General features: G+C 46.9%; 2 long non-coding RNA genes across 2 annotated transcripts; one reads left to right on the top strand and one right to left on the bottom strand.

The window, feature by feature from the left end:
• Window positions 1-27,805: 27,805 nt before the first annotated feature.
• LOC116989697 lies at window positions 27,806-40,982 on the top strand. Its single transcript, XR_004416299.1, has 3 exons — window positions 27,806-27,817; window positions 33,815-33,820; window positions 40,866-40,982. It is a non-coding gene; the product is annotated as an uncharacterized LOC116989697 (long non-coding RNA).
• Window positions 29,590-35,772, bottom strand: LOC116989699. Its single transcript, XR_004416300.1, has 3 exons — window positions 35,763-35,772; window positions 30,002-30,004; window positions 29,590-29,666 (listed from the first exon to the last, which is right to left on the bottom strand). It is a non-coding gene; the product is annotated as an uncharacterized LOC116989699 (long non-coding RNA).
• Window positions 40,983-72,089: the final 31,107 nt, after the last annotated feature.

Below are 72,089 nucleotides of genomic sequence, written 5' to 3'. Positions count from 1 at the left end.
TGTGATCTGTGCTTTATGTTAAGCCTTGCAGTCTATACACTCATCTCCATGTAACGTGTTCCCAGTTATATGTCCCCAATGTAACGCACTCTTGGCTGATTTCAGTTTAAATATACAGCGTGGAAACAGGCCCTTCGGCCCACCGAGTCCGTGCTGACCAACGATCACCCCGTACACTGGTTCTACCCCACACACTAGGGACAGTTTGCAGAAGCCAATTGACCTACAAACCTGCACGTCCTTGGAGTGTGGGAGGAAACGGAGTACCCAGAGAAAAGCCACTTGGTCATAGGGACCATATTGGCACATCTTGCCCACACCGACCAACATGCCCCAACTACACTAGTCCCACCTGCCTCCATTTGACCCATATCCCTCTATACCTATCCTACCCATGTGCCTAATTGATTTTCAAACATTGCAATAGTCCCAGCCTCAACCACCTCCTCTGGCAGCTCATCCCATGCACCCATCATCATTTGTGTGAAAAAGTTACCCCTCAGATTCCTTAAATCTTTCCCCCTTCACCTTAAACCTATGTCCTCTGGATATTGACACCCCTACTCTGGGCAAGAGGCTCAGTGCATCCATCCAATCTATTCCTCTCATGATTTTATACACCTCTATAAGATCACCCCTCATCCTCCTGCACTCCAAGGAGTCCCAGCCTACTCAACCTCTCCCTGTAGCTCAGACCCTCGAGTCCTGGCAACATCCTCATAAGTCTTCTCTGTACCCGTTCCAGCTTGACAACATCTTTCCTCTTCCCTGATGCCCAGAACTGAACACTCTAAATGCGACCTCACCAACGTCTGATACAACTGCAACATGTCCTCCCAACCTCTATACTCAATATTCCGACTGATGAAGGCCAATGTACCAAAAGCATATTCGGCCAATCTATCTACCGGTGATAGACAACATGCTGGAGAAACTCAGCGGGTGAGGCAGCATCTATGGAGCGAAGGAAATAGGCAACGTTTCGGGTCGAGGTGATGCCACCTTCAAGGAACCATGCACCTGTACTCCTAGATCCCTCTGCTCTACAACACTCCCTAGAGCCCTACCATTCACTGCGTAAGTCCTGCCCATGTTAGATTTTCCAAAACGCAACACCTCACATTTCTCTGTATTAAATTCCATCAACCATTCCTCAGCTCACCTGGCCAACCCATCAAAGTCTGAAGAAGGGTTTCGACCCGAAACGTCGCCTATTTCCTTCACTCCAGAGATGCTGCCGCACCCGCTGAGTTTCTCCAGCACTTTTGTCTACCTTCGATTTTCCAGCATCTGCAGTTCCTTCTTGAACAAAGTCCTGCTGCAATTGGTTTTATGCTCAAGATTCCACCATCTGCAGTGTTTTGTGTCTCGTCACGAGGTTATGTCCTGTATAATGTGGGCAATCACTTGGCAATCTTGTACTTGATCCAACGCCTGGGCAAGCTCCTGTACCGCAATTAATCCACAAATTAAATGGTAAAAAATAGATGATTTGGAATAAAGCTTCCTAATAGTTTTGGCACACCCCACGTATTTTTCTGCGACATGTCTGGTTTTACTTAATGGAGACAAGTGAATTAAGTCAGCCTTTGAATGTAAATCAAACCTTGCTAAGTATTTGATTCCGACACTCCATCTACACTTGGAGCCCAGCTGAATGGAATCATTAAAGGATCTGTTTAGCTGTCAAGATTGTATGTGTAGTTTTTTGTTTGGCTTAGAGATACAGCGCAGAAACAGGCCCTTCGGCCCACAGAGTCCACGCTGACCAGCGATCCCCGCACACATTAACACCGCCCTACACACACTGGGGACAATTTTACATTCGTACCAAGCCAATTAACCTGCAAACCTGTAATGTGGGAGGATCTTGGAGAAAACCCACGCAGGTCACGGGGAGAAGGTGCAAACTCCGTACAGACAGCGCCCGTAGTCAGCATCGAACCTGGGTCTCTGTCGCTGTGAGGCAGCAACTCTACCGCTGCCCTAGATATGACTAAAACAAGCTATGAAGTGCGTTCCAAAGCAAACCATTTTCATCAAGACAGGGCAATCTCTCCTGCCCAGTCCCAGCTCTGTCCTGACTAATTTCTGAAGATTGCAACTCTCTATTCAATGGTTTCCTCCCAGCTGATTAATGTTGCTGCGAAACGTAACAGCCTCTTTTACTATTATATATATATGTTTACATATCTTTAGACTAGTCTAGTGTAGAGATACAGCGTGGAACCAGGCCCTTCGGCCCACCGAGTCCATGCTGACCAGCGATCACCCGTTCACACTGGCAATATCCCACACATTAGGGAACATTTACTGAAGCCAATTAACCTACAAACCTGCACGTCTTTAGGATGTGGGAGGAATCCGGAGCACCCGGAGAAACCCCACGCGGCCATAGGGAGAACATACAAACTCCACACAGACAGCACCCGTAGTAAGTAAGTAAGTTTTATTTATATAGCACGTTTTAAGTCAACTCGCATTGACACCAAAGTGCTTTACATAAAATTGATAATAAGTTTCCATACAAACCATAGAAAAAGGTTAAAAAATGAATAAAATGGACACAAACATTATAGAGTTCAACACTAACGTCCCCCCCACAGCAGGATCAAAAATTTCCACTGTGGGGAAAGGCACCAGAAAGTTAAGTCCTCTTCCTCTGAAACACCCGAGGTCGGGGCCCATTTGTGGCCTTGCAGCCAGTCCGATAATTTTCAGGGCCCTCTTGCCGTGAAGATGGAACATCCGGCGTCGGGTGAAACATTCCTCAGCGGCTTGGAAAGTCTGGAGCGGCTGCCTCCTCCCCGGAGACCGGGGCACTCGTAGTCCTCAGGCCGCGCCGGTTGGAGCTCCGACCCCGGCAAACTCGATCCCAGGCTCCGCGGCGCTCCAAATCCAGCGCCGCCTGCGGCCGGACGCCCACAGCCCCAGCTCCGCGATGTTGGGAGTCGGCGGCCACAGCGCTCCGGAGCTTACCGCACGGCGACCCGGTAAGGCATCGCCCGCTCCGTGTTGGTATCCCAGCGCTGCGCCACCGCCGCCGAAGCTGTAGTCCCAGCCGGTCCCGACAGGAAACGCCGCTCCATTCCCGATGGTAGGCCGCGAGGACGGGGCGAAGAAGCAGCTTGGAGGGATGCTGCCTCTCCGACCAGGTAGGTGACTAAGAAATAAAGTTTCCCCCTTCCCCCCCCCCCCACATAGAAGACGTCCAACTAACTAACTAACATTTTGTTGGGGGTCCAGAACCAGGGGCCACAGTTTAAGCATAAGGGGTAAGCCATTTAGAACGGAGACGAGGAAACAATTTTACACACAGAGAGTGGTGAGTCTGTGGAATTCTCTGCCTCAGAGGGCGGTGGAGGCCGGTTCTCTGGATACTTTCAAGAGAGAGCTAGATAGGGCTCTTAAAGATAGCGGAGTCAGGGGATATGGGGAGAAGGCAAGAACGGGGTACTGATTGGGGATGATCAGCCATGATCACGTTGAATGGCGGTGCTGGCACGACGGGCCGAATGGCCTACTGTCTATTGTCTATTGTCCATAAAGGTGGAGTTTGATAATACACAGCCAAAGGACTTGGATTTAACCAGAAATAGAGCATTATGGAAATGATGGGTGGAATGTAGCAACTGTGGCAGTTCCAACATGCAGTCTACTGTATGCAATGTGGCCTTGTCCAACCCCGTCTGCAAGTATAATGCACCCGTAATTGAACACCTCTTGATATACCACTTCAGACCTCATAACATGGTAACATTGTGATCGAGAATTGAAATTAAAATTGCACAAAAATAGCACCTGGCAATGTCTTTAAAAACCTTCCTAACGTGATCCAGGTCCTTATTTTCCAGTCGGAAAATTGATCTGAAGTATCGCTTCAGCTTTGGAAGGATCTGGTTTTAGTTACCGACCTGAACATAGAGTGCCGAGAGTTTTCAGCTCATCATCGCCCGCACTTAACTTTATCCCTTTCCAGTTTAATACGTTTTCATTGGCATTCCTTCCAGCCAGGCGTCCAATTTCTGGGATTGGCCCTCTTTCTGTGTACAATAGGTTAACATTTCATCCGCCTCGACTTCCAGACTTTCAAGAGTCTCACGGAGTCTTGAAAATGATTCAAGCATTGGAAAAAATCCCAAAAGCCCACGAGGCCAACTTTGTATTGAGCTGGAACATAGACCAGCGACTTGATCCTTTGTCTCCTGGCCATGCCAAGATCCATTCTTATCTCCGACACAAAATAAAGGGTTGCCGTTATAAAAAACCTTACAGAAATTGGCTGCACAATGTTGGCTCCTGAGCCATTGGATGCACCTAGTTGCTTCCATTGTGGTAATGTTAGATGCAAAATCCTGGAGTAACTCAGAGGGTCAGTCTAGTTCGCATTCAGTTTATTGTCACGCGTACCGAGGTGTAGTGAAACGTCTCTGGAGAAAATGAACGGGGAATGTTTCAGAAGATGGACACAGGAAGATGGAGTAACTCAGCGGGACAGGCAGCATCTAAGGAGAAAAGGATCAGGTGAACTTTTGGGTCGAAACTCTGAAGAAGGGTCTGGACCCGAAACGTCACCCATTCCTTCTCTCCAGAGATGCTGCCTGTCCCGCTGAGTTACTCCAACTTTTTGTGTCTATCTTCGGTTTAAACCAGTGTCTGCAGTTCCTTCCTACGCAGCTAATATTTCAGGTCGGAACCCTTCTTAAGACTGAGCCTTGCTCATCGGGGCAACTGATGCGAGCGTGTATATTCGAAGCATTGATTGCAATAGCTGCCATTGTGCTTGCAAGGATGCAGGGCTGGCAATGCTGTTTCGACTTTAGACTTCAGAGATACAGCGTGGAAACTTGTCCTTATAATTAATAATAATTAATAATAATAATAATAATAATAATTTATTTATTTATATAGCACATTTTTAGTCAACTTGCATTGACCCCAAAGTGCTTCACATAATTACATCCACACACACAGGCAAAGGTGGGTGAAGTGTCTTGCCCAAGGACACAACAACAGTATGCACTCCAAGCGGGATTCGAACCAGCTACCTTCCGGTTGCCAGCCGAACACTTAGCCCATTGTGCCATCTGTCGTCCCTCTTCAGCCCACCGAGTCCGCGCTGACCAGCGATCGCCCGGCACACACCATGAGCACTGTCCTCCCGCACGCTTGGGACAATTTACAACTTACAGAAGCCAGTTAACCTGCAAACCTGCACGTCTTTGGAGCGTGGGGGGAATAAAACCCACGCGGTCGCGGGGAGAACATGCAAACTCCGTACAGACAGCACCTGTAGTCAGGATCGAACCGGGGTCCATGGTGCTGTGACGCAGCAACTCCACTGCTGCGCCACCGCGCCTTCCTGGGGCCTATGGAAATGTTTTTTAAAAATTGTGAATTCAGTTGCATGGTTGACATAAGATCTTAAGTAATAGGAACAGAATTAGACCATTCGGCCCATCAAGTCAACTCCGCCGTTCAATCATGGCTAATCTATCTCTCCCTCCTAACCCCATTAGACAATAAACAATAGGTGCAGGAGTAGGCCATTCAGCCCTTCAAGCCAGCACCGCCATTCAATGTGATCATGGCTGATCATCCCCAATCAGTACCCCGTTCCTGCCTTCCCCCCATATCCCCTGACTCCGCTAACTTTAGGAGCCCTATCCAGCTCTCTCTTGAAAGTATCCAGAGAACCGGCCCATTCTCCTGCCTTCTCCCCAAAACCATTGACACCCGTACTAATCAAGAATCTATATCTGCCTTGAAAATATCCATTGACTTGGCCTCCAAGGCCTTCAGTGGCAAATAATTCCACTGATTCACCACCCTCTGACTAAAGAAATTTCTTCCCATCTCCTTCCTAAAGGAACGTCCTTTAATTCTGAGGCTGTATCCACCAGTCAGTCCTAGACTCTCCCACTAGTGGAAACATCCTCTCCACAAGCCTTTCACTCTTCGATGACCGGCTGGAGATATTTGAAACTAAAGTCCCCCAGCTCCCCCTGTTCCGCGCCCCTTGCAGCTCTGCGGCCAATATCCCAAACTGCCCGGTCGGTCCACAATGGTACATTATTACTGAACTTCAGCGAGGGGGCCAGGAGTGGAACGAATTCTTCTTTAATCAGCCTGAAACATTCGCTGCGTTTGAAAATACTTCCAAACATCTGTGGAGCTCCATTTCTCTGTATCCAACATTCCAGGGAACAACACGCCCAGAACCACTGGAGAAATCAATGCTCACAAAAAACTCGGGGGGACCAGAGATCAGCGACTGTTTACATATATTATGTCGTCAAATAAATATACTCAAATCAGCATTCCACATAGATTTCTATTCGGGCAAACGCTGAGCCTCTATAAGGCGCTGGTCCAGAAACATAGAAACAAAAACAAACATAGAAAATAGGTGCAGGAGTAGGCCATTCGGCCCTTCAGGCCAGCATCGCCATTCAATACAATCATGGCTGATCATCCTAAATCAGTACCACGTTCCTGCTTTCTCCCCACATCCCTTGATTCCGTTAGCCCTAATAGCTAAATCTAACTCTCTCTTGAAAACATCCAGTGATTTGGCCTCCACTGCCTTCTGTGACAGAGAATTCCACAGATTCACAACTCTCTGGGTGAAATTTTTTTTTTCCTCATCTCAGTCCTAAATGGCCGACCCCTTATTCTTAAACTGTGTGACCCCTGGTTCTGGACTCCCCCCAACATCGGGGAACATTTTTCCTGCATCTAGCTTGTCCAATCCCTAAAGAATTTTATAAGGTTCTATAAAATACCCTCTCATCCTTCTAAATTCCAGTGAATACAAGCCCATCTGGAATATTGTCAACAGTTTTTGGCTCCATATTCGAGGAGAGATGTGTAGGAAGGATCTGCAGATGCTGGTTTAAATTGAACTTAATTGGCATTGGAGAGAGTCCGGAGGAGGTTTGCGAGAATGTTGCCAGGAATGATTGGGTTAACAAATAATGAGCGTTAGACAGCACTGGGCCTCAACTCGCTGGAGTTTAGAACGATGAGGGGGAACCTCATTGAAACTGACTGAAGACTGAAAGGCCTGGATAGAGTGGATGTGGAGAGGATGTTTCCACTAGTGGGAGAGTCTAGGACTGGAGGATATAGCCTCAGCATAAAAAGACGTACCTTTAGAAAGGAGATAAATAGGAGTTTCTTCAATGAGATGGTGGTGAATCTGTGGAATTCTTTGCCACAGACGGCTGTGGAGGCCAAGGCAATGGATATTTTTAAGGCGGAGATTGACAGATTCTTGATCAGTACGGGTGTCAGGGGTTATGGGGAGAAGGCAGGAGAATGGGGTTGAGAGGGAGAGATGGATCAGCCATGATTGAATGGCGGAGTAGACTTGATGGGCCGAATAGCCTAATTCTGTCATAACATGAACCTATGAACTATCAGAATCGTTACTTTTCCTTGTGAATTTGCGATGGTATCGCAGCCAGTTAGTAGTGAAAGAACACCTTTGTAGTTCAAAGTACTTGCCCGTGTACAATGGTGCAGTTTGGGACACCTCGTGAGATGAGCACTGGTTTTCAACTCCTGGAGATACCAGGATGCATCTCATTCCAGTCTGCACTGATCCCAATCCATGGATGGAATGGTTTTGTTTATTTTATTGTCACGTGTACCGAGGTGCAGTGAAAAGCTTTTTTGTTGCGTGCTAACCAGTCAGTGGAAAGACAATAATACATGATCACAATTGAGCCGTCCACAGTGTACAGATACAGGATAAAGGGAATAATATTTAGTGCAAGATAAAGTCCGATTAAAACTAATCTGAGGGTCTCCTATGAGATAGATAGTAGTTCAGCACTGGTCTCTAGTTGTGGTAGGATGGGTCAGTTACCTGATAACAGCTGGGAAGAAACTGTCCCTTAATTTGGAGGTGTGCGTTTTCACACTGCCAAAGACCAAGTACTCTGAACTGGCAACTGAAGCTTCCCAGAGTGGCTGGAAGACCAAGATTTTCCCTGTCGAAGTGGGGATTTGTTGCTACATCTATGACCAGGCTATTAAAGAAAATGGGGGTGAGGGGCCGCTCCCTCCAACAAGCAATCAGATCATTATCAAATTCTGCAGAAAAAAACAGCAATTGGATTTGGATCAACAAGAGAGGCAACTATTGGGCTGCAAGGTGAGGGCAGGAGGGTATGGAATTGAGGGGGGTGTAACTGGGATGCCAGGTATCACCGTTGAGCCCTCTGGAGATGTTGTGGGCTTATCAATGAACCGTCAAAGAAGGAGGGTGCCCACCTGATGACCCCGATGACATACCTACCCGACCTTTCACCACTCCAATCCCACTGCAAATAGCAAGAGTGCTGACTTATTACAGGGATTGGAACATCAGGTCCTATTAGCTCTACTTGCCCGATGGGAGAGGGGAGGGAGTGAGACACATCCTCGATTATGCTGCTGGCCTTGCCGAGGCAGCGTGAGGTGTAGACGGAATAGCTCCAGTTCCTCAGCATTTTAGTTTGAACATCTGTTTGTTGTTGGGAGTCTCTTTCATTCAAAGTCTTTGGTCGAGGCACAAAACATTGGCTGAGTGCTTTCCCAGCTCTGTGAAGTTTGAATAAATATACAGACGAGATGTGGCCCAGGCTTGTGAAGCTGTAAACACTGTAAACGGCACACACTCAATAAACAGATGATATTTACAAGAAGTGTTTACTAAGCCCCAGTACTTGCCTTACACTGTTTGCCCAGTCGCTATCATTTATTAAAAATAGAGAGTTGTGAGGAAGTCAACGGATACGGGGAGAAGGCAGGAGAATGGGATTGAGAGGGGAATGAGGATGTTTCCACTGGCGGGAGAGTTCTAGGACCCCAGGGCGTAGCCTCAGAATGAATGGACACACCGTGAGAATAGAGATGGGAAGGGATTTCTTCAGTTCCTGCAGATGCTGGTTTAAACCGAAGATAGACACAAAATGCTGGAGTAACTCAGCCGGGACAGGCGGCATCTCTGGAGAGAAGGAATGGGTGACGTCTCCTTTCAGAGTTGTGTAAAACTTTTACAGCTATTTACAAAATGTCAGCTAACCACGGGAGACTCGTTGTTCAATTATTGGTCATCAGTCTGCCCTTTCTCTTCCTGAGTCAGCATGTCTGACACGTCATGGCAAGAATTTGTCCAAGCCTTTTGCCACGATATTAAACGTCACCGCAAATCTTCTCTCCATTTAGTAATGCATTTGGAAATTCCAGGATAAACACATCCTCTCCGAGGAGGTCATTAGTTCCTATGTGATAGGAGCAGAATTAGGCCATTCGGTCCACCAAGTCTACTCCGCCATTCAATCATGGCTGATCTATCTCTCCCTCCTAACCCCATTCTCCTGCCTTCTCCCCATAACCTCTGCCACCCGTACCAATCAAGAATCTATCTATCTCTGCCTGAAATATATCCACTGACTTGGCCTCCACAGCCTTCTGTGGCAAAGAATTCCACAGATTCACCCCCCTCTGACTAAATAAATTCCTCCCCATCTCTTTTCGAAAGGAACGTCCTTTAATTCTGAGGCTGTGACCTGTGGTCCTAGATTCTCCCACCAGTGGAAACATCCTCTCCACATGCACTCTATCCAGGCCGATCCACTTGTGCCACATGCATTAGTCACAGGTCTCGGGGGAGGGGGGGAGGGACTTGGGGAAACCCATGATGATGACTTTCATTTCTGAAGCGTAAATCAATGGTGATTCATTCAGCTAGTGGTCACAGTGGTCTCGCCCTCATCGCGTATGCATGTGTGCCCTAACCTTCCATATGTTTGTTAGTAGAATATTTAGGAAAAACAGAATGTGATAATGCCAAAGACAGGCATTTACAGTGACTGTGTATTATATCACTCTAGTTTTCACTGTGAACAAGGAGCTGTTGTGCCATTGACACATTGAAGCAGACAGATATCTATAAGGGGAATCATTTACAAAAAATATCCTGTTGATTATCCTAGTGCTGGAGTAACGCAGCGGGTCAGGCAGCATCCCAGGAGAGGGCGGCACGGTGGCGTAGCGGTGGAGTTGCTGCCTGACAGCGCCGGAGACCCGGGTTCGATCCTGACCACGGGTGCTGTCTGTGCGGAGTTTGCACGTTCTCCCCGTGACTGTGAGTTTTCCCGCGAGATCTTTGTTTCCTCCCACACTCCAAGGATGTACAGGTTTGTAGGTTAATTGGCTTGGCATAAATGTAAAAACTGCGGGATAGTACCAGTGCGCGGGGATCGCTAGTCGGTGCGGACTCGATGGGCTGAAGGGCCTGGTTCCCCTCTGTATCTCTAAACTGAACTGAACAAAACAAAAAACGCCACCCATTCCTTCTCTCCAGAGACGCTGCCTGTCCCACCGAGTTACTCTGGCATTTTGTGCCTAACTTTGGTTTAAACCAGCATTTGCAGTTCCCTCCTGAACTAAAATTATAGTGGTGAAAACCGAGAGAGTGGTGAAAACTTCCTATTGCAGCTGAAGTCTATAGTTATAGACACAAAAAGCTAAACTCAACGGTTCAGGCAGCATCTCTGAAGAGAAGGAATGGGTGACGTTTCGGGTCGAGACCCTATTTCAGACTCAGGGGAGATGGAGTCTCGCGATTTGGAGGGGTAAAGTGTGAAAACGTCAGATCAAAGCAGACAAATGATAAAGGAAATGTAGAACCCAAAACGTCACCTCTCCTCAGCGCCTCATACTCCGAGTTACTCCAGCATTTTGTGTCTATCTTCAGTGTAAACCAGCATCTGCAGTTCCTTCCTACCTATTTTGTCTACAGTTAGTTTAGTTGAGAGATACAGTGCGGAAACAGGCCCTTCGGCCCACCGAGCCCGCACCGACCAGCGATCCCCACACATTAACACCATCCTACACACACTCTCGGACTCTCTCGTCGGACTCTCCCGACGCCGGAGCAACATCGCCCGGCGAGAACGGCCTGGAACATCGGGCCTCCGTAGAGGCAACTGTGGAGGCCTCAATAGGCCCGACTATGGGTGAACTGGGGTTGGGGACTGGACTTTGTGCCTTCCCTCATGGTGGGAGCCATTGTGGGGGGATGTTCTTTGTGTTTAAGACTCTCATTAATGTTATGTCTGTATTCCTTCTTTATGTGCTGCAAAATGGCAAGAAGCATTTCACTTCACTACACCTAGGTGTATGTGAATGTGACCAATAAAATACCTTTGATACCTTAGCGACAATTTACACGTAAACCAAGCCAATTAACCTACAAACCTGTACGTCTTTGGAGTGTGGGAGGAAACCGAAAATCTCGGAGAAAACCCACGCAGGTCACGGGGAGAACGTACAAACTCCGTACAGACAGCACCCGTAGTGGGGATCGAACCCGGGTCTCTGGCGCCGTGAGGCAGCAACAGTGGCCGCCCGTATTAGTTCATCGTTTGCTGTGTGCGGGAGTAATTGGTGGACATTTTTTAAAAGATAATTTGCCAACTGGCAGTTTGTGTTTTACTACAAGCCTGGCCTTGGCATATTGTCCGTGTTATCAGAATTGTTTTTTACTTACAGATGGAGTCAATTAGATGGGGGGGGGGCGTGACGGGGAGAGTTAGGAGCTGACAATGGGAGTGGTGCAGAATTAAATAAACAATGTGAACTGAATATGACCAGTGAGATATAGAGGTACGTGACCCATGCTGACACATAAATATAAGAGAATAATGAATCAGAATACGTAACCATAATAAAGATAAAAATATGTCAGAGACAGCTGGAACGTTCATAGCGTAGATTTCTCCAACCAGCCAGATCCCAATTTTCAGATGATTTGTTAAGTCAAAGCTAATTCAGGGCAGTCAGCATGTCTTTGTCCTTGGAGGTCGTGTTTGGCTAAGGGTGGCACGGTGGCGCAGCGGTAGAGTTGCTGCCTCACAGCGCCAGAGACCCAGGTTCGATCCCGACTACGGGCGCCGTGTGTACTGAGTTTGTACGTTCTCCCCCCGTGACCCGCGTGGGCTTTTCTCCGGGATCTCCGGTTTCCTCCCACACTCCAAAGACGTGCAGGTTTGTAGGTTAATTGGCTTGGTGTTATTTATGGAATTCCCTGCCACAGAGGGCAGTGGAGGCCAGGTCACTGGATGGATTTAAGAGAGTTAGATAGAGCTCTAGGGGCTAGTGGAGTCAAGGGATATGGGGAGAAGGCAGGCACGGGCTATTGATAATAATAATAATAATGGATGGGATTTATATAGCGCCTTTCTAATACTCAAGGCGCTTTACATCGCATTATTCATTCACTCCTCAGTCACACTCGGTGGTGGTAAGCTACTTCTGTAGCCACAGCTGCCCTGGGGCAGACTGACGGAAGCGTGGCTGCCAATCTGCGCCTACGGCCCCTCCGACCACCACCAATCACTCACACACATTCACACACATTCACACACAGGCAAAGGTGGGTGAAGTGTCTTGCCCAAGGACACAACGACAGTATGCACTCCAAGCGGGATTCGAACCGGCTACCTTCCGGTTGCCAGCCGAACACTTAGCCCATTGTGCCATCTGTCGATAGGGAACGATCAGCCATGATCACAATGAATGGCGGTGCTGGCTTGAAGGGCCGAATGGCCTCCTCCTGCACCTATTTTCTATGTTTCTATGTAAGTGTAAATTGTCCCTAGTGCGTGTAGGATAAATCGATAAAGATTGTAAATTGTCCCTAGAGTGTGTGGGATAGCATTAGTGTGCGGGGATCGCTGGTCGGAGGGGACTCGGTGGGCCGAAGGGCCTGTTTCTGCGCTGCATCTCTAAACTAAACTAAATAAAATAAATATCTATTTGATTAAGAGTGAAAGATGAAAAGTGGTGATGTTTACAAAAGATGGCGGCGCTGGCTTAACAGCTGCGGCCCACCCTCAGTCCGTCTGTTCTTTTTCTTTCTTTTTGTTCCTTTGTCATGTTTTAGTTAATTTTGTTTTATTAAGTTGTGTATGTGTGTGGGTGTGTGGGTGGGGTGGGAGAATCATGGTTTGGTCTCTTCCTTCGGGGGATGCGACTTTTTTCTGTCGTATTCCCCGTCCCCGTCACCGTCCGCGCCGAGGCCTAATGGCGGGAGCTGGCGGCCCCGGAGCTGTGGCGGCGGCAGCGGCAGCGGAGACCCGACTCGGCCCCGGAGCTGTGGCGGCGGCAGCGACCACCCGCGGAGTTTGAACCGGCCCGTTCGCGGAGCACGGTTGAGCCGCGGGATTTACCGTCACCCGGTGGGGTCACAACATCTGGAGCCTGGATCGCCTCGGTGCAGAGGGAGAACAAAGAGGGAAGAGACAGTCTTTAAGATTTTACCTTCCACCACAGTGAGGAGGTGTTTGGTGAACTCACTGTGGTGGATGTTACATTTGTGTTGGTTGTGTGTTTTTGTCATTGTATGTGTGACTGCAGGGAAACAAAACTTCGTTCAGACCAAAAGGTCTGAATGACAATAAACGAATCTAATCTAATCTAATCTAAAAAAAGGACACGTTCCTCTCTTGATTAGGGCATTTATTTGGAGAACTAAGTGTGAATTAAAATCTACAGAATCATAACAGAGGTTGGATTCTTGCACCTTCGAGTTTGCGTTTGAGTTAGTTTATCGCCATGTGTACCGAGGTACAGTGAAAAGCTGTGGTGTGCTAACTAGTCAGCGGTTCCGACCAGTCTGACTGTCCCCTTGATTGGATTTTATCTCTGTATGCTTCGTTGTCACCTTCCTACAAAGATCTATTCTACATTTCCCTTGATCTCATCCCCTTTGATGTCCTGTGTTCACACCTTACACTTCCTTATCTCTGTGTCTCCCTCTCCCCTGACCCGAAACGTCACCCATTCCTTCTATCCAGAGATGCTGCCCGTCTAGTTTTAGTTTTTAGTTTTAGAGATACAGCGCGGAAATAGGCCCTTTGGCCCACCGAGTCCGCGCCGACCAGCGGTCCCCGTGCATTAACGCTACCCTACACACACGGGACAATTCGCGCTTATACTCAGCCAGTTAACCCACACAGCTACACGTCTATGGAGCGTGGGAGGAAACCCAAAGACCTCGGAGAAAACCCACGCGATCACGGGGAGAACGTACAAACTCCGTACAGACAAGCACCCGTAGTCGGGATCGAACCCGGGTCTCCGGCGCCGCAAGCGCTGTAAGGCGGCAACTCTACCGCTGCGCCACCGTGCCGCACGGCTGTCCCGCTGAGTTACTCCAGCTATTTGTATCAAATCATCTCCTTCAGCGATGATTATAATCGAAGGTAGACAAAAGTGCTGGAGAAACTCAGCGGGTGCAGCAGCATCTATGGAGCGAAGGAAATAGGCAACGTTTCGGGCCGAAACCCTTCTTCAGACTGTTATAATCCAGCCGGCTTCCCATAGCATCATCTCCGGTTGGTTTGTGAAGGTTGGAGTGTCTTATTTCCTTTCATTCTGACGATTTGACTCCAGCCTTCAGGGACATCAAATTATATTAAATGCAGTTGAGATCAGCAGTGCTGGCCTCGCATCACCGACCTCCATGACTACTTGAGCGCCATTCAATTACACGGACAACATCCCACGCGCACAGACTCACCTCAATATCAAATTCTATTTATCAGGAGACCCGAAACAATTTGACTAATCCAGAGAAAGTTCCACTTGAACTGTCGGGGAAAAGATGAGACTGTGTCTCTCTACAGTTTGACTGGCACTGGGGGAAATCTCACCTCGCATTTAACCCCTTGTGGACTATCTCCTCCTCTCTTACACAAGTTTTACAAATTATTGTAGTACTGGTACGCACTTCATAGAGTGATACAGCGTGGAAACAGGCCCTTCGGCTCAAATTTCCCACGCCGACCAACATGCCCCATCTACACTCGTCCCACTTGCCTGCACCTGGCCCATATTCCGTGCACCTGTCCGATCCATGCACCTGTCCGATCCATGCACCTGTCCGATCCATGCACCTGTCCGATCCATGCACCTGTCCGATCCATGCACCTGTCCGATCCATGCACCTGTCCAATCCATGCACCTGTCCCAATGTTGCTTAAATGTTGTTAGAGTATCTATGTATGCTATCTTTTTGTTTAAGTTTTACACTTTTTTCTCACAGAGAGTGGTGAGTCTGTGGAATTCACTGCCTCAGAGGGCGGTGGAGGCAGGTTCTCTGGATGCTTTCAAGAGAGAGCTAGGTAGGGCTCTTAAAATAGCGGAGTCAGGGGATATGGGGAGAAGGCAGGAACGGGGTACTGATTGTGGATGATCAGCCATGATCACGTTGAATGGCGGTTCTGCCTCGAAGGGCCGAATGGCCTACTCCTGCACCTATTGTCTATTGTCTTTTAGTTTTAGAGATACAGCGCGGAAACAGGCGCTTCGGCCCCCGAGTCGGCACAAACTAGCGATCCCCGCACATTAACACTATTCTACACACACTAGGGACAATTTACATTTTTTACCAAAGCCAATTAGCCTACGAACCTGTGTGTCTTTGGAATGTGGGAGGAAACCAGAGCACCTGGAGAAAACCCACACGGTCACGGGGGGAGCATGGTTCGATCCCCATGCTTAACTTACTGACCTTATGATAAAATAAGAATAAGTGGTCGTCACAGTGGCGCAGCGGTAGAGTTGCTGCCTCGCCGCGCCAGAGATCCGGGTTCGATCCCGACTATTCTTCTCATGACCTGCGTGGGTTTAACTCGAAATCTTCAGTTTCCTCCCGCACTCCAAAGACGTACAGGTTTTCAGGTTAATTGGCTTGGTGTAAACGTGAAATCATGCCTCGTGTGTGTAGGGTAGTGTTAATGTGCGGGGATCGCTGGTCGGCACGGACTCGGTGGATAGATCCTTGCTATTGAGGGAGTGCAGCGTAGGTTCACGAGGTTAATCCCTGGGATGGTGGGACTGTCATAGGAGGAAAGATTGGAATGACTGGGCTTGTATTCACTGGAATTTCGAAGGATACAATTCAATTTATTGTCATTTGGACCCCTTGAGGTCCAAACGAAATGCCGTTTCTGCAGCCATACATTACAAACAAATAGACCCAAGACACAACATAATTTACATAAACATCCATCACATTGCTGTGATGGAAGGCCAAAAAAACTTCTCTCTCCACTCCCCCCCCCCCCCCCCCCGATGTCAGAGTCAAAGTCAAAGCCCCCGGCGGGCGATGGCGATTGTCCCGTGGCCATTAAAGCCACGCCGGGTGATGCAGGGTCGCACACCGGGTCTTGATGTTAGAGCCCCCGGCGTGCGCTCGCAGAGACCCGCGGCCATTCCAAGCCGCGCGGGGCGGTGATGTAAGGCCCCGCTCCAGGTGCTCTTCAACCCCGCAACTCGGGCGGGAGAAGTCGCCGCTGCGGAAGCCCTGAAAAGCGGTCTCCCTCCAGGGACCCGCGGGCTCCCGGTGCCGCCGCCCGCCAAATCCGCAGTTGCAGCCACCGAATCTCCGGAGGTCGGGCCGCAGCAGCGTCCACCACAGCTCCACCCGCTCTGGACTCAGCCAGCTCCGCGACGGTGAGGTGAGTAGTCGGCACCACAGCCCCCGGTCTTCCTGTTGGAGGCCGCTCCTCGTTGCAGCCCCAACGACAACGGAGACCCGACAAAGAAAAGGTCGGGTCTCCCGTGCAGGGAGAGATTTAAAAGTTACCCCCTCCCCCCCACACCACCCCCACCCCCCCACACACATACCCCAACAAAAAATAACAAAAACTACATAAAAACATAGACATAAAATAATAAAAACGCAGACGGACTGCAGAGGCCGCTGCTGACGAGAGTCGCGCCGCCTACCGGATGAGGGGGGATCTTATAGAAACAAATCAAATTATAAAAGGACTGGACACGCTAGAGGCAGGAAAATTGTTCCCAATGTTGGGGGAGTCCAGAACCAGGGGCCACAGTCTAAGAATAAAGGGGAAGCCATTTAAAACTGAGATGAGAAAAAACTTTTCCACCCAGAAAGTTGTGAATTTGTGGAATTCTCTGCCATAGAAGGCAGTGGAGGCCGATTCACTGGATGGATTTAAAAGAGAGTTACTGTACATAGAGCTCTTGGGGCTAGTGGAATCAAGGGGTATGGGGAGAAGGCAGGCATGGGGTAGTACTGATTGTGGATGATCGGCCATGATCACAATGAATGGCGGTGCTGGCTCAAAGGGCCGAATTGCCTATTCCTGCATGTATATTCTATGTTTCTATGTTTCTATGTTAAGGGCCTGTTTCCGCAATGTATCTCCAAACTAAACTAAAAACGATGTCCATTCCCCACTCTACTTCAAGCTCCATCAACATAGATCACCATCTGCCAAGCCTCACACCACCTCCTGAATCCTGACTTCCCCTAATTCTTTATCCCACTCAGAACGGCAGTCAAAGTGGCAACTGCCTCGAGATGGCAGCTAATATCGTCAAAAACACACACCACCCTAACAATAGACACAAAATGCTGGAGTAACTCTGCAGGTCAGGCAGCATCTCTGGAGGGAGGGAATAGGTGACGTTTCGGGTCCAGACCCTTCTTCAGACTTGACCCGAAACGTCACCCATTCCTTCTCTCCAGAGCTGCTGCCTGTCCCGCTGGGTTACTCCAGCTTTTTGTGTCTATCTTCAGTGTAAAGCAATGTGTGCAGTTCCTTCCTACTCCCCAGTAACAGGTATTAGTGTAGTATGGTTCAGAGATACAGCGTGGAAACAGGCCCTTCGACCCACTGAGTCCGAACCGACCAGCGATCCCCACACATTGACACTACCCTACACACACTAGGGATAATTTAATAATTTTACAATTTTACTTTTTATACCAAACCAATTAACCTACAAACCCTCACACCTCTGTTTTGTTGTTTTTTGCACAAAGTCCGCGAGCATTTGCCACTTTTCATTTCATTGCACATCTCGTATGTGTATGTGACGAATAAACTTGACTTGACTTGACTCTGGAGTGTGGGAGGAAACGGAGAAAACCCACGCAGGTCACGGGGAGAAGGTACAAACTCCGTACAGACAGCACCTGTGGTCGGGATCAAACCCGGGTCTCTGGCGCTGTGAGGCAGCAACTCTACCGCTGCGCCACCGTGACACCCCTTTTTCTTTTTACAGCATTTACAGGGCTACGGGGAAATAGCGTGATTAATTAACTGCAAATTTCAAACAAGAGGAACGGATAATGGGCCAAAGCAGCCAGTCTTTATGCTGTGCCATTTTGTGACTTCAGAAAACTTCCTTCGATTGTGAAGCGCTGCAAGGCTAGAAACCTGACAGTCTCTGCCACTCCCATCCCGAGTTCAATGCCAGACAAATACTGAGAGGAATCCAGCTGCATGCAGCGAGGGTGTGTGGCTCCAAATATCTATCTCCAAAGATAGACTATGCCCAAATTCACATTTTACTGTCTGGCAAACCGTTTAGCTGTCAGATGAACCAACTAATTACACCATGGGATTACAGACAGCTGCTGATTAATGCACACCTCATTTACCAACAAATGTTATGTTTCGAGAATGTTTTCAAAAGACTGGGTGTAGAAACGAATAGTTTTCTTCACAAACCATTTTGTAACCAGTGTTCCATTAATTGTAGAAACAAGGAAAGACAGATGCTGGCTCATAGCCATGCTTAACTTAGTAACCTTCTGATGTGCCGTAGGAAGCATTTTATCGGGATGCATCACAGCACGGTTTGGCCCGTGCAAGATCGCAGGAAATTGCAGAGAATTGTGGACGCAGCCCAGACCATCACACAAGCCAACCTCCCTTCCATCGACTCCATCTACACCTCACGCTGCCTCGGCAAGGCCAGCAGCATCATCAAGGACCAGTCTCACCCCGCTCACTCCCTCTTCTCCCCTCTCCCATCGGGCAAGAGGTACAGAAGTGTGAAAACGAACGCACACCTCCAGATTCAGGGACAGTTTCTTCCCGGCTGTTATCAGGCGACTGAACCATCCTCTCACCAACTAGAGAGCGGTCCTGACATCCAATCTACCTCATTGGAGACCCTCGGACTATCTTCAATCAGATAAAAAGGCTAGATGACGTGTCGGGTCGGGACCCACACCTCAGTCTGAAGAAGGATCCAGAGATGTTGCCAGACCCGCTGAGCTACTCCAGCACTTTGTGCCTATCTTTGGTATAAACCAGCATCTGCAGTTCCTTCCTAAACACCAGAGGTAGTTTAATTTAGTTTAGTTTAGTTTATTATTGTCATGTGTACTGAGGTATAGAGAAATTATTTTGTACCACGTGCTGGCCAGTCAGTGAAAAGACTGTACATGATTACAATCGAGCCGTCCACACTGTACAGATACAGGATCAAGTGAATAACGTTTAGTGCAAGATAAAGTCCAGTAAAGTCCAATTAAAGATAGTCCGAGGGTCTCCAATGAGGTAGATGGGAGGTCAGGACCGCTCTCTAGTTGGTGGTAGGATGGTTCAGTTGCCTGATAACAGCTGGGAAGAAACTGTCCCTGAATCTGGAGGTGTGCGTTTTCACACTTCTGTACCTCTTGCCCGATGGGAGAGGGGAGGACCGGGGTGAGATTGGTCCTTGATGATGCTGCTGGCCTTGCCGAGGCAGCGTGCGGTGTAGATGGAGTCAATGGAAGGGAGGTCGGTTTGCGGCGATGGTCTGGGCTGCGTCCACAATTCGCTGCAATTTCCTGCGGTCTTGGATGGAGATTACACGGCTCTTTGGATAAACCTGGTATATTCTAACCATGTTCCAGATGTTGTCCTTTCCTGTTGAGTAATCGAGGACTATTGGAACATGTGTGGAGAAATGGAGCAGTCAAGATCAGCAAATGAGTCAGGTTGTTTTGGAGTCCAGTTTAGTTTAGTTTATTGTCATGTTTACGGAGATACAGTGAAAAGCTTTTGTTGCGTGCTAACCAGTCAGCAGAAAGACAACACATGATTACAATCGAGCCATTTACAATGTACAGATACATGATGAGGGGAATAACATTTAGTCCATGATAGAGGCAGTAAAGCCCAGTCAAAGATAGTCCGAGGCTCACGAAGGAACTGCAGATGCTGGAAAATCGAAGGTAGACAAAAATGCTGGAGAAACTCAGCGGGTGCAGCAGCATCTATGGGGCGAAGGATATAGGCAACGTTTTGGGCCGAAACCCTTCTTCAGACTGATAGTCTGAGGTTCGTGTAGGATAGCGTAAGTGTGCGGGATGATCGCTGGTCGGCATGGACTCACTGGATCGATGGGCCTGTTTTCCGCGCTGTATCTCTAAACTAAGCTGAACTAAGGTCAGGTGCATAGACCTGGTCAGGTGCAAAAGCGCTGGAGAAACTCAGCGGGTGCAGCAGCATCTAAGGAGCGAAGGAAATAGGCAACGTTTCGGGCCGAAATAGGCTTCTGCAAAGAGTGATACAGCGTGGAAACAGGCATGGCAACATGCAAAAATCTCATGATTTAATGCACCTCTCTAAGCTAATAGACTATAGACAATTGACAATAGACATCAGTCTATCAGTCTCTTCAAACATCAGTCTGAAGAAAGGTTTTGGCCCGAAACGTTGCCTATTTCCTTCGCTCCATAGATGCTGCTGCGCCCGCTGAGTTTCTCCAGCTTTTTTGTGTACCTTCGATTTTCCAGCATCTGCAGTTCCTTCTTGAACACAGACAATAGACAATATAACCATATAATAACCATATAACAATTACAGCACGGAAACAGGCCATCTCGACCCCTCTAGTCCGTGCCGAAACACATAATCTCCCCTAGTCCCATATACCTGCGCTCAGACCATAACCCTCCATTCCTTTCCCATCCATATAACTATCCAATTTATTTTTAAATGATAAAAACGAACCTGCCTCCACCACCTTCACTGGAAGCTCATTCCACACAGCTACCACTCTCTGAGTAAAGAAGTTCCCCCTCATGTTACCCCTAAACTTCAGTCCCTTAATTCTCAAGTCAATTGGCTGATCAACCCCAATCAGTACCCCGTTCCTGCCTTCTCCCCATATCCCCTGACTCCGGTATTTTTAAGAGCCCTGTCAAGCTCTCTCTTGAAAGCATCCAGAGAACCTGCCTCTACCGCCCTCTGAGGCAGAGAATTCCACATTCCAAGATCACCCCTTCATCCTCCTGCGCTCCAAGGAATAGAATCCCAGCCTACTCATTGTGTAGGAAGGAACTGCAGATGCTGGTTTAAATCGAAGATAGACACAAAATGCTGGAGTAACTCAGCAGGACAGGCAGCATCTCTGGAGAGAAGGAATGGGTGACGTTTTGGTTTGAGACAAGCCTGAAGAAGTCCCTCGAGTGAAGAAATGTCACCCATTCCTTCTCTCCAGAGATGCTGCCTGTCCCGCTGAGTTACTCCAGCATTTTGTGTCTACCCAGCCTACTCAACCTCTCCCTGCAGCTCAGACCCTGGAGTCCTGGCGACATCCTCGTGAACGATAGATGCATCTCTTTGCCACACTGACTTTATCATTGATGATCTGCGTGGGTCCCATTCAATTGCATTGACATCACCACCATATTGAGGACTTTTGTTTGTTCCTCACCCGTGTTGTTGCTCCATATTTCTCCAGCGTTTGCCATTTATTTGGCTGAGGTTAATTGAAATGTTGCCAATTCAAATAAATAAGGGAGTAAAGCGATTGAGTCACTCGGAGCTTTGGAGAGCAAAATAAATTAGACAAAGACCTTCCCCATCGCTTGGTCTTTCACTGGGATTTTCCCCGCGCCCCCCCCCCCCCCCCCCCCCCCCCGATCTTGTCACCCTGCTCTCATTTTAAACCTTCACGCGATCCTTAAATGTCAAAGAACACCACTAGAGGAGGTCAAAAGGTTTGACAGACATTGTTCCAAATCCACTGGCACACTATCTGCAATAAAGTGAATGTAAATAATGCTCCAAAAGTTAATAAAATCAATTAGATTATTACGTCAAGGAATTGGCATCCCTAAACAATGGCAGGGCGACAATATAAAATAGTTTCAGAGATACGGCACGGAAACAGCCCCTTCGCCTCACCGGGTCCGCGCCGACCAGCGATCCCCGCACACTAACACTATCCGACAAAAACACCAGGGACAATTCACAATTTTTGCCGGTCAATTAACTGACAAACCCTGTACGTCTGTGGAGTGTGGGAGGAAACCGAAGATCTCGGAGAAAATCACGGGAGGAACGTGCAAACTCCGCACGGACAGCACCCGTAGTCAGGATCGGACCCGGGTCTCCGGCGCTGCATTCGCCATGACAGGAGGCACAAAGAACTGCAAGTGCTGGAATCATGAGCAAAACACAAAGTACTGGAGTAGACAGACAATAGACAATAGACAATAGGTGCAGGAGTAGGCCATTCGGCCCTTTGAGCCAGCACCAGCATTCAATGTGATCATGGCTGATCATCCTCAATCAGTACCCCGTTCCTGCTTTCTCCCCATATCCCCTGACTCCGCTATCTTTAAGAGCCCTATCTAGCTCTCTCTTGAAAGCATCCAGAGAACCTGCCTCCACCGCCCTCTGAGGCAGAGAATTCCACAGACTCACCACTCTCTGTGAGAAAAAGTGTTTCCTCGTTTCCGTTCCAAATGGCTTACTCCTTATTCTTAAATGGGGAGTAGGTACAAGGAATTGCAGATGGTGGTTTGCGCAAAAGGTCACAAAGTGCTGGAGTGACTCAGCAGGTCAGGCAGTGTCTGTGGAGGGAATAGATAAGCAACATTTCATATGGGGACAATTCTTCAAACTGATAAAATATTGACAGCTGTACAATAAAGGGTTTGGGGACTGGAGGAGATAGTGGGTCAAAATACTGAGACGTTGATTGGACACAGAGAGAACTGTTTAGTATGTGGAGGAAGGAACTGCAGATGCTGGTTTACACCGAAGATGGACACACAAAATGCTGGAGTAACTCAGCGGGACAGGCAGCATATCTGGAGAGAAGGAATGGGTGACGTTTCGGGTCGAGACCCTTCTTCAGACCGAGAGTCAGGGGGAGAGGGAAACTAGAGGTATGAAAAGGTTCAGAACAAACCAGAGCCGGCACCGACGACCAAGGCAAGGTGGAGCCCACAATGGTCCATTGTTGGCTTTGAAGAGTTGATCGGGTGATGAAAGAGTAGAAGTGCAGGAGGAATCACAGAGGGGGAGCTGTGAGAGTGTGTGTGTTACAGAACTCCCTTCTCCCATGGAAGATAGTTACTATAATCCAGCAAAATTGTGGCTGAGTAAATAATGGATGGTTCGAAAGGATAATTTATAAGAAACGTGTGGTTTTCACTTATGAGGTACCTGAGGAGATAAGGAAGGGGTGACGTATTGGGTCGAGACCCTTCTTCAGATTGAATTAAAAAATCTAATTCCCTTAACCTGCATGAAAATGACTGGCTCTGTGGATTCATGACCAAGGAATGGTGGAGCCCACAAAGGTCCATTGTTGGCTGTGGAAGAGGTGAAACTGTAGGACATCTATGGTGGGGGAGGGGGGGGAGGGGGGGGAGGGGGGGAGGGGGGGAGGGGGGGGGGAGAGGGAATAAGAGAGAAGTAAACATTGTGTTTCAGAATGGGAACTGGAATCAAAATAATTATGTGTAGGAAAGAACTGCAGATGCTGAATTAAATCGAAGATGGACACACAAAATGCTGGAGTAATTCAGTGGGACAGGCAGCATCTCTGGATAGAAGGAATGGGCGACGTTTCGGGTCGAGACCCTTCTTCAGGCTGATCAAAATAATGATGTTAGCTGTGGAAAGGTCCACTTGATACCAGCACTGCCGCACTGTTCACAGACGCCTACATTTCATGGCCAGTGCAGTGGTGATTCAGTGAGATGAAGTCAAGTGTCAGCAAACCCTCATAACCACTCTCTGCCTGGTTCAAAAACACTTCAACACAATCATCAGGGAAGCAACAATCGCCTCAGGCCCTGACATAAAACATCTGTTCACACCGTAAACATTCCGAACAAGTGTTCGAACGATGGCAAGGCAGGAGTGGGTCTCAGTTTCCACACTGTGTCCCGCTATGACTCTATGACTCCCGTCAAGGCTCAACATCTGCATCCACGATCAAGGCCAGCACGGTGGTGGAGTCAATGCCTCACAGCGCCAGAGACCCAGGTTCAATCCTGACCACGGGTGCAGCAGTCGGCCATGCCGCCCTTCGAGCCTGCACCGCCATTCAATGTGATCATGGCTGATCATCCACAATCAGTTCCCCGTTCCTGCCTTCTCCCCATATCCCCTGACTCCGTTATCTTCAAGAGCCCTATCTAGCTCTCTCTTGAAAGTATCCAGAGAACCGGCCTCCACCGCCCTCTGAGTAAGTGAATTCCACAGACTCACAACTCTCTGTGTGAAAAAGCGTTTCCTCATCTCTTTTCTAAATGGCTTACTCCTTATTCTTAAAACTGTCTGTGCGATGTTTGTACGTTCTCCCCGCGACCTGCGTGGGTTTTCTCCAAAGACGTGCGGGCTTGCAGGTCAATGGCCTTCTGCAAATTGTCCCTAGTGTGTGTGGGATAGTGGTAGTGTACGGAATGATCGCTGGTCGGTGCGGACTCGGTGGGCCGAACGGCCTGTTTCTGCTCTGTATCTCTACTCTAGGCTAATCTAAACCTGAAACTAAACCTGTGAATACGTTGCTGAACATGACACCGCCCCATAAATCATTGTGAGGTGGTGGGGAGATGGAAGGAAGGAAGGAAAGGAGATCAGCACAACATCAGTGACACAACCAGGAAAGGCAAGACAAAGCTCAATAAAAGGATTTATTTCTGACACAAATTGAACTCTAACGCATCAAAGAGTTGCCAGCAGCACCATGAACATCTGTCTGCAAATTCAATAGTAGTTTGCATGGGATCCAAGGAGGGATAGCTGAATGGATAGAAAATTGGCTTTATGGAAGGAAGCAGAGGGTGATGGTGGAAGGTTGCTTCTCGGACTGGAGGCCTGTGACTAGTGGTGTACTCCAGGGTTCTGTTGACTGTTTGTCATAAGGTCAGAAGATCATAAGTGATAGGAGCAGAATTAGGCCATTCAGCCCATCAAGTCCACTCCGCCATTCAATCATGGTTGATCTATCTCTCCCTCCTAACCCCATTCTTCTGTCTTCTCCCCGCAACCCCTGACTCCCGTACTGATCAAGAATCCATCTATCTCTGCCTTAAAAATATCCACTGACTTGGCCTCCACAGCCTTCTGTGGCAAAGAATTCCACAGATTCACCACCCTCTGACTAAATAAATCTCTCCTCATCTCCTTGTCGTCTATGCCAATGATTTGGATGAGAACGTACATGGGAAGATGAGCAAGTTTGCTGGTGACACGAAGGTGGGTGGTATTGTAGATGGTGACGATGGTGGTCAAACATTGCAGCAGGATCTTGATGGGTTGGCCAGGTAGGCTGAGGATTGGTTGATGGAGTTTAATATGAGGTGTTGCATTTTTGGGGAGGGTTTCAGCAAGGATTTCTGCAGCCTAAAGATTTCGTAGAAGCTTGTGGAATTTGGCTCGTTCCGAATCAGATGCATTAAATAATTCAATTAATCTGTGTACTGATCGTGCATACCCATAATGCATCCAGGGCAGCACAGGGTGGTAGAATTGTAGTCTCACACCGCCAGAGCCTTCGATCTGTGTTCGATTTATACTACAGGTGCTGTCTGTACGGAGTTTGCACGCTCTCCCTTTGACCCCGTGGATTTTCTCCGGGTGCTCCGCTTTGCCTCCCACATTCCAAAGGCGTGCGGGTTTGTAAGATAATTGGCTTCTGTAAATTGTCCTCGGTGAGTAGGATGGATAGTGCCAGTGTACGGGGTGATCGATCGCTGGTCGGCGCGGGCTCGGTGGGCCGAAGGGCCTGTTTCCGCGCTGTATCTCGAAACTAAACCAAACATGCGCAGAAGCCAAGGCCTTGTATAAGCGAGTCCTTACTGGAGTTAAAAGCGGATTGTGCAGGAGGCTTTTAGCAGAGGATGGACACTGCCTCCCAACATAGCCATTAAAGTATTTAAGAGAACAGCGTCTCTCTATAATCTGCCTGCTATCAGGCTGTGACATGCACTCTAACTGAGTATAATCTGATCACACACCAAGCCCCCAGCATGGGAGCCCAGTCATTAACTGCTCAAAATAAGCGGAGTTGCAATCCAAAGTTCTCAATGAGGTCCAGATGAAGAGGGTACACTGTGCTGGGGCGGTGTGAGATGCGTTCATCTCTGTCACTGGCGGTAAGACTGCACGCTTAGAGTGGACAATTGGCAAGCGACACCGCACAAACATTCCATCTGGCACGCCGCTGCAACCTCACCGACAAACACCACAATGGTTTTTACAGTTATTCTTATCCCATCAAAAATAAGGATCGAGATAAAGTTGACAGGCCCGTGGTTTTGTCAAAGACACATCCAACGCTGGGCTGTGCTGCCTGAACAACCCTTCACATTCTCCTGACCATAAATGGCAGCCAAGGGAAAGGCCAAAAGAAACTGTTCTCAGTATAGCTATAATAGTTTTAAGCAAAGTCATTTATCCTCTTATATAAATCATCTTTTTTTTTTAACTGACAACATAAAAACATCTTGGATGTCATTAATCACTCAAAGTACATGACTGCAATTCTCAGGCTTTTGAAATAACGTGTAGGAAGGGAACTGCAGATGCCGGTGTAACCCGAAGATAGACACAAAAGGCTGGAGTAGCTCAGCGGGACAGGCTTGTCAGCGTCTCTGGAGAGAAGGAATGGGTGACGTATCGGGTCGAGACCCTTCTTCAGACAGAGGTTCAGGGGGAGAGGGAAACGAGAGATATAGACGGTGATGTAGAGAGCTATAGAACAAAAGAATGAAAAAAGTCACGATGACAAAGGAAACAGGCCATTGTTAGCTGTGGTCTAGGTGAAAACGAGTTGCAGACAATGAGACTCAACACGCCGACTTTGAAGCTGCTACGACTTGGGCGGGGGAGGGACGGAGAGAGTGGGGACGCAGGGGTTAATTGGTTGGATGAATCAATATTCATACCACTGGGTTGTAAGTTGGCGTTAGATTTAGTTTGATTCATGTCTGGAGGTTCATGCCAAACGCATGTAAAACTTCTGTAAAATCTTTTATCTTTTACCAAGAAAGCAAATACAAATGATTTTACTCAATGGTTTAGACATGGTATTTTTTACACATTGTTTTTCAAGGCCAGATTTCGATACGCTAGCTTACTCCACCCCTTTGTTTTACTATGTTCAATGAGTTGGTGGTAAATTTAGCATGCTATTGATGTGATATATGTGTGCACTTAATACGGTTCTTAAAAATATTGGCAAAGCCATTTTCTCGAACATATGAGATGCAAGATCATTCCCACTTCAGTCAAAGACTTCTGAAGAAGGGTCTCGACCCGAAACGTCACCCATTCCTTCTCTCCAGAGATGCTGCCTGTCCCGCTGAGTTACTCCAGCATTTTGTGTCTATCTTAGGTTTGTAGGTTAATTGGCTTTGGCAAAAGACTATCCATGTGTAGAAGCAAACCATCCACAGTGTACAGATACAGGATAAAGAGAATAATGTTTAGTGCAAGATAAAATCCAGTAAAGTCCGATTAAAGATAGTCTGTGGGTCACCAATGAGGTAGATGGGAGGTCAGGATCACTCTCTAGTTGGTGAGAGGACGGTTCAGCTACCTGATAACAGCTGGGAAGAAACTGTCCCTGTATCTGGAGGTGTGCGTTCGTTTTCACACCTCTGTACCTCTTGCCTGATGGGAGAGGCAAGAAGAGGGAGTGGCCAGGGCGAGACTGGTCCTTGATGATGCTGCTGGCCTTGCCGAGGCAGCGTGAGGTGTAGATGGAGTCAATGGAAGGGAGGTCGGTTTGCGGCGATGGTCTGGGCTGCGTCCACAATTCGCTACAATTTCCTGCGGTCTTGGATTGAGATTACGCGGCTCTTTGGATAAACCTGGTATATTCTAACCATGTTCCAGATGTCGTCCTTTCCTGTTGAGTAATCGAGGACTATTGGAACATGTGTGGAGAAATGGAGCAGTCAAGATCAGCAAATGAGTCAGATTGTTTTGGAGTTCAGTTTAGTTTAGTTTATTGTCACGTGTACCTGGGGTACAGTGTAAAGCTTTTGTTGCCTGCTAACCAGTCAGTGGAAAGACAACACATGATTACAATTGTAAGGGCTCGGTCTGCACTACCCCCGTTGCAATGAGCAAGTTTGGATTGAGGAGAGGCGAGGGGTGCAGACAGGAAGACAAGAAGCACAAGTTGGATCAACCAACGTAGACCTCATTCTGGAAGCGAACATGCGTTAATGATTCATGGAAGCGTGAAACACCATTGCCAACTCTCCACGCCTTAGTGGTGCCACATCTAACCTTGTCTCTCGTTGCAACATTCATTCAGCCACAATGTAAGAAATAAAAACCAAAGGAAAATAAACGTTCTCGGATGAATCTATAAACCAGTGTCTTGTGACATTGCCAAACAGTAGCTACTCACCCATTGCCGTTTCCATAGTGCTGGGGTGTTATCTGCCTTCTCTGATCATTCATGTCCGTAAACAATTGCGTCCATGGTACTGGAGGGATGTTTTCAGTGAAGATAACCTTGAATGATGCGTTCTTAAGTTCTCGGAGTAGACTGAGGCCATTCGGCCCATCGAGTCCACTCCGCCATTCAATCATGGCTGATCTCTGCCTCCTAATCCCATTTTCCTGCCTTCTCCCCACAACCCTTAACACCCGTTCTAATCAAGAATTTGTCTACCTCTGCCTTAAATATATCCACTAACTTGGCCTCCACAGACTCTGTGGCAATGAGTTCCACAGATTAACCACCCTCTGACTAAAGAAGTTCCTCTTCACCTCCTTTCTAAAAGAGCGCCCTTTAATTCTGAGGCTGTGACCTCTGGTCCTAGACTCTCCCACCAGTGGGAACATCCTCTCCACATCCACTCTATCTTTGCCTTTCATTATTCTGTAAGTTCCAAAGTGGTCCACCCACAAGCTTCTAAACTCCAGCGAGTACTGGCCCAGTGGTGTCAAACGCTCCTCATATGCTGACCTCCAAAAGATGACCTCTGGTGGTTCTAGATCGACAAGGACCACTGTGAATTGTGCCCATCAGCATGTCAGCAGTGTGGGCTTCTGGAGGAGAGGGAACTTCAAGGTGGAATGATAGCGATGGGTCCATCAACAAGATTACACTGAAAGAAGACAGCCCGTGGTCACAGGGAGAACGTACAAACTCCGTACAGACAATGGCCTGCTTCCTATATTATCGTTACTTTAAGTCTGAAGAAGGCCCTCGACCCGAAACTTCACCCATTCCTTCTCTCCAGAGATGCTGCCTGTCCCGCTGAGTTACTCCAGATTTTTAAGTCTACCTTCAGTTTGAACCAGCCTCTGCAGCTCCTTCCTACACCTTACAACCCAGTGGTATGAATATTGAAGGTAGACACAAAATGCTGGAGTAACTCAGCGGGTCAGGCAGCATCTCTGGAGAGAAGGAATGGGCAACGTTTCGGGTCGAGACCCATCTTCAGATTCATGTATGGTATAAATCAGGTATGAAAATTGATTTCTCTAACTTCAAGTAAAACCCTTGCATTCTCTCTCTCTCTCTGTCCCTCCCCCACCCAAGCAGCCTTGCTAGTTTCACTATTTGCATCCCTTCGTTATCATCTCTTTTCCAGCCAACAATGGATCATTGTGGGCTCCATCTTTCCTGAGTCATCGGTGCCAGCTCTGATTTGTTCCATGTACCTATTCACGCCTCTAGTTTCCCTCTCTCCTGCCTTTCAGTCTGAAGAAGGGTCTCGACTCTTCGAGGGTGGCGAATCTGTGGAATTCTTTGCCACAGAAGGCTGTGGGGGCCGAGTCAATGGCTATTGTTAACATAGAAACATAGAAAATAGGTGCAGGAGTAGGCCATTCGGCCCTTCGAGCCTGAACCGCCATTCAATATGATCATGGCTGATCATCCAACTCAGTATCCTGTACCTGCCTTCTCTCCATACCCCCTGATCCCTTTAGCCGCAAGGGCCACATCTAACTCCCTCTTAAATATAGCCAATGAACCAGCCTCAACTACTTTCTGTGGCAGAGAATTCCACAGATTCACCACTCTCTGTGTGAATTTTTATTTTCTCATCTCGGTCCTAAAAGACTTCCCCCTTATCCTTAAACTGTGACACCTTGTTCTGGACTTCCCCAACATCGGGAACAATCTTCCTGCATCTAGCCTGTCCAACCCCTTAAGAATTTTGTAAGTTTCTATAAGATCCCCCCCTTAAGGCAGAGATAACTCCGTACAGGCAGCACCCATAGTCAGCATCGAACACAGATCGAACACAGAATTTCTGACTGCCATCTTCACCATCTGCAATACCACCCACCTTCGTGTCACCAGCAAACTTGCTCATCTTCCCATGTACGTTCTCATCCAAATCATTGGCATAGACGACAAGGAGATGAAGAGAGATTTCTTTAGTCAGAGGGGGGTGAATCTGTGGAATTCTTTGCCACAGACGGCTGTGGAGGCCAAGTCAGTGGATATTTTTAAGGCAGAGATAGACAGGTTCTTGATCAGTACGGGTGTCAGGGGTTATGGGGAGAAGGCAGGAGAATGGGGTCAAGAGGGAGAGATAGATCAGCCATGATTGAATGGCGGAGTAGACTCGATGGGCCGAATGGCCTCATTCTACTGCGATCACTTATGAACTTATGGTCGAATTGTCACCCACTCCTTTTCCCCAGAGATGCTGCCTGACCCGCTGAGTGACTCCACGCACTTTGTGTCTATCTAGGCTGAACCACAGCAAATCCACCATGGCGTGACTGAACTGAACCATCTCTGAGCTGAAGGTAGACAAAAGGTGCAGCAGATGCTGGAAAATCGAAGGTAGATAAAAGTGCTGGAGAAACTCAGCGGGTGCAGCAGCATCTATGGAGCGAAGGAAATAGGCAACGTTTCGGGCCGAAACCCGGAAGGGTTTCGGCCCGAAACGGTGCCTATTTCCTTCAGGGTTTCGGCCCGAAACGTTGCCTATTTCCTTCGCTCCATAGATGCTGCTGCCTCACCCGCTGAGTTACTCCAGCATTTTTGTCTACCTTCGATTTTCCAGCATCTGCAGTTCCTTCTTAAACAGCTCCGAGTTGACTCGTGAGCGGCCCCAGGTGGACAGACTGTGGCGGTGCGGCAGGGTTTTGGCCTGTTTTTGATGCTGGCTTCTCCTCAGTTCTTCTTCTGGAAGACCAGGGGCCACCAGCGCAAAGGGGCCATTCCGGGGCCAGCTCCCATCTCCCGCTCCTCTCACACCAGGCATCTTGCTTGGGCTGTCTGAGCTCCGCCTGTTTGTGTGTGTGGAGTCCAGCCTCGTGGTGTGTATACACATTCACGCTGGGGAAATATGTTACAAGTTAACCTCCAAAGGATTGGAATGTCTGGCTTAGAGGAGGAATGTGGAGCCGTTGACAGCTGGACCTGCGCTAGAAGTTTAGTTTAGTTTAGTTTAGTTTAGTTTAGTTTAGTTTAGTTTAGTTTAGTTTAGTTTAGAGATACAGCACGGATACAGGCCCTTCGGCCCACCGAGTCCACGACGACCAGCGATCCCCGCACACTAGCACTACCACTTTGTGATGACCTGGAAAAGATCATCCACACATTTATCTCCTCCCCCCCTCGATTACTGCAACTCCCTTTACACTGGCATCAGCCAATCTTCCCTGTCCCGCCTGCAACTGGTCCAAAACGCCGCAGCGAGACCCCTGACGGGCACCCGAAAAAGGGGACCACATCGCCCCGATCCTGGCCTCTCTCCACTGGCTCCGTATACATTTCAAGATCCTCCTCGATGTCTACAAAGCCCTCAATGGGCTTGCCCCCTCCTACATTAAAAGCCTTCTCACCCACCACTCCACCTCCAGGTCCCTCAGATCGGCCGACTTGGGGCTGCTGAACATCCCGCGGTCTAGGCATAAGCTCAGGGGCGACCGACCGCGCCTTTGCGGTTGCAGCCTCTAGACTGTGGAACAGCAGCCCCCTTCCCATCAGAACTGCCCCCTCCATCCACTCCTTTAAGACGAGACTAAAAACTTATCTATACTCCCAAGCCTTTCCTGACGTCCACTGAACGAGGGCTACATGTATATATGTATGTAGTTTGTTTGTTTATACTATTCTTATAACAAATGTAAAGCACCTTGGCCAACGAGAGTTGTTTTTTAAATGTGCTATATAAATAAATGTCACTTGACTATCCTACACACACTAGGGACATTTTTTAATCAAAGCCAATTAACCTACAAACCTGTACGTCTTTGGAGTGTGGGAGGAAACTGTAGATCCCGGAGAAAACCCACGCAGGTCACGGGGAGATCGGGCTAAGCAATCAAGACTTCATTCAAGGGCGCCAAATACAGTGACCACTGGGAGATTGCTCAACGAACCAAGATCCGTCTACTCCTTATAGACAGCGTTTTCCTTCGATGTCGTGTGTATTGCAGCGAGCACTTTAGGGATTTTCCTTCTTCCAAATGGTCTTGTAACCAACATACATCACGCACCTCCACAAGACACAGCAGAGTAATCACAGCCCAATTCCACCCCATTACAGAGAAGCAACTGTCCCGTTACCTTCTCCACCTTATTTTATTGTTTTATGGTCGCCATTTGTCCTTTGACAACTTCAACCTCCTATAGACAATATACAATAGGTGCAGGAGTAGGCCATTCGGCCCTTCGAGCCAGCACCGCCATTCAATGTGATCATGGCTGATCATCCACAATCAGTACCCCGTTCCTGCCTTCTCCCCATATCCCCTGACTCTGCTAAGCTATGAGCTCTGAACAGCAAAACACTATATTATTATTATTTGTTATTTGCACTATATTTGCAATTTATTGAACTTTTTCTTCTTTTTTTCCCGTTCTATACATATTGACATATTCTGTTGTGCTGCAGCAAGTAAGAATTTCATTGTCCCATCCGGGACATATGACAATAAAACATTCTTGACTTGACTCTTGACTTTAAGAGCCCTATCTAGCTCTCTTGAAAATATCCAGAGAACCGGCCTCCACCGCCCTCCGAGGCAGAGAATTCCACAGACTCACAACTCTCAATGTGAAAAAGTGTTTCCTCATCTCCGTTCTAAATGGCTTACCTCTTATTCTTAAAATGCCTTACCCCTTATTCTGACAGCACAGAATTATTATAATGCATGAAAGGATGTACTAGCCCTGGAGGCAGTGCAGCGAAGGTTTACAAGATTAATTCCTGCAATGAGGGGATTGACATATGAGGAAAGGTTAAGTAGGCTGGAACTCTACTCTTTGGAGTTTAGAAGAATGAGAGGCGATCTCATTGAAACATATAAGATCGTGAGGGGCCTTGATCGGGTGGATGCACCGAGGATGTTCCCAATGATCGGGGAAACTAGAACTAGGGGACATAGTTGCAGAATAAGGGGGGGCTCTTTTAAAACTGAGATGAGGAAGAACTTCTTCACCCAGAGGGTGGTTAATTTATGGAATTCACTGCCCCAGGGAGCAGTGGAAGCAGAAACTTTAAATATATTTAAGACTAAAATAGATGTTTTTTTAGCTGCCAAGGGGATAAGGGGCTACGGGGAGAGAGCAGGGATATGGTATGGTTAGTATAGTAAGACCTGAGTGATCTCCTGGACAAGTGTCGATCGCCTGGATTGGGGTCGGAGAGGAATTTCCCGGATTTTTTTCCCGAATTGGACCTGGGTTTTTATCCGTTTTTTTGCCTCCCCCAGGAGATCACGAGGTTCTTGGGGTGGAGAGGGGTGATAGCGGTATAAAGGGGAGGGTAGTGTCTTGTGTTCTGTGTCTTGTGTCTACTGTTTGTGGGTAAGTGTGTCTGTTTAGTGTTCAGCCATGAGCGAATGGCGGTGCGGGCTCGACGGACCTGGTGGTCTACTCTCGCACCTACTTTCTATGTTTCTATGTTTCTATGAAGAGGACTTTTTTAGGCATTCCACCTATCCCTATCCCTTGCTGCCTTCCTGAAGATTTGCAATTTATCTTTGATAGTTCGACAAAGGGTCTCGACCTGAAACGTCACCCATTCCTTCTCCCCAGAGATGCTGCCTGAGTTACTCCAGCATTTTGTGTCTCCCTTCGGTGAAAGTCGGCATCTGCAGTTCCTTCCTGCATATTATAGGCGTGATCCAGTTTGCCTTTTCCACTGGGAATCTTTCAGCTGCCAACATTGTGATCCTTCAAATGAAGAATCGGTGCTCGATATATCTCCACTTGGACATTTGCTCCTCAGTGCACTGTTAATGCGGAAATAGATTCCACGTTTTTTTTCCCGGCAAGGCGCCGTGCTCTGCCCACAACCATTCCCTGATGCTCGGCATTCCCAAATCCAGAAACTCCCCCTTGGGAAAGAAATCTATCCGTACTCTCTCTCTCTCTCTCTCTCTCTCTCAGAGCGATGGTTTCAATTTCACGAGGCCTCGCCGTTCCGTCCAGAGCCAGACGCAACAGTGTCTCCATATTCCCCGTGCCAAAACCCTGCATAAATACGGGAAACCTTCGATAACATTGCATCGTGCCATCTCTGCCCCAGCAGAAATTCCCCGTGGAGCCGAAGACTCCCGTTGTAACTGCACCCCGACAGCCATCAGGCTATTAAACACTACAACAAACACACTCCAAATAAGCTCCAAACTACATAGAGTTCAAGAAGGATCTGCAGATGCTGGAAAATCGAAGGTAGACAAAAATGCTGGAGAAACTCAGCAGGTGCAGCAGCATCTATGGAGCGAAGGAAATAGGCAACGTTTCGTCCCGAAACCCGAAGCCCAGAAAAGTCTACTTAACTTTTGTTTAAGAAGGAACTGCAGATGCTGGAAAATCGAAGGTACACAAAAAAGCTGGAGAAACTCAGCGGGTGCAGCAGCATCTATGGAGCGAATGGAAAAAGGCAACGTTTCGGGACGAAACCCTTACGGGTTTCGGCCCGAAACGTTGCCTATTTCCTTCGGGTTTCGGGACGAAATGTTGCCTATTTCCATTCGCTCCAAAGATGCTGCTGCACCCGCTGAGTTTCTCCAGCATTTTTGTCTTCCAAACTACAAAGACTTGTTTTTGTCTTTTTGCAATATTTGTTTGTTTTTATGTGTGTGTGTGTGTATGTATGTATGTATAAGAAGGAACTGCAGATGCTGGTTTAAAGCGAAGATAGACAAAAAATGCTGGAGTAATTCAGCGGGTGAGGCAGCATCTCTGGAGAGAAGGAATAGGCAACGTTTCGGGTCGAGACCCCTCAGTTTTTATCATCTAATTTTTTGCATATCTTTCATTCATTTGTTCCATATCTCTCTACATCACCGTCTATATCTCTAGTCTCCCTCTCCCCTGACTCTCAGTCTGAAGATGGGTCTCGACCCGAAACGTCACCCATTCCTTCTCTCCAGAGATGCTGCCTGTCCCGCTGAGTTACTCCAGCATTTTGTGTCTACCTTTGTGTATATGTATATATACATATACACACACACACACACACTCTGGACTTCTTTTTCATTTATTATATTGTTTCCAGAGTACTCTGTTTACATTCTGGGTTGTGCTGCCGCAAGTGAGAATGTCATTGTTCTCTCTGGGACACGTGGCAATAAACCACTCTTAACTCTTCACTTTCCCCGTTCCTGACACCTCCCTGCAGCCCAGAGCTGCTCACGGTACTCCAAGTACATCATGGACATGACTCACAACATGGTGGTGACCCAAGATTCAATCCTGACCTCCACTGCCTTCTGTGGCAAACAATTCCACAGATTCACCACCCTCTGACTAAAGAAATCCCTCCTCATCTCCTTCCTAAAGGGGCATCCTTTAATTCTGAGACTACGATCTCTAGTCCTAGACTCTCCCACTAGTGGAAACATCCTCTCCGTATCCACTCTATCCAGGCCTTTCTTGTTTGAGGCCTTAGGTTGCCTGACTGCAAAGCCTTTTAACAGACCTACCGTCCAACTCATTGGGGACCCTCGGGCTGTCTTTGATCGGACTTTACTGGCTTAATCTTGCACGTATCTGGACACGGAGGACGGCTCGATTGTAATCATGAATTGTCTCTCTGCAGACTGGTTAGCTTCAGTTACCGTTCCAGTTGAGATTATTGTCACGTGTACCGAGGTACAGTGAAAAGCGTTTGTTGCGTGCTAACCAGTCAGCGGGAAAACCGCTCGTGATTACGATCGGGCCGTTTACAGTGAATTAACTTTAGCAGTCGAGATTTAAGAGCGTGGATGGTAATGTGAGTTTGTTGACCTGCGTCCGTGGCTTGCAGGTAAATAGTGGCCGGGGCTGGGCGGCATCTTGGATTGGCAACAAAGAAAGCTTTTCACTGCACCTCGACACACGTGACAATAAACAAATGACTAATGGCTTAAAAATAGATTTTGTTTCCTCGACCTCATCCACAGCCCGACTTTAGATGGATGGTCTAATGAATTAAAACGAGTTGAAGAAGCCACAATGTAGTGATGAGCTGAGATAGCTGTGTGTGTGTGTGTGTGTGCCATAAATAGACATTACTTAACATGGCCAATTTTACAGAAGAATCTTTGGCTCTGATTCAGCAAGATGAACTAATTTGGTTTGGATTTTTCCAATTGATTGTAAAATACAACAGTTGGTATGCACTAGAGGAATAGCTAGACATCGTGTAGCCTTTCAACGCTGACTGTCTGTAAATGCTGGCTGTCTTCCATTGACTCCATATATACCTCGCGCTGCCTCGGCGAGGCCAGCAGCATCATCACTGACCAGTCGCACCCCGACCTCTCCCTCTTCTCCCCTCTCCCTTCAGGCAAGAGGTACAGAAGTGTGAATACGCACACCTCCAGATTCAGGGACAGTTTCTTCCCAGCTCTTATCAGGCAACTGAACCATCCTACCACAACCAGAGAGCGGTCCTGAACTCCCATCTACCTCTTTGGTGACCCTCAGACTATCGTTGATCGGACTTTACTGCCTTTATCTTGCACTAAACGTTATTCCCTTATCATGTATCTATACACTGTGGACAGCCCGATTGTAATCATGTATTGTCTTTCTGCTGACTGGATAGCACGCAACAAAAGCTTTTCACTGTACCTCGGTACACGTGACAATAAACTAAACTGAACTGATATTAGATTGAGGCACACCCGAATGCAAACATTAAAAAGACAATGATCAAACCCAAAATATCAAAGGAACATATTGCTGATGACAATAGACAATAGGTGCAGGAGTAGGCCATTCGGCCCTTTGAGCTAGCACCGACATTCAATGTGATCATGGCTGATCATCCCCAATCAGTACCCCGTTCCTGCCTTCTCTCCATATCCCCTGACTCTGCTACTTTTAAGAGCCCTATCTAGCTCTCTCTTGAAAGCATCCAGAGAACCTGCCTCCACCGCCCTCTGAGGCAGAGAATTCCACAGACTCACAACTCCCTGTGAGACGTGTCCGCTCTGGCCCCCCCCCCCGGGTTTTCCGCCCCTGGTTTGTGTCTATGTGTGTGTGTGTGTGTGTGTGTGTGTGTGTGTGTGTGAGTCTATGTGTTTGCGTGTGTGTGTGTGTATGAGTCTATGTGTGTGTGTGTGTGTGTGTGTGTGTGTGTGTGCGCGGGCGTGTGTGTGTGTGTGTGTATGAGTCTGTGTGTGTGTGTGTGTGTGTGTGTGTGTGTGTGTGCGTGTGCGTGTGTGTGTGTGCGTGTGTGTGTGTGTGTGTGTATGAGTCTATGTGTGCGTGTGTGCGTGTGTGTGTGTGTGTGTGTGTGTGTGTGTGTGTGTGTGTGTGTGTGTGTGTGTGTGTGTGGGTGTGTGTGTGTGTGTGTGTGTGTGTGTGTGTGTGTGTGTGTGTGTGTGTGTGTGTGTGTGTGTGGGGGTTGCTGGCAGTGAGCAAGGACAGAGTCGACCGGCTGATGTTGAACAATTGCTCTGGTCTCTCTCTTTCTTCAGGGTTTAAATGAATCTGAATAAGTTTGGCTTCTCTGGCTTTTATTACGCACTGAATGGTTTTGATATTTCAATGTTTCATGCCTGGATCTGTTCCTAAACTGCTGTTGGCTGCTGAGGTATCATCAGCATGCTCAGCGGTGACTATTTATTCCTAAAAAATTAAAATTGAATTAATTGAGCAATTGAGCAATGTTTTTGAGCAATTTTACAAAATGGGTGTGACAAATCAGGAGAGACACTCGACTAGCTAACAAAGCTCACAATGGCCTCCTTCTTTGTCATTTTTACATTTTTACGTATCTTTCATTCATTGTTCTTTATCTCTCTACATCACCGTCTATATATCTCTCGTTTCCAATTCCCGGGACTTTCAGTCTGAAGAAGGATCTCGATTCGGAAAGTCACCCATTCCTTTTCTCCAGAGATGCTGCCTGTCCCGCTGAGTTACTCCAGTGTCCTGTGTCTGCCTTCGAATTTAAACCAGCCATTTAGAACGGAGGCGAGGAAACACTTTTTCTCACAGAGAGTGGTGAGTCTGTGGAATTCTCTGCCTCAGAGGGCGGTGGAGGCAGGTTCTCTGGATACTTTCAAGACAGAGCTAGATAGGGCTCTTAAAGATAGTTGGAGTCAGGGAATATGGGGAGAAGGCAGGAACGGGGTACTGATTGGAGATGATCAGCCATGATCACATTGAATGGCGATGCTGGCTCGAAGGGCCGAATGGCCTACTCCTGCACCTATTGTCTATTGTCTATTATCTGCAGTTCCTTCCTACACTGTTTCCGCACTGTATTTCTAAACTAAATAACTAAATTTTGACCTCCTCGTGTATGCGATGTTTCCCAGCCATTGCGGTGAATTCAGACAAGAACCGTACATGGACGTGCGGTTATTTATTCCCACCCTGTGTATATTTAACATCACTGGCGATTCTCAGAGTGAGATATTCTTTCCAATGCCATAAGTAGCAGGATGCGTCTTCAATTTAAACATTTTCTTGGCAATTGTTCAGGCCTTTCTGTTCAGTAAACACACTGACCTCCTTCGGGCTGTCCATGCCCGCTCAGTCTCTGTTGACCAAAGCAACAAGTAGCCCAGAACGAACGGCCACACACTCGGTTCAGTTCAATAGACAATAGACAATAGGTGAGGGAGCAGGCCAATTCGGCCCTTCGAGCCAGCACCGCCACTCACAGTGATCATCGTGGCTGATCATCCACAATCAGGAGATGATGAGAAAAACATTTTTCACACAGAGAGTGGTGAATCTGTGCAGGAATACATAAGGTTGAGTCTCGCTAGAATTTTAGAAAATTGAGGGGGGATCTTATAGAAACTTACAAAATTCTTAAGGGGTTGGACAGGCTAGATGCAGGAAGATTGTTCCCGATGTTGGGGAAGTCCGGAACAAGGGGTCACAGTTTAAGGATAAGGGGGAAATCTTTTAGGACCGAGATGAGGAAAACATTTTTCACACAGAGAGTGGTGAATCTGTGGAATTCTCTGCCACAGAAGGTAGTTGAGGCCAGTTCATTGGCTATATTTAAGAGGGAGTTAGATGTGGCCCTTGTGGCTAAAGGGATCAGGGGGTATGGAGAGAAGGCAGGTACAGGATACTGAGTTGGATGATCAGCCATGATCATATTGAATGACGGTGCAGGCTCGAAGGGCCGAATGGCCTACTCCTGCACCTATTTTCTATGTTTCTATGTTTCTATGTACACTCACGGGACAGCTCCTGGTGCAGGAAGTACAATCTGAACATGAAACGCTCTGTCCCTTCCCCTTGCCATGGCAACCGGTGAAGGTCTACTTCTTGGCAAAACAAGGAGAGAATTCCGCTCCATAATGGCCGCCATCGGACACACATCTGGTACCACTTGCACAATCTAAATCATCATCTAATTTAAGTAAACTCATCAAGTTTAGTTTAGTTTAGTTTCGTGATTCAGCGCAGAAACAGGCACTTGGGCCCACGGAGTCCGCGCCGACCAGCGATCCCCGTGCACTAACATCACCCTACACACACACACACACACTAAGGACAATTCTTTACATTCATACCAAGCCAATTAACCTACAAACCTGTACGTCTTTGGAGTTCAGTTTAGTTTAGAGATACAGTGCGGAAACAGGCCCATTGGGCCCACCCAGCTCGCTCAGTTCAGTGACGTTAGCGGGGCAGGACTAAAAGCCGTGCGTGGTGAATCAGGAACGAATATCGCAGAGTCCGAGTGATTGGGCAATGGACCCTCTCCAAATGGCCCTTCAAGTGCCTTGCCCACAACTGATGTCCGATGAGCGGCTTGCAATTCCCACGTTATAAAACCTTCTTTCCTTCTTTAATTATAGACAACCGTCCAGTTCATGAGAACATTCCAACACTGTAGTGAGCTGATAAATATGGGAGCCATCAGTGGGTGGGAGACAGGCCTCAGGTCCGTGAGTTCTCTTGGGTAAATGTCACCAGGGGCGGCTGGCCAATTTATCTTCATGGTCCCAGGCCGATTAAGGACTTATGCTGACTCTGTCTTGAACGGGCTAATCTTGAGTTCACAATTCGGCAGCAGCTCCAGACATCCAGGCATTATAATGGGCAGCTACGGTGGAGTTGAGCAGAGACCCCGGTTCGATCCTGACAACGGGCACAGAGTTTGCACGTTCTCCCCGTGACCTGCCTGGGTTTTCTCCGGGTACTCCGGATTCCCCCCACACCCTAAAGGCGTACATGTTTGTAGGTTAACTGGCCTCTGTAAATTGTAAATTGTCCCTGGTGTGTGTAGGATAGTGCTGGTGTAGGGGGATCGCTGGTCGGTGCGGATTCGGTGGGCCGAAGGGCCTGTTTCCGCGCTGTATCTCTAAACTAAACTGAACATTCGTTGTCATCTTCATAAGTTCAGAAGTCATAGCAGCAGAATCAGGACATTCGGCTCATCTACTCCACTATTCAAACATGGCTGATCTATATTCCCGCCTCAATCCCATTCTTCTGCCTTCTCCCCGCAACCTTTGACACCCTTACTAATCATGAGCCGATAAAAACTCCACTCCACTCAAATACCCAATGACTTGGCCTCCACGGCCGTCTGTGGCATTAAATTCGACATTCATCGTGAAAAGATACATCTTCTAGATGAGCTGGGACACATCCTCAGTGGTTCATAGATTAACTACAAACATCACTACATACATAAAGCCCTCGCTCAGAGGACGTCAAGAAAGGCTTGGGAGTAGAGATGAGTTTTTAGTCTCGACTTAAAGAAGTCGATGGAGGGGGCAGTTCTGGAGTTTCCGTTTGAGTCTGATGAAGGGTCCCGACCCGAAACGTCACCCATCCCTTCTCTCCAGAGATGCTGCCTGACCCGCTGAGTTACCCCAGCACTTTGTGTCTAACTCGGCCTCACGATGACTTCAGACGCTTGGTTAAGAACCAGATTCTTTTTAGGTTTTTACAAAACAGTCAATGTTTGTGTGTGGAGCGTCGTTCCGCTTTCAAGAAAGCCTTCCAATGATCTGTCTCCGTTATCAATAAACATTGGCCTGTTAACTTTCCCTATCAGATGTTTGGCTCCTGGAACTCACTGACTCATCCTGGCAGCCACTGAGCTATTTGAATAATCATGACCAACATATCCCAATATCATTTTTTGTTACTAATGTCCTCATGGGCGGAGAAGCTAGACACTTATAATAAAAGAAGATTGTTCTCGAGCCATTTCACCAAATTAAAACTATATCTCATACAAATATTAGACTGGAAATGGATTCCATTGCAACAGCATCATCAAGGATAGCAACATCCACGTGATACGTGCTGGAAGGAACTGCAGATAATGGTTTACACCGAAGATGGGCGCAAAATGCTGGAGTAACTCAGCGGGACGGGCAGCATCTCTGGAGAGAAGGAATGGGCGACGTTTCGGGTCGCGACCCTCCTTCAGAAAAAGATTATAACATACATTGTATATAAAGGGTTGCCGTTATAAAAAACCTTACAGAAATTGGCTGCACAATGTTGGCTCCTGAGCCATTGGATGCACCTAGTTGCTTCCATTGTGGTAAAGTTAGACGCAAAATCCTGGAGTAACTCAGAGGGTCAGTTTAGTTCGCATTCAGTTTATTGTCACGTGTAGCGAGGTGTAGTGAAAACGTCTCTGGAGAAAATGAACGGGGAATGTTTCAGAAGATAGACACAGGAAGCTGGAGTAACTCAACGGGACAGGTGGCATCTCCGGTGAAAAAAGGATCAGGTGAACTTTCGGGTCGAAATTCTGAAGAAGGGTCTTGACCCGAAACATCACCCGTTCCTTCTCTCCAGAGATGCTGCCTGTCCCGCTGAGTTACTCCAGCGTTTTGTGTGTATCCAGGTTTAAAGGGATACGGGTCAAACGCGGGGTTGGTGGGACTGGTGTAGCTGGGAGGTAGGCACAATGCTGGAGTAACTCAGCGGGACAGGCAGCATCTCTGGAGAGAAGGAATGGGTGACGTTTCAGGTCGAGAGCCTTCTTGGGAAGTTCGACCCGAAAGTTCACCTGATCCTTTTTTCACCAGAGATGCCACCTGTCCCGTTGAGTTACTCCAGCAAGATGGGCCGAAGGGCCTGTTTGCATGCTTCATGACTCCATGACTAACATGGATCAGTGGTGGGGCCCCATAATGACATCATCACTAGTCAGAGGAGATCGTGATTCATCCATGTTTTCTGTGGATGCAATATTAGGTGACAATGTAGCTTGTGTCAAAGTCGGACGGGTGCTCCAGGGAGGACAAAATTGAGGCCATCCACTTAGATGAAAAAATAAAAACTCAGAACATTTTTAATTTGTCGTGAGTCTTAGACACAAAAATGGACTTGGTGTTCTGAGGGGCTTGGCAACCATTGGATATGAGTCACTGAAAGATATGAAGCAGATACAGCAAGCAATTATAGAGAGACAAATAATAGTGTTTATTGCAAGATGGTTTGAGTACCAGCTTTGTGGCACGGTGGTACAGCGGTAGAGTTGCTGCCTCAATGTGCCGGAGACCCTAGTTCAATCCTGACCACGGGCGCTGTCTGTACGGAGTCTGCACGTTCTCCCCCTGACCCGCGTGGGTTTTCTCCAGGATCTCCGGTTTCCTCCCACACCCCAAAGACGTACAGGTTTGTAGGTTAATTGGGTTGGTATAATTGTAAATTGTCCCTAGTGTGTAGGGTAGTGTTAGTGTGCGGGGGGTCGCTGGTCTTGTTTCCGCGCTGGATCTCTAAACTAAAACTAAACGTAATAAATAAAGTCAAGGGTACGTAAATAATTTTCTTCCATATGTCTTGACTTGTGGTTCAGTATAACTCACTGGTGACACCAGCTGGATGATAAAGACACTGCGCTCATATGTTCCACAGCACAGGGCCAGTCACTGGAAGATCTATCACGGAATCCATTCAACCTGTTTGCTTTCTGCGTGATACAGTGCTCACTCTCAACAAAGCATCATCCCAATGAATAGTGAAAGGCCTGGATAGAGTGGATGTGGAGAGGATGTTTCCATTAGTGGGAGAGTCTAGTAACAAAGGGCACAGCCTCAGAAGTAAAGGATGTTCCTTTAGAAAGGAGATGAGGAGGAATTTCTTTAGTCAGAGGGTGGTGAATCTGTGGAATTCTTTGCCACAGAAGGCTGTGGAGGCCAAGTCAGTGGATATTTTAAGGCAGAGATAGATCAGTGCGGGTGTCAGGGGTTATGGGGAGAAGGCAGGAGAATGGGGTTGAGAGGGAGAGATAGATCAGCCATGGTTGAATGGCGGAGTAGACTTGATGGGCCAAATGGCCTAATTCCTCTCCTATCACTTATGGACATGAGCATGAAGACCAGCCACATTCTTGAAAAGAATTGGATGTGGAGTTCAGTTAAGTTTAATTTATTGTCACGTGTACCGAGGTACAGTGAAAAGCTTTTGTTGCGTGCTGACCAGTCAGTGGAAAGATAATACATGATTACAATCGAGCCACTTACAGTGTGTAGATGCATGATAAGGGAATAACGTTTAGTGCAAAGTAAAGACCAGTGAAGTCAGACCAAAGGCAGTCCGAGGGTCTCCAATGGAGTAGATCGTAGCTCAGAGCATACAATGGTGGATATGATGGTCCCCTAATTTGAGGAAGGACATTCTTGCTATTGAGGGAGTGCAGCGTAGGTTTACAAGGTTAATTCCCGAGATGGCGGGACTGTCATATGCTGAGAGAATGGAGCAGCTGGGCTTGTACACTCTGGAGATTAGAAGGATGAGAGGGTTTCTTATTGAAACATATAAGATTGTTAAGGGCTTGGACATGCTAGAGGCAGGAAACATGTTTCCGATGTTGGGGGAGTCCAGAACCAGGGGCCACAGTTTAAGAATAAGGAGTAAGCCATTTAGAACGGAGATGAGGAAACACTTTTTCTCACAGAGAGTGGTGAGTCTGTGGAATTCTCTGCCTCAGGTGGAGGCAGGTTCTCTGGATGCTTTCAAGAGAGAGCTAGATAGGGCTCTTAAAGATAGTGGATATGGGGAGAGGGCAGGAACGGGGTACTGATTGGGGATGATCAGCCATGATCACATTGAATGGCGGTGCTGGCTCGAAGGGCCAAATGGCCTACTCCTGCACCTATTGTCTATTATCTATTGATATTGCTGGACCTGGGGGCAATGTAACACACAGGTCTGTTGCTATTTTGTTGATGGTTTCCCCTGGGCGATCAATGTTAGAGATACCTTGAGATATTATTAGTGCTTATTAAATTAGTGGATTCATAAACAAATTTGTTTATGCCATGCGAGTGTCAAGAGCAATTACTCCTTTTTAAAATTGATTCGAGTTCTGTTTTCCATCATTTCCATTCCATCTGGGCACATTTAGTGATCTGACATTAATGCTGGCAGCAGTTCTGAATTTGCAACCTGGCTTGCATTTCTCACCTACTGTTTACTGAGCAAGATCTTCTTCATCTTTCGTGTGGCGTGCACAGCCTAAAGTTGTCGGACAACTTGTTCTATTCGATCTTCCGTTTGTGCACGTCGAGTCGATTGCATTAGTCGAAACAGGGCGGACCACGTGAAGGTTGCAATCTTCCACCCTCTGTGCAAGTTGAAGTCAAGTAAAGTCTGATTAAAGGCAGTCCGAGGGTCTCCACATGAGGTAGATAGTAGCTCAGGACCGCTCTCCAGTTGGTGAGAGGATGGTTCAGTTGCCTGATAACAGTTGGGAAGAAACTGTCTCTGAATCTGGAGGTGTGAGTTTTCACACTTCTGTACCTCTTGCCCGATAGGAGAGGGGAGAATAGTGTATCAGTTGAACATTCTGGAGAGCACTATTTACATAGGCTTTCGTAGCTATTTGCTGACTGTGCAGCTAAACATGCTTTTTGCTGTAAGTCATGTTCGAAATTTAATTCTGATTCAAACTCATTGACATCCACAGTGGTGCGAACAGCCACAGCAGGACTGGGCGAATCTATTTGATATCTAATCCCAGCTCAACCCTGAGGGGCGACACAGTAGAGCTGCTGCCTCACAGCGCCAGAGACACGGGTTCGATCCTGACTACCAGTGCTTTTTCTGAACAGAGTTTGAACGTTTCTTCCAGCGACCCGCGTGGGTTTTCTCCGGGTGCTCCAGTTTCCTCCCAGACTCGGGTTTGCACGTTAACTGGCATCGGTTAAAAAAAACTGTCCCTAGTGTGTTTAAGAAGGAACAGCAGATGCTGGAAAATTCGAAGGTAGACAAAAATGCTGGAGAAACTCAGTGGGTGCGGTATCATCTATGGAGCGAAGGAAATAGGCAACGTTTCGGGGCCGAAACCCAAAGGAAATAGGCAACGTTTCGGGTCGAAACCCAAAGGGTTTCGGGCCGAAACGTTGCCTATTTCCTTCGCTCCATAGATGCTGCCGCACCCGCTGAGTTTCTCCAGCATTTATGTCCCTAGTGTGTGTAGGATAGATCTAGCGTGCGGGGATCGCTGGTGGGTACGGACTCGGTGGGCCGAAGGGCCTGTTTGCCGCGCCGTACCTCCAAACTCCCATCCAAATTGTTATGCTGCTGCATGTAAGGGGTTGGACAGGCTAGATGCAGGAAGATTATTCCTGATGTTGGGGAAGTCCAGAACAAGGGGTCACAGTTTAAGGATAAGGGGGAAATCTTTTAGGACCGAGATGAGAAAATCATTTTTTTACACAGAGAGTGGTGAATCTGTGGAATACTCTGCCACAGAAGGTAGTTGAGGCCAGTTCATTGGCTATATTTAAGAGGGAGTTAGATGTGGCCCTTGTGGCTAAAGGGATCAGGTGGTATGGAGAGAAGGCAGGTACAGGATACTGAGTTGGATGATCAGCCATGATCATATTGTTTCTTGGTTTCTTGGTCCTCCAAAATATTCCAACTGGAATTTAAACTGGAGGTGGTGGAGGGAGGGCTTAAGCCAGAAAGGGTTATTGGGAAGAAAGAGCTACTTTAAATTCAGTTGCATCTGGTTGGGTAACTATAGTAGGGCGGTGATTATTGAATGGCGGTGCAGGCTCGAAGGGCCGAATGGCCTACTCCTGCACCTATTTTCTATGTGTCTATGTTTCTATGTTTCTATGTAAGAATGTCATTGTTCTATCTGGGGAAAAAATATCACAATAAAACACTCTCGACTCTCGACTAAAACTCTAAACAAGGCTGGGACCAAAACGACCCTTGGCAGCATAACGGGAATGTAACAGAAACCGCTAGATCTTTTCGGGATCAGTGGACACTGGAAAGATATTTTAGAAAATACAAAGGTCATGTACAAACTTCCAGTCCAACTGCAAGTAAGGAAAGCGAATTCCTGCCTGAATAAGTGTAAAGTTTCTCTTGTGAAGTTTATGCTACAGTACATTTGGGCGCACACCCAACACTAATTTATTTCTCATCCACTACGCAATGACAAAGACAAACATAAATGACATTGCTCCAGTATCTTTGCTTTAAATCAGCATCTGCAGTTCCTTCCTACACATTTCGTAGCCTTTAAGCATGAGAGTCAGAGTAGACGGCAGTGTAAACATGCTACTAGATGGATTGTAGCATTCTGCAGCGTCTCGTGGCGTTTGGGAAGATATATCTTCATCCCGTCTCAGGCATATTTTTAGTAACAGTCCGCTCTGTTAGTTAGATATTTGTTTACTTATGAAATGTTTTGTTTACAGAAGCAAATAGTACGGAGCGGAGATTAAACAGAGGAATACATCACTTCAACTCTGGAGTCTCTCCAAAGAAGCCAGCCCAGAAAACTCTACTTAACTTTTGTTTAAGAAGGAACTGCAGCTGCTGGAAAATCGAAGGTACACAAAAAAGCTGGAGAAACTCAGCGGGTGCAGCATCATCTATGGAGCGAATGGAAATAGGCAACGTTTCGTCCCGAAACCCGAAGGAAATAGGCAACGTTTCGGGCCGAAACCCGTAAGGGTTTCGGCCCGAAACGTTGCCTTTTTCCATTCGCTCCATAGATGCTGCTGCACCCGCTGAGTTTCTCCAGCTTTTTTTGTGTGCCTTCTTCCTAACTTTTTGTTTTTTTTTGTTTAGTTTTAGAGATACAGCACGGAAACAGGCCCTTCGGCCCACCGAGTCTGCACTGACCAGCGATCCCTGCACATTAACATTATCCTACACACACACACACACAGGGGACAAGTTTTACATTCATACCCAAGCCTATTATTAACTTATACACAAACCTGTACGTCTTTGGAGTGTGGGAGGAAACCAAAGATCTCGGAGAAAACCCACGCGGAGAACGAACAAACTCCGTACAGGCAGCGCCCGTAGTCGGGATCGAACCCGGTTCTGTAACTCTACCGCTGCGCCACCGTGCAGTTCTGACTGAACTCGAGAGCGTTCTCAGCAAAGGAAGCATTGTCGACGTTTAAAATCCTGCATTGATTTTTACTGCGTGGGTTTTCTCCGGGATCTCCGGTTTCTCCCCACACTCCAAAGACATACAGGGTTTGCAGGCTTGGTCTAATTGTACAAGAAGGAACTGCAGATGCTGGAAGATCGAAGGTACACAAAATTGCTGGAGAAACTCAGCGGGTGCAGCAGCATCTATGGAGCGAATGGAAAAAGGCAACGTTTCGGCCCGAAACGTTGCCTATTTCCTTCGGGTTTCGGGACGAAATGTTGCCTATTTCCATTCGCTCCATAGATGCTGCTGCACCCGCTGAGTTTCTCCAGCAATTTTGTGTACCTTTGGTCTAATTGTAAATTGGCTCTCCTCTGTGTAGGATACCTTTAGCCGATGGTCGGTGTGGACTCGGTGGGCCGAAGGGCCTGTTTCTGCGCTGTATCTCAAAATCTGTATCTCTAAACTAAACTAAACTAAACTAAAATAGATGACTTGAACATTGGAAGCGAGAGGAACTGAGCGTGTTGGCAACAGCCTGGACTGGGCGCCGAGCCAGGCTAAATTAACACCGCAAAGTCTTTCAAAATGACACACGACTTTCACTCGCTTTTCCCAACCTTTGCCACAGACCCAAACCTAATAAAATTCTAACATTCTCACCCTTGAAAGCTTCGATTCTTTAATATTGTAAACACCTCTCAAGTTTGGTGCAGCAGCGCAGCGGTAGAGTTGCTGCCTCACAGCGCCAGAGGCCCGGGTTCGATCCTGACTACGGGCGCTGTCTGTACGGAGTTTGCACGTTCTCCCCGTGACCGCGTGGGTTTTCTCCGAGATCTTGGTTTCCTCCCACACTCCAAAGACGTACAAGCTTGGGATAAGTGTAAATTGTCCCTAGTGTGTAGGATAGTGCTAGTGTATGGGGTGATCGCTGGTCGGCGCGGACTTGTTGGGCCGAAGGGCCTGTTTCCGCTCTGTAACTCTAAAGACTGATTGTGGGGAGGGTGTCAGGAAAGAAAGATCGTTATGGGGGAGAGGGCTGGAGAATGGGGTTAGGAAAGAGAGGTAGATCAGCCATGATTGAATGACGGAGTAGACATGATGGGCCGAATGGCCTACTTCTGCTTCTATGATTTAGGCAGGGTGTTGATATAACTCAAAATGTCCTCTTTACAACTTTCTTTCCTTCCTATTTTTGTGTCATAAGTTCATGTTCTAGGAGCAGAGTTAGGCCATTCAGCCCAACAAGTCTACTCCGCCATTCAATCATGGCTGATCTATCTCTCCCTCCTAACCCCATTCTCCTGCCTTCTCCCCATAACCCCTGACACCCGTACTTATCATAAATTGTCAATCTCCATCTGTGGCACAAAACTTAGTGAACAGATCTTCATTGAAGCCATTGAAAATTTTTTTTGCGTCTATCTTCGGTTTAAACCATCATCTGCAATTCTTCAGTCTGAAGAAGGAACTCGACCCGAAACGTCACCCCTTCCTTCTCTCCAGAGATGCTGCCTGTCCCGCTGAGTTACTCCAGCATTTTGTGTTTATCCGTGGTTTAAACCAGCATCTGCGGTTCCTTCTTACACATTTCACCTGCAGTTCCTTCCAACACATCTTGAAGCCATTGATATAAATTGTAAAATATGGAGGCCTCAAGTCCAATCCCAGCCACACACCCATCATTGCATCCTGCCAAATAGAAAGAGATCTGTTTATGCCTCCTCTGTTTCCAGTTGGCCAGCTAATCTTCTACTATGCTGCTACTTACACAATGAAGTTTTATTTTCCATAATATTCTTCGCTCTAGCATCCGGAGATCCCAGAGTAAACCCACGCAGGTCACGGGGAGAACGTACAAACTCCGTACAGACAGCCCCCATGGTCAGGATTGAACCCGGGTCTCCGGAGCTGCATTGGCTGTAAGGCGTTTTAAGAAGGAACTGCAGATGCTGGAAAATCGAAGGTAGACAAAAGTGCTGGAGAAACTCAGCGGGTGCAGCAGCATCTATGGAGCGAAGGAAATAGGCAGCGTTTCGGGGCGAAACCCTTGTTTCGAGTTCCTTCTTCAGACTGTAATGCAGCAACTTCATCGTGGCCACCCTAATCAAATGCCCTTTGGAAATCTAAATTTAGCACGTCTGCCTGAACCCTTTTATTGATAGCAGATGTCACCGCTTCAAAGAACTCCAATAAACCGGTCAAACATGATTTCTCTCACAAAACCATGTTGATTCTGCCCGATTGTCTTGAATTTTACTGAAGAGGCTATAATCTATAAAGTCTCTTGTGATAATATGTTAGCATTTTCCCATCAAGGGATGTAGAGATGACTGGCCCATCGTTTCCAGCTCTCCGTCTCTCTACTTTTTAATAAAGGTTTTTTATCTTCACTATTTTTCTTCTTTTTTTTCTTTTCCCATCTCATGGAAGCATTCCCCCCCCCCCCCCCCCCCCCCCCCCCTTAAAACCAACGCATCAATCACTTATTTTAAGACTCTTAGATAAAGCCCAATAGGATCTAAAGTCTGGATGTAGACACAAAGAGTTGCAGATGCTGGTTTATACCAAAGATAGGCACAAAATGCTGGAGAATCTCAACGGGGCAGGCAGCATCTCTGGAGAAATGAAATAGGTGACGTTTCGGGTCGAGACCCTTCGAGCGGGGGGTGGAGGCCGGTTCTCTGGATATTTTCAAGAGAGAGCTAGATAGGGCTCTTAAAGATAGTGGAGTCAGGGGATATGGGGAGAAGGCAGGAACGGGGTACTGATTGGGGAAGAACAGCCATGATCACATTGAATGGCGGTGCTAGCTCGAAGGGCCGAATGGCCTACTCCTGCACCTATTGTCTATTGTCTATGCAGACTGGGAGTAGGAGTCTGAAGGAAGGTTTTGACCCAAGACGTCAACTATTCCTTTTCTCTGCTGCCTGACCCGCTGAGTTATTCTAGCATTTTGTGTCTATCACCGGCTATCAGATGGTAGATTGATATCCAAACCCCGTTGCTTTTCCACTGTGTATATTTCTCCATAAAGTTGAAAACACTCCAATTTGCTTTTTTTGGATCCAAAATAGGTAGTTCAGCTATTCCTTCATAGAGTTTCTTCTGGCCCACAAGAGAGTTGGCCATCGGAGAGGCAGACAGGGATCTGTCTAAACTTTGATAAATCTTACAATTAAAACAAATTGCCCTTTTCCTTCCAGCGAACCTCTTTGATTGCATGTAACAGTGGAGGCATTGGCATGTCAGAACATTTTTCTTCCTTCTGAGAACATAATAGCTCCAACATTGTGGCTTCGAAGAAAAGCACTTAAAAAATATATATTTTTTGAAATTCAATAGGCAGAACTAGGTCGGCGCAGCGGTAGAGTTGCTGCCTCACAGCGCCAGAGACCTGGGTTCGATTCTGACCACAGGAGCTGCCTGTAGGGAGTTTGCAAGTTCTCCCCATGAACTGTGTGGGTTTTCTCCAAGTCCCCGGTTTCCTCCCACACTTCAAAGGCGTGCAGGTTTGTAGGTGAATTGGGCTTCGGTAAAATTGCAAACTGTCCCTAGTGTGTGTAGGGTAGTGTTGGTGTGCGGGGATCGCTGGTCGGCGTGGACTCGGTGGGCCGATGGGCCTCTTTCCACGCTGCATCTCTAAACTAAACTAAATTTGACTCAATAGCACGCAGAACTAGGTTTTCACTGTATCCCTGTACCCATGGCCATGCATAAACTTCTGCCCTCATTACCTACACAGCAACCTCATCCCGAAACCCGAAGGAAATAGGCAACGTTTCGGGCCGAAACCCATAAGGGTTTCGGCCCGAAACGTTGCCTTTTTCCATTCGCTCCATAGATGCTGCTGCACCCGCTGAGTTTCTCCAGCTTTTTTGTGTACCTTCGATTTTCCAGCATCTGCAGTTCCTTCTTAAACAAAAGTTAAGTAGACTTTTCTGGGCTTCGGGTTTCGGGACGAAACGTTGCCTATTTCCATTCGCTCCATAGATGCTGCTGCACCCGCTGAGTTTCTCCAGCTTTTTTGTGTACCTTCTTCCTAACTTTTTGTTTTTTTTTGTTTAGTTTTAGAGATACAGCACGGAAACAGGCCCTTCGGCCCACCGAGTCTGCACTGACCAGCGATCCCTGCACATTAACATTATCCTACACACACACACACATCAGCTTTAAGAAACTCAGCAGGGATGTGGTTTGCAGTCTCTAGCCTGGCGTGGAATGGGTGAAGCAATGTTGGAACCTATTCCCCCTTGCACCACCCCCCCCCCCCCCCCCCCCCCCCCTCCCCTCCCCCTTCTCCACCGAAAACTTCCATGAAGGTCATATGGTCATAAGTGATAGGAGCAGAATTAGGCCATTTGGCCCATCAATCTACTCCGCCATTCAATCATGGCTGATCTATCTCTCCCTCCTAACCCCATTCTCCTGCCTTCTCCCCATAACCCCTAACACCCGCACTAATCAAGAATCTATCTATCTCTGCATTAAAAATATCCACTGACTTGGCCTCCACAACCTTCTGTGGCAAAGAATTCCACAGATTCACCACCCTCTGACTAAAGAAATTCCTCCTCATCTTCATAGAGGAAAGTCCTTTAATTCTGAGGCTGTGACCTCTGGTCCTCGACTTTCCCACAGGCGGAAACATCCTCTCCATGTCCACTCTCATTATTCGGTAAGTCGAAGGTTTTCTTCTATTGCTTATGCTTCAGATGGAAGGCTTTCGATCTGGGCAGTATATCTAAGCAGCATTTTGTAGCTTGCTTGCAAACATGTCTTTGCACGAGCTCTTCGGAGAATGATTTCAGCAGACGTTGAGCTGTAGGGGAGCGTTGGACAATCAGGCCCTGAGATGAGCCCTGAGGAGGCTTCCAACGTGATTGATGGTAAACCTTAGCCAAATATTAATGCCTTCAAATTCCCTCTGCGTTGCTGTTCGCTCCGGTGGATGAATCTAACCTGCTGATCTTACTTCAGATAGACACAAAAAGCCGGAGTAACTCAGCGGGTCAGGCAGCATCTCTGGAGAAAAGGAATCGGTGACTTCTCGGGCCGAGAACCTTCATCAGACCCGGAAACGTCACCTATTCCTTTTCTCCAGAGATGCTGCCTGACTCGCTGAGTTGCTCCTACACACTGCTGACCCGACTTGCTCTATCGGCCCCACAGCACCACACCATAATCCACATTTCCACCAGCTCTCAAGTGTATTAGGAAATCTCTTCAAAACATGTGAGGTTTAGGCAGCCTGCTTGGAGCTAAGGGACTGTGTAGGAAGGAACTGCAGATGCTGGTTCAAACCAAAGATAGACACAAAATGCTGGAGTAACTCAGCGGGACAGGCAGCATCTCTGGAGAGAAGGGGATGGGTGATGTTTCGGGTCGAGACCCTTCTTCAGACTCATCAGAATAGGTGATGTTTCGACCTGAGACGTCACCTACTCCTTCTCCCCAGAGTTGCTGCCTGTCCCGCTGAGTTACTCCAGCATGTTGTGTCTCTCTGGAGTTAATAGAAACCCAGCAACTATTGTCAGGAATGTTACTGCACGAGAGCAGGTTCGTATCTGGAACCCAGAAAATGGAAGATGGAGCTCATACGATTCAGTGAAGGAGAAAATATTTATTGTCTGAAAATCATTAATGGTGCAGGCATCCTGATGGGGAAATAACAGACTCCTCACTCAGACAACGACTCCTAATAGATTTTATACCAGGGCGGCATAGTGGCGCAGCGGTAGAGTTGCTGCATCACAGCGCCAGAGACCCGGGTTCGATCCTGACCACGGGTGCTGTCTGTACGGAGTCTGTACGTTCTCCCCGTGGACTGCGTGGGTTTTCTCCGGTTGCTCAGGTTTGCAGGTTAATTGGCTTCGGTAAAATTGTAAATTGTCCCTAGTGTGTGCAGGATAGTGTTAATGAGTGGGGATCGCTGGTCGGCACAAACTCGGTGGGCCGAAGGGCCTGTTTCCGCGCTGTATCTCTAAACTAAACGATAAAGGTAGCGGTGAATTGGTCCCACATGGCTACAGGACTCTACCCGGGGATCCAACCTGCATTGTGTTATATCAGCAATTTATTCAAAATGTTCACAATTGCACAAGAACAGGGAGGAAATAATTTATCCATTAGAACCGGAGCCAGTCGAGGTGCCCTCAGTATGAGGCACCAATATCGGTGAAGATCCAAAATAAAGAAGAGACCCACATATGCCTGAGTAAAGTGAAAGATAATATTCTTACATCCTGAATGGTGAATCATTGACAGGATGAAAGCTGGGACTCATCCACCAAAATGGGATTGGGAACTGGTAGAGAGGGGCGAGGGCTATCTTTGATCGGACTTCACTGCCTTGACCTTGCACTAAAAGTGTTAATTCCTTCATCATGTATCTGTACACTGTAACGGGACTGATTGTAATCACGTATTGTCTTTCTGCTGAATGCTTAACGCTTTTCACTGTGTACAGATTTTGGATAATCAGCCATGTCCTGTAACACTCTCAATTTTTTAATTTATATATTTGTATAAATCTGTGCTTTTTTATGCTATTAACTGTTTATGTCCTTACTGTTTTAAATTGTATTTTTGTTTAGACCTGTGTTTTTGTGGAAAGCACTTTGGGTTGCATTCAATTCTATGAAAAGTGCGATATAAATAAACATTATTACTATTATCATATTGAATGGCGGTGCTGCTTCGAGGGGCCGAATGGCCTACTCCGGCATCTATTTTGTCTATGTTTCGATGCCTGGTGTAAGCTGCCCAAGCAAAATACAGCATGAGGTGCTGTTCCTCCAGTTTGCGTATGGCCTCCCTCTGGTTCTCGTCTGCCCCATGTCCAGAAACCATGATGGGCTGCAACCACAACTCGCTGCATTTCCTTGTGGTCTTTGAATGAGATGTGGGAAATAGGGGGGGGGGGGGGGGGGGGGTCTGATAAGTGCAGTCCAGGGGTCACAGTCTGAGGAACCATCAGTTTAAATGACCTTTCATCAGGATGCTATGAAGCACTTCACAAGAAAATGGACTACTTCACTATGGAAAGTATTCTCTGGATACTTTCAAGAGAGAGCTTGATAGGTTCTCTTAAAGATAGCAGAGTCAGGGGATATGGGGAGAAGGCAGGAACGGGGTACTGATTGTGGATGATCAGCCATGATCACATTGAGTGGTGGTGCTGGCTCGAAGGGCCGAATGGCCTACTCCTGCACCTATTGTCTTTTGTCTATTGTCTATTTTCAAGTCTTTGCCACCATTTAATGCGGGGAAAGGCCGTAACAATTTTAAAGCACCAAAGATTCAATTCAAAGAGAGGTACAGCGGTAGAGTTGCTGCCTTATAACGTTTGGGTTTCTCCGACATCTTCGGTTTCCTCCCACACTCCAAAGACATAGAAACATAGAAAATAGATGCAGCAGGAGGCCATTTGGACCTTCGAGCCAGCACCGCCATTCATTGTGATCATGGCTGATCATCCACAATCAGTAACCCGTGCCTGCCTTCTCCTCATATCTTGATTCTGCTAACCCCTTGAGTTCTATCTAACTCTCTTTTAAATTCATCCAGTGAATTTGCCTCCGCTGCCCTCTGTGGCAGAGAATTCCACAAATTCACAACTCTCTGGGTGAAAAAGTTTTTTCTCATCTCAGTTTTAAATGGCCTCCCCTTTCTTCTAAGACTGTGGCCCCTGGTTCTGGACTCCCCCAACATTGGGCAAAATTTTCCTGCATTTAGCTTGTCCAGTCCTTTTACAATTTTATACGTTTCTACAAGATACCCTCTCATCCTTCTAAATTCTAGTGAATACAATCTTTCCTCATATGACAGTCCTGCCATCCCGGGGATTAGACTCGTGAACCTACGCTGCACTGTCTCAATAGCAAGGATGTCCTTCCTCGAATTAGGAGACGCAAACTGCACCCAATACTCCAGAAGTGGTCTCACCAGGGCCCTGTACAACTGTTTCTATCTATATTTAAGAGGGAGTTAGATGTGGCCCTTGTGGCTAAAGGGATCAGGGGGTATGGAGAGAAGGCAGGTACAGGATACTGAGTTGGATGATCAGCCATGATCATATCGAATGGCGGTGCAGGCTCGAAGGGCCGAATGGCCTACTCCTGCACCTATTTTCTATGTTTCTATGTCCTCAACTGCAGAAAGACGTCAAGGTTTGGAGGTTAATTGGCCTGGTATCAGTGTAAATTGTCCCCGGTGTGTGTAGGATACGTGTCGGCGCGGACTTGGTGGGCCCAAGGGGCTGTTTTTCCGCGCCGTATCTGAAACAAAAACTAAGCCTAAAGACAGATGGATCTTACAACATGTCATGTGTAAGGTGGTACCTAACATCTGTTTAACAGCCCAGCACCCTCTGCTTGATTCAGAACACTGAAGGAGAACACATCTTGGCAACGCACAGCTTACACTTCTGAATCTTCCCCACGTTCCTGTTAATGGTTGCCAGATCTCAAGGCACTTTGGAATGTAAAGTACTTTTATATTGCCCTCCAGGGATTAATAATAGTTTTTCATGACATTTGCTTTTAACAAGATCTTCAGTGGGATAAACAAGCTGTTAGTGAGATAGTTGCTGTTCTATTTCGTGCAAATTGGGCTTTGAATAACACCGTAATTTAAAAAAAAAATCCAAGCAATTAAAGAGAGAAAGCTCCACCACATACTCAGGGTGGAGAACAACTTTGCTAAACTTGCCCGACGTCCCAGGTAACTTTTGCAACATGTGGCCGAAAACATGGGTCAACTCACCGAACTCACCAGGAAATGTATCTACAGGCCCCTCTCACCCCATTACAATTCCTTAGTTCTATCCATACTGACTCCTGTTTCAATGTCACCCCTTGCAAGGGACTGAATTTCATTCCTCACCAACAGAGCTACCCCACCCCCTCTGCCCACCTGTCTGTCTTTTCGATAGGAGGTATACCCTTGAATATTCAGTTCCCAGCCCTGGCCCTCGTGCAGCCATGTCTCTGCAATTCGCACCACATCATACTTGCCAATTTCTAACTGAGCCTCAAGCTCGTCCACTTTATTTCTTATGCTTCGCGCATTCATATACAACACTTTGACTTGGGTATTCACCTCCCCTCTCGCACCGCTCGCACTTGGCCCTGACCTTACTCTTATCCCTTGTGGGGGGGTAGGTGTTACTTTATTTATAGGTCCCTACCTGGTCGGTGTGGCAGCCTTTTTTCCGGGCTGCCCGTCGACCCGTCGTCGTGGCCTACCAGCGGGCTTGGAGCGCCGTTTCTTGGCGGGAACCACCCAGCACCTCGGCCTGCGTGGCGGCACTGCATTGGAGCGCTGGAGCGGAGCGGGCGATGCCTTGCCTGGGTCGCCGCGCTGGAGCTCTGGCGAGCTGGACCGCCGTGAGCAACATCTCCGGGCTGCGGGTTTGCGGAGCGCGGAGAGGCGGCGTGCGTAGAGGCGGCAGTGAGGAGAGCGGTCGCCGACTTTTTCATCGGGAGCCTGGGAGCTCCAAACCGGCGCGGCCTTGTCGGCTTCGGCAGCCGCGGGCTCCAACCAAGAAGCGGCCGTTCCAAGTGGCCCAGCCGCCGAAAGGACTCTCCCGACGCCGGGGCAAGACCACCCGGTGAGAACGGCCAGGGACATCGGGCCTCCGTAGAGGCAACTGCGGTGGCCCCAATAGGCCTGACTTTGGGGTGAACATGGGGTGGGGACTGGACATTGTGCCTTCCTCCACAGTGCTATCCATTGTGGGGGGATGATTTTTTTTTGTCTAACTGTAGTCTTGTAGGTCTGTGTCCAAGATGGCTGCCGTGAAGAGAGAGTGGACGCTGGCACGAATTGGTTGCCGCTGCTCTCTCTTCACACTGTGTTTTTGATTTTCTGTTTTTGGATTGAATTCTGTTTTTAATTTGTGTCATTGTGATGTCTTTAATTACTTGTTTTACTCCGATTATATGTTTTACTATGTAAGGTGTCCTTGAGATTTTGTATGAAAGGCGCCCATTAAATATAAAATTTATTATTATTATTATTATCCCTTCTCGAACTTTCCTTCCCATTAATTCGGGAGTCTTTTGTAAATTTAGGCAGAGGCACTTGCACCCACTTCCTTACTACAAACAATGCAACAAAGACTGCAGAAGACTTCAGACCGAAGAAGGTGCCTCGACCCGAAAAACACCTGTCCACAGATGCTGCCTGATCTACTGAGTTACTCCAGCATTTTCACTGTGTCCATCTTCGGCATCTGCAGTTCCTTCGGACACACGAGGTTCTCTGTAATAGCATGAACTAATGTAACTCTAGCTGGAGAACACACCACTGCTTGAAATGTTGAAGAATTTTTCAGACCTATTTCCCCTCCTATTCCCAGCTCTCCCACAACCCACTGTCTCCGCCTCTTCCTTTCTTCTTCCCCCCTCACCCCCACATCAGTCTGAAGTAGGGTCTCAACACGAAACGTCACCTATTCCTTCTCTCCATAGATGCTGCCTCACCCGCTGAGTTTCTCCAGCATTTTTGTCCACTACTTGGTGGAACAGCCCCACACTCTTCTCATCATGTTTGACTCGGTTGGCAATATTCCATTTTTATAATGAAAACAGACATCCTGGCACAGCATCATGGATCTTGCAGCAACACCTTTGTCCGATGGCTTGATGTTAGGAAACGCTTCTCTCTTTGTTGGTGTTTATGTTGGGCGTAGGGAAGTTAAGTGAAAAAACACATTCCAGGTACTTTAATGCCTTACTTTAATAAAACGTTTATAGAGCTATTTATTGTCGAAAGAATAGACTTGTATCTTTTGCCCATAACCAGCTAAGCTTTGTGGCCTACACTATCTTGAAGCCGCGGTCTCTGGTGGGAAGGCACCGATTCAGGACTTACCTGGACTTTTTACCCTGTCTGTACATCTGGATGCCCGCAGCAGCGACTGCGGAGGGTTGAGGTCTCGACCACGGGGGGAAAATGGAGGAGGACTGGCCAATTTTTGTGTCTTCCACCACAGTGATGAATGCTGTGGTGGATGTTTGTGTTAAATTTTTATTGTGTATTGTGTGTTCTTTTTTATTGTAGCGCTGCTGGCAAATTCATTTCACTCGCACTTTATGTGCAATGTGACGAATAAAACTTGACTTGACTTCAGACAGGGTAAATGCACATAGTCTTTTACCCAGAGTAGGGCAATCAAGAACCAGAGGACATAGGTTTAAGGTGAAGGGGGCACAGACAATAAATGTAACTTGAACTTGAGCGACGGAGAATGCGATCCGATAATTGATTGCATCTCCGGCAAGGTAAGAAACTGGAATAAAAGTCTCCCCCCCCCCCCCCCCCACATAAAACAAAACAGAGAACATTTAACACACATTAAAAAATTTTAAAAGATGAAAAAACAAACAGACAGTTAGCCTGGCTGCCAATCGTATGGCGCCCCTTAAAAGTAAACTTAGTTGGAAGGGCCTGTGTGTGTCCACGCTGTATGACCCTCTAACTCAATGACTCCAATAGTCCACTTCAGGGCCAAACAGCTCAAAGAATATAATGTCGCAGGATTTATTGCAGTGGTGTCATAGCGTGCTATGGGAAGAAGTTAGCCTTTGATTGCTGGTGTTAAATACATTCAGCAACATCGATCGGCTGCCTTTTGTTGTCACCCAAGTACGTTTTGTTCCCTTGGCGTCAGCCAGCGTGTGGGAAACGAACACAGCTGTATAATTGCTGGCTGAAGATGATCCACGGGGTCGGTACCAGAGCCAAGAATTAATTCCTCACTCCACACTCTCCAGTGGGATTCATCGCCACAGAAGGCTGTGGAGGCCAAGTCCATGGATATTTTTAAGGCAGAGATAGATAGTGGATTCTTGATGGGTGCGGGAGTCAGAGGTTATGGGGAGAAGGCAGGAGAATGGGGTTTGGGAGTGAGAGATAGATCAGCCACGGTTGAATGGCGGAGTAGACTTGATGGGCCGAATGGCTCCTATCACTTATGAACTACTATTGAGCATTGGCCTTTTGAATGTTTGTGTTGATTGCTGTTGGTTTTTGTGGTTAGTAAGGGTCACCGTGTCAAGTACTACACCCCCGTTTGTGATGTGGTTCTTTATGGGAGGGGGTAGCATGCATGGGGCTGATGGTGGTGGTGGGGGGGAGCTTTGATGTTAACAACCTTTGGCTCCCATTGAATTCACCAAGTATCGCCAAGTATTTGAGCTATAAATCATCTTTCCTTGGACCAGCATACAGTATATTGCTGGAAGCACCACAGCTCAACACCAACTGAGTCATGGAGAGAAGCATGCAGTCGTACAGCATGAAAACAGGCCCTTCGGCCCAACTTAGTTTTGGAACGTAGTTTAGTGTATGGTTGTCACGTGTACCGAGGTACAGTGAAAAGCTTTTGTTGCGTGCTATCCTGTCAGCAGAAAGACAATACATGATTACAATCGAGCCTTTCAGAGTGTACAGATACATGATAAAGAATAATGTTTAATGCAAGATAAAGCCAGCAATGTCCGATCAATATTCCGCTTGGGGAGTCTGCATCCTGCGGGCATGAACATTGAATTCTCCCAATTTTGTTAGCCCTTGCTGTCTCCTCCCATCCCCCAGCCCTCGGGCTCCTCCTCCTCCTTTTTCCTTCCTTCTCCCCGCCACCCCCTATCAGTCTGAAGAAGGGTTTCGGCCCGAAACGTTACCAAATTCCTTCGCTCCATAGCACCCGCTGCACCTGCTGAGTTTCTCCAGCATTTTTGTGTACCTTTAATGTCCGATCAAGGATAGTTTAGTCAAAGATTGTCCAAGGGTCTCCATTGAGATAGATAGTAGTTCAGCACTGCTCTCTGGTTGTGCTGGGATGGTTCAGTTGCCTGATAACAGCTGGGAAAAAACTGTCCCTGAATCTGGAGGTGTGCGTTTTCACACTTCTATACCTTTTAATTTCTGCATAGAAGGAATAGGTGAAGTTTCAGGTCGAGAACCTTCCACAGACTGAGAGTCGGGAGAGAGAGACACATAGATAAGGAAGTGTAAGGTGTGATCTTTATCTCTGTGTCTCCCTCTCCCGACTCTCAGTCTGAAGAAGGGTCTCGACCCAAAACGTCACTCATTCCTTCTCTCCAGAGAAGCTGCATGTCCTCGCTGAGTTACTCCAGCATTTTGTGTCTATCTTTGGTGTAAACTAGTTCCATCCGACACATTTAAAATCAGAACTATCTCAATAAAGCAATTTCCATCTTATTAAAGCAAGCTCTTGCCTTAACTTTAATACATTTCAGCTGGGATATCTGAAACAGCTTGTCGTGGTGAAATGCTGATATCTAATAAGCCTCCTTTGCAAAATAGATTAGAGCAGTAAAAGAACATAATGATAATAACACTTAGTCGTACTAGTCCTTGGGCAGCGTGTTATCTATATGTAATGGAAATTAATAGTTTAATATAAAATTATGCTTATTGTTTTAATTTTAAGTTAAAATGGATTCAACCCTGAAACATAAAACTGTGTACATTGTTTTCACAGCCAAATCAGTCTCTAGACTCTATAAGGGACATATCTACAAGCAGCAGAAAGTCTAGATAAACACAAAATGCTGGAGTAACTCAGCGGGACAGGCAGCATCTCTGGAGAGAATCGGCCTCCACAGAAGACAGAACAGGTAGGGAACAGGAGACCAAGGAGGTGGTAGAGCACGGAAGGGGTTGCAAATAGAAGAACAGCCAGGCAGAACAGAATATATTGATAGGAAGGAACTGCAGATGCTGATTTAAACCAAAGATAGACACAAAAAGCTGGAGTAACTCAGCCGGACAGGCAGCATCTCTGGAGAGAAGGAATGGGTGACGTTTCGGGTCGAGACCCTTCTTCAGGTCTTGACCCGAAACGTCACCTATTCCTTTTCTCCAGAGATGCCGCCTGACCCGCTGAGTTACTCCAGCAATTGGCTCCAGTCGATCTGTGGTGTTAACCAGCACCTACAACACACACAGGGATGAGACTGAGCTGCACTCACAAAGCAGAGCAACACCTGGTCGGGTTAAGATGGGCTCTCTTCAGATACGTTACGCCTGACTTGCTGAAGTTGGCCCAATGAAATCCAGAGCGAGTACAGTTAACACCCAGGAGCTTTGCCTGGGTGGAGCAGGGAGGTTCTACTGCAGTTGTACAGGGTCTTGGTGAGACCACACCTGGAGTATTACGTACAGTTTTGGTCTCCAAATCTGAGGAAGGACATTATTGCCATAGAGGGAGTGCAGAGAAGGTTCACCAGACTGATTCCTGGGATGTCAGGACTGTCTTATGAAGAAAGACTGGATAGACTTGGTTTATACTCTCTAGAATTTAGGAGATTGAGAGGGGATCTTATAGAAACTTACAAAATTCTTAAGGGGTTGGACAGGCTAGATGCAGGAAGATTGCTCCCGATGTTGGGGAAGTCCAGGACAAGGGGTCACAGCTTAAGGATAAGGGGGAAATCCTTTAAAACCGAGATGAGAAGAACTTTTTTTACACAGAGAGTGGTGAATCTCTGGAACTCCCTGCCACAGAGGGTAGTTGAGGCCACAGTTCATTGGCTATATTTAAGAGGGATTTAGATGTGGCCCTTGTGGCTAAGGGGATCAGAGGGTATGGAGAGAAGGCAGGTACAGGATACTGAGTTGGATGATCAGCCATGATCATATTGAATGGCGGTGCAGGCTCGAAGGGCCGAATGGCCTACTCCTGCACCTAATTTCTATGTTTCTATGTTTCTGATAGTCTTGAGAATGAATTGTAACTAAAGCACGTGTCCATCTATTTCCCTTTTTAGATCAGTCCAAAGACTGCAGAGCAGTGCAGATGGAAGTGAACGCCCTGAGGTTTAAGGGCCTGGCCCACTTGGTGATTTTTTCGGCGACTGCCGGCATTAATGACTGAAAAATCCGCGGCGTGACGACGTATGACACGGCAGCGACACGGCGTGATGACATATTGACGCGCGCTGTTTTTTCAAGCGTCGCAACATTTATTTTGTCGCCGCTGGATTTTGAAATGTTCAAAATCTTTTGGCGACCCTGATATGACGCCGGCAGTCGCCGAAAAAATCGCCAAGTGGGACAGGCCCCTTTATACAGCGTTACCATACAACCATATAACCATATAACAATTACAGCACGGAAACAGGCCATCTCGGCCCTACAAGTCCGTGCCGAACAACTTTTTTCCCTTAGTCCCACCTGCCTGCACTCATACCATAACCCTCCATTCCCTTCTCATCCATATGCCTATCCAATTTATTCTTAAATGATACCAACGAACCTGCCGCCACCACTTCCACTGGAAGCTCATTCCACACCGCTACCACTCTCTGAGTAAAGAAGTTCCCCCTCATGTTACCCCTAAACTTCTGTCCCTTAATTCTGAAGTCATGTCCTCTTGTTTGAATCTTCCCTATTCTCAAAGGGAAAAGCTTGATCACATCAACTCTGTCTATCCCTCTCGTCATTTTAAAGACCTCTATCAAGTCCGCCCTTAACCTTCTGCGCTCCAGAGAATAAAGACCTAACTTATTCAACCTATCTCTGTAACTTAGTTGTTGAAACCCAGGCAACATTCTAGTAAATCTCCTCTGTACTCTCTCTATTTTGTTGACATCCTTCCTATAATTGGGCGACCAAAATTGTACACCATACTCCAGATTTGGTCTCACCAATGCCTTGTACAATTTTAACATTACAGCAGAGGACAAAGCCATTGGTGCTTGGATCAGGATCAAGCATTCATCCCCTCGGCTTTCAATGTTTCCGTGGGAATCTAGTTATTAAACTGGCAAAAGAAAATCTCTAAAATAAAGCAGGTTCCCCACACCGAGGACACCGTGTGCTGCAAATCATTGACCCTGCGCGATCCTGACTACGGGTGCTGTCTGTACGGAGTTTGAACGTTCTCCCTGGTGCTCCAGTTTCCTCCCACACCCTAAAGACGTACAGGTTTGTAGGCTAATTGTCTTCGGTAAATTGCCCCTATTGTGCAGGGCGATTACTGGTCGGCGCGGATTCGGTTGGCCAAAGGGCACTTTTGTGAAGCGACTGTGATTTTTAAAGCTTGATATAAACGCTGGGCTTTCTGTGCTCTATCTCTAAAGTCTAAAGTGGAGAGAATGACCAGACAGCAGCCAACCTCCATCCATGACCCAACCACACTGTGGATATTTTAATAACATTAGAAGATTAGAAATAGCGGAAGGAGTAAACCCTTCTCCCCCCTCAAGCACCCTCCGCCTTTCAATATGGTCATGATTGATTTTGCCATTGGGCTCAGCTCTGTGTTCTTGCCTGATTCCCACAACCCTGATCCTCACTACAGTCCAAGAATCTGCCTGTCACGGCCTTAAATGTACTAAACGAGTCAGCATCCTTGACTCGCTGGCTGCAAATTCCAAAGACTCGTAACCCTCTGGGATAAAAGAGTCCGATCGTGATCTCTTTGGCTTTGAAACAACTTCAATGCAGCCTTTTCGAATGCCTAGTTTCACAACTGCATGCAAACCAGATGATTGAGAACGTTTAAAAAGGATAAGACGGCACGGTGCTCTGTGAAGCTTCATATAAAACTTTAAATGTCACAGTTGCTTCACAGAGAGGCCAGCAGAAGACATATTGATACCACTCAAGGATGGCATCATTAGAACAAATGAACACATTGCCTGTCTCAGAGTAAAAGAATGTACCTTTAGAAAAGAGGAAGGAATTTCTTCAGTCAGATTCATAGACATACAGCGTGGAAACAGGCTCTTCAGCCCAACTTGTCCACACTGACCAACATGTCCCATCTACACATCCCACCTGCCTGCGCTTGATCCATATCACTCCAAACCTGTTTAACTGTTTCTTGAACTTTGCAATGGTAGCTGCCTCAACTACCAACTCCAGCAGTTCGTTCCATGCATCCACTCCATCCAGGCTTTTCACTATTCGGTAAGTTTCAATGAGGTTCCCCGTCATCCTTCTAAACTCCAGCGAGGACAGGCCCAGTGCCTGTAAGGCATTCAGTATGACTACTCTACGGTGCTGGTTCTAGGTGCTGGCTCGAAGGGCCAAATGGCCAACTCCTGCACCTATTGTCTACGCTTTTAACAGTTTAGTATTCCAACTTGATATGGTTCCAAGCTCTTAGGGATAAGGGAATCCATGGATATGGGGAGAAGGCAGGAATGGGGTACTGATTTTGGATGATCAGCCATGATCATATTGAATGACATTGCTGGCACGAAGGGCCGAATGGCCTACTCCTGCAACTATTTTCTATGATCTTTCTTAGATCTTTCTTCAAAACAACTTCTGCCTCTTTGAGTACAGTGCATCTGTGTTCTTTTAATTTCTTATTTTACTCCGCTTTGCTATCGTCCAGCACCAAAACACTCAGCTCTCACTGGTTTCTCAATAACAAAAACATGTTTCCACATTGGCCGCGGATTTCCCCACAGGTCGGGTGATACGTGCGGTGCATGTCATGTCGGGTCTCAGCGATCAGCGCCTGTTCTGTGCGGTCGGCCCCTGTGCCTCACTGAGAGACAGGAAATGAGACTGCTGAAGGGGGTATAGAGGGAACCATTATTAGGCCCAGGTGCTCCGTGAGTCAAAGCTCTGGAAGCACTTAGACAAAGCTCACAGAATTCCAGGAATGCTCCAGCGCTTGTTTGTCCTCGCACAAAAACATTCAATCTGTGCTAACGATCGAACAAATTTGATTTCATCGGGATTCGTCAAAGCCGCTGTTAAGTCGCGCTGTTCGGTTTAACGTTACTCGCTGCTCAAAGCTCATCAAGGCCACAGGAAAAGATTGCACCGTAAAAAAGAAACCAACACTCTCTCTGGCCTCCTCTACAGTGCAGAGTATTTCAGTGCTGTGGTCCCACAAGTGACCATTCCTTATGCACTGGGAGAAAGAAAGCTGGGCCCTAGTCCACCCTTATCTAAAGGCTGTACTCCCACAGAGTCCGAGAGGGACCGCTTGATCAGCAGTGATTTATCTCCTCTGCTTCCCCAGTGGTGGTGCGGCCAATATTATTATCCAATCTAAATCTAGAGATGTGAACAAACCAGGATAAAACTCTGGATATTTCCTCCTTTTTAGTCAGTCATACAACGTGGAAACAGGCCCTTCATCCCAACTTGCCAACATGCCCCAGCTACACCAGTCCCACCCGCCAACGTTTGGTCCATATCCCTCCACACCTGTCCTATCCATGTACCTGTCTGACTGTTTCTTAAACGTTTTGGGATAGTCCCAGCCTCAACCACCTCACCCTTTGTGTGAAAATGTTACCCCTCAGATTCCTATTAAATATTTTCCCCTTCACCTGAAACCTATGTCCCCTGGTCCTCGATTCACCTGGGCAAGAGACTCTGCGCATCTGCATGATCTATTCCTCTCATGATTTTATACACCTCTATAAGATCACCCCTCATCCTCCTTTGCTCCAAGGAATAGAGGTCCCAGCCTAGTCCTGGCAACATCCTCGTAAATCTTCTCTGTACCCTTTCAAGCTTGACAACACCTTTCCTATAACACGGTGCCCAGAACTGAACACAAAATTCTAAATGCGGCCTCACCAACGTCTTATACGACTGCAACATGACCTCGCCAACTTCTACACTCGTGTCAAGTCAAACTCTTGCCATTCACTGATCCTCAGCCTGTTTGTTGTGGTTTTGGACTGGATAAAAATCTCGGTATTTTCTCCACAACTCGTCCACAAATGGGTGCAAATTCCAACCCAGTCTGTTAATTGTAACCATCAGAACCAAGTTTGCAAACTTTAATGATCATCTCTATAAATCAACGAGGTTTGCCAAGAAATGACTAAAATTCCTGCAAATTCGCTGAGCTAACTGTCAAATTTGGAAATGTTATACCTTTTTAGTCAGAGACAAAACATGGCAAACCTCTGAGCAAACACACAGATCTGGCTCAGCATCACATGCATTGGACTATCTGGTGATAACGGCTGGCAGAAAATCAGTCAACTATGAATAATACCGGAGAGCGTAGGAGACGTCCAACCTTGGGAGTTTTGTCAGGATTTTATATTAATATTAGATTAATATTATGCTTGGATCAATGATTGTCGAGAGAAGGAGCAATAGGAGGTGATGTGGGTCTTTGGAATTAGCACTTGGGTCAGATGTTTGTTAATCTAGAAGCAGATGTAATTATTCTGCTGTCAGCTTCGATGAGCAACCAGAGATGTTCTCACATTGTGTTGAAAAAAAAAAACACCATGGCAACTGCTTTTAAGTCTACAACACATCAAAAACTGAACTCCCTCCATAGCTACTCCGGGCCACAATGCCAAAACTCAAAGTCCGCAGTATCTGTTAAACATGAAGATTATGACATGCTTTAGAAGATTACAACATGAAAACAAGCTGGGCTTGTACACTATGGAATTTAGAAGGATGAGAGGGTATCTTATTGAAACGTATAAGGTTTTTAAGGGTTTGGCCACGCTAGAGGCAGGAAACATGTTCCCGATGTTGGGGGAGTCCAGAACCAGGGGCCACGGTTTAAGAATAAGGGGTAAGCCATTTGGAACGGAGATGAGGACAATCTTTTTCACACATAGAGTTGTGAGTCTGTGGAATTCTCTGCCTCAGAGGGCGGTGGAGGCTGGTTCCCTGGATGCTTTCAAGAGAGAGCTAGATAGGACTCTTAAACATAGCGGAGTCAGGGGATATGGGGAGAAGGCAGGAACGGGGTACTGATTGGGGATGATCAGCCATGATCACATTGAATAGTGGTGCTGGCTCGAAGGGCCAAATGGCCTACTCCTGCACCTATTGTCTAATGTCTATACCCAATTGTAACATCATGCTGGGTGGAATTTCCAACTGAATATTGGTAGTGACTTTTACCTTGTCATGCAAATTCTCTGAATCTAAAACTAAATCCATCTCTTAGACACACAGCCCAGGTGCTTCTTGCAACTGTGCAAGAATCCTACCGTCATTCCTACTATGACAGTCCTACTTAGACTTTTACCTTATAAGTCATCCTCCTATCAATCCTACTAGATAACTTTCATGTGTAGGAAGGAACTGCAGATACTGGTTTTCAAGCTGAAGATAGACTCAAAATGCCAGAGTAACTCAGTGGGACAGGCAGCATCTCTGGAAAAAAGGAATAGGTGACGTTTCTGGTCCAGACCCTTCTTCAGACAGAGATGGAAACTAGAGGCATGAAAAGTTTCAGAACAAACCAGAGCCAGCACCGATGACCAAGGAAAGTGGAGCCCACAATGGTCCATTGTTGGCTCTGAAGATGTGATCGGGTTAAAATGTGGTCGAAGAGCAGAAGTGCAGGAGGAATCACAGAGGAGCAGTGAGAGTGGGTGTTACAGAACTCCCCTCTCCCATGGAAGATAGTTACTATAATAGACAATAGACAATAGGTGCAGGAGTAGGCCATTCGGCCCTTCCAGCCAGCACCGCCATTCAATGTGAGCATGAATCAGTCAAAGTTGTGGTTGAGCAAATAATGGATGGTTCTAAAGGATAATTCATAAGAAATGTTGTGGTTTTCACTTATGAGGTATCTCAGGAGATAAGGAAGTGGTGATGTTTCGGGTCGAGACCCTTCTTCAGATTGAATTAAAAAATCAAATTCCCTTAACCTAGTTCAATTCAGTTTGGAGATACAGAGCACTTTGGCCCACGTGGTCGTAAGACCAGCCTTGGTGGCTTTCTTGTGCAAGATGTTTGAACAAACAGAGATACTGTCCAACAAGAAAATTAGGATTTACGGGAACGACATTTAGAAATAGAAAATGCAGAGCCAAATAAAATAACATTTAAACTAATGTTAAACAGAAAAGAATCCAAAGAACCTAATTACCTGGAGGAGGACTGACTGAACCTTGTTGCCTTCCACCACAGTGAAGAATGCTGTGGTGGATGCTTATGTTAAATTCTATTGTGTATTGTGTGTTCTTTTTTTTAACTATCGCTGCTGGCAAATTCATTTCACTGCACCTTAGACGGTGCATGTGACAAATAAATTTGATTTTGACTTGACTACATCTAAAGAATTTGTGATATCAGAAGCAGAACCAAATAATGGAACCAAATTGTGAGACATGATTGACAATAGACAATAGACAATAGGTGCAGGAGTAGGCCATTCGGCCCTTCGAGCCAGCACCGCCATTCAATGTGCTAGATGTTTGTGTTTCACTCATTCTTAATTACAACATTTTAAGGAGGGAATATTTTGAAAGCCTGGACTCAACCAAATGGATGAACGGCAAAGATCCCAAGAAAATTGACTTTTCTTGGGATCTTTGCTTTTCTTGGGATCTTTGCAGCCTCATATTACAACTGCTCTTTGGAATACCACCCACACTCAGTACCAATGTCAGAACTCACAGTTTAGTACTAGAATTCAGAGCACACCAGCAGTGTCACTCTGATCAGAGTTTAGTTTAAATCAGAGATACAGCGCCGAAACGGGCCCTTTGGCCCACCGAGTCCGCGCTGACCAGCGATCCCCGCACATTAACACTAGCCTACACACACTCAGGACAATTTTACATTCATACAATTATACCAAGCCATTTAACCTACAAACCTGTACGAATTTGGGATATGGGAGGAAACGGAAGATCTCCGAGAAAACCCATGCAGTCACGGGGAGAACGTACGGGGAATTCAGAAGAATGAGAGGGGATCTCACAGGAACATATAAAATTCTTAAGGATTGGACAGGTTAGATGCAGGAAAAATGTTCCCGATGTTGGGGGAGTCCAGAACCCGGGGTCACAGTTTAAAAATAAGGGGTAGGCCAATTAGGATTGAGATGAGGAAAAGCTTTTTCACCCCGAGAGTTGTGAATCTGTGGAATTCTCTGCCACAGAAGGCAGTGGAGGCCAATTCACTGGATGTTTTCAAGAGAGAGTTAGATATAGGTCTTAGGCCTAACGGAATCAAAGGATATGGGGAGGAAGCAGGAACGGGGTCTTGATTCTGGATGATCAGCCATGATCATATTGAATGGTAGTGCTGGCTCAAAGGGCCAAACGGCCTACTCCTGCATCTGTTTTCTATGTTTCTATACTAACTCTGTACAGACAAGCACCCGTAGTCAGAATTGAACCTGGGTCTCTGGCGCTGTTAGGCAGTAGCTCAACCACTACGCCACAATGTCCCCATTGAGTTTAACATTATTCAACTGAAGCATCCTGGATCTACCATTACACCTCTCAGTTTGCCTCTGCTTTCCTCACACAGGCCATCTTCCCAAATTGTGGACATTTGTAATTAGAAAATATCCAGCCGATATAACAGACAAGACAGACAAAAAGCTTGAGCAACTCAGCAATTCCATCCGGTTACAACAGGAAATGCAGTGATACAATTATTTTTTTTTACACGTAATTTTTGGGGAACATAGTCTTAAAGCAGTTAGAAACATTTGTACCTTATTGCAATGCTAATATTAGTTATTTCGTTTAGTTTATTGTCATGTGTACCAAGGTACAGTGAAATGTTTTTTGTTGCATGCTATCCAGACAGCAAAAGATTACAATCAAGGCAAGGATAAGCAGATTTTATAACTGCAATATTTATGAGGTGAAATCTTCTTCACTGACTTCCAGAGAATTAGTTGGCATGATCTGACAGATTCATCCTATTTCTAAACACTGCTGCACAATGCTGTCTTGTTTAGGGGCATGAGAGAATGTCGAAATCCAGATGGCCATGAAAATTGACCAGCTATTTGAGAATTATACATACAGATACATTTCCGCCTGGTGATCAAAATGCACAGAATTCCATCAGCTGTTGGTGCAGTTTGGCAATCTCCTGCCAATTGCTCAGTAAGCAGCTAATTTAGTTTAGTTGATTTTAGAGATACAGCATAGAAACAGGCACTTTGGCCCATGGAATCCACACTGACTCGTACACCAGCAATCACCCGTACACCAGCAATCACCCGTACACTAGTTTAGGTTTTAGTTTACAGATACCACGCGGAAACAGGCCCTTTGGCCCACTGAGTCCGCGCCGACCAGCAATCCCCGCACACTAACAATACCCTACACACACTAGGAACAATGTTTACATTTATACCAAGCCAATTAACCTACAAACCTGTGTGTCTTTGGAATGTGGGAGAAAACCGAAGATCTCGGAGAAAACACACGCGGTCATGGGGAGAACGTACAAACTCCGTACAGACAGCACCCGTAGTCGGGATTGAACACGGGTCTCTGGTACTGAAAGCGCTGTAAGGCAGCAACTCCACCGCTGCGCCACCGTTCTATCGTACACGCCAAGAACAAGTCAGCGTGTTCTTTCCTCAATGTTATTTCTACACTAGTTCTATCCTACACGCTGGACAATTTACTGAAGCCAATTAACCTACAAACCTGTACGTCTTTGGGATGTGGGAGGAAACCGGAGCACCCGGAGAAAACCCACGCCATCACATGGAGAACTACGCGTACAAACTTCGTACAGACAGCACCCGTAGTCAGGATCAAACCCAGGTCTCTGGCGCTGTGAGGCAGCAACTCTACCGCTGTGACACCATGCCGCCCAGGAAGTATGATGACTGAGCTACTTGTATATTTACCTCATCCTTTCCAATGCTGCCTCGAACAATCTTTGAGCGACTGTGTGTACGCATCATGTACAAGCCACTTCACTCCTCTTGCCTTGCATTTTAGACTTCACTTGTCATCTCGTTACATATCCTGCAGAGATAGCGTTTGTTATTAACTGATCTTGACCAAACTTAGCATCATCTCTACCATTTGTATCTCGTTCTCCTGATATATTTTTTCTGTTTTATTCTCTCCTCTCTTCCCCACTTTGTCTGCTATTTAAAACTTTATATTTAAAAATATAAAAATCTGAAATATTAACCCTTTCTTCCCTCATAGATGTTGCCTGACTGGCTAAGTATATCAGATTTTATTTTTTGTTTTTTTGCAAAATTTGCTTTTGAATGATATCAGTGTTTGTCATGGCAAGTTTGCTAAATTTAGCCATTAAAGTTCACATCGCAAAAATATTTAGCCTGAATTATTATTAGCTGTGACACACAGTTTTGATGGCACATAAAGTTTACAGCTGAAGGAGTAATCTCTTTAATAAAGAATTGAGTAATTTAGTAAAAGTAGTTTTGAGTAAAAGTCGATGGGAGAGTGGTGAGATTACTTATGAGACTGGGAAGACCTTATGTGCCTGTTTGGCTTCTCTACCTTAG

Source organism: Amblyraja radiata, chromosome 29, assembly GCF_010909765.2.
Source record: "Amblyraja radiata isolate CabotCenter1 chromosome 29, sAmbRad1.1.pri, whole genome shotgun sequence".
Lineage (NCBI taxonomy): Eukaryota > Metazoa > Chordata > Chondrichthyes > Rajiformes > Rajidae > Amblyraja > Amblyraja radiata.
Note: the sequence above shows the minus strand (reverse complement) of the source record. Positions and strands in the feature narration are given on the sequence as shown.